General features: G+C 41.3%; 2 protein-coding genes across 3 annotated transcripts in view; both read left to right on the top strand.

The window, feature by feature from the left end:
- pkp2 (plakophilin 2) overlaps positions 1–632 on the top strand; it is a 30,497-nt gene extending 29,865 nt beyond the window's left edge. The window contains exon 13 of the mRNA XM_034078678.1: positions 46–632. Within this exon, the coding sequence (XP_033934569.1) occupies positions 46–114 (69 nt within the window). The 3' untranslated portion in view covers positions 115–632. The remainder of the gene's footprint in view (positions 1–45) is intronic.
- Positions 633–17,492: 16,860 nt separating this feature from the next.
- rassf8b (Ras association domain family member 8b) lies at positions 17,493–46,135 on the top strand. 2 transcript variants are annotated; one of them, XM_034078681.2, is made up of 9 exons: positions 17,493–17,793; positions 29,998–30,168; positions 33,065–33,415; positions 33,793–34,010; positions 35,765–35,968; positions 36,053–36,127; positions 38,389–38,511; positions 41,183–41,291; positions 42,997–46,135. In XM_034078681.2, the coding sequence occupies exons 2-9, from the start codon at positions 30,057–30,059 to the stop codon at positions 43,107–43,109; spliced, it is 1,305 nt and encodes a 434-aa protein (XP_033934572.1). In that variant the 5' UTR covers positions 17,493–17,793; positions 29,998–30,056; the 3' UTR covers positions 43,110–46,135. The 2 variants fall into 2 exon arrangements, with proteins under 2 accessions (XP_033934572.1, XP_033934571.1); XM_034078680.2 differs by having other exon boundaries at positions 17,494–17,793; positions 41,171–41,291.
- The last annotated feature ends 25,954 nt before the right edge of the window (positions 46,136–72,089 follow it).

Here is a 72,089-nt window from a genome sequence, read left to right as displayed (position 1 = left end):
TGGGATTGGGCCATCGTGTCAATAATCAACACTTTGTTTTCACAGTGTGGCTACAGGAAATCAGATTTCATCAATTCGAGAACAACAAAGGCTGTGAACTCCAAGAAATCTTAAACTCCTGCCTCGTCTGATCCCTATAACTAGCACTACATGCACTGCCCGTGTCTTTATTTACTCTAAAGATCCCATGCAACGGATTTAAAACTGTACATTTAATAGTTTTTGTTTGTGTTTTTGTTATTGTAAGTTAGCTGATGGACAAACAACATGCTGGATGGTGGATAACAGAACGAGACATAGTTCTGTTTGTCGGCCACTTTCACGGTCAGAAAAAACGATATTGAATGAAGTGTAAAGTGTTTGTGTTGTTTAATGTAGTGGCAGCTAAAGAGTCGACAATACTGATTTGTGTGTTTTGTTTATTTCAGGACTTTAGGCGTGATGTAATCAGACAAAGACCCACAAAGAACATGTTGAGATAATCACACTGAACTGATGTATAAATGTATATAGAATGTATTTCTAGATAGAGTCGTTTCCCAATGTAATGCACAACAAGCTGATTTCATGCTGTCTGACTTGAGTTGATTCTTTGAATGAATAAACTGCGATAAATCAAATGTTTTGTTCAACATATCGTCTGGTAAACTTTGTTAAAGAAGCCATATTTAGCTTTTTGATGTGTTCCCTTTCCTGTAGTGTTTATGTGCATGTAGAATAGATGCTCTCCAGTTTGTTTACTTCCATGACATAGTGACATCACTTTGTAACACTAGCCTTCTATTGGCTAGCGCTCCAACACATTGTACGTGATAGGCTAAGGGGCGGGATATACACCTGAACATCAGCAGGAGAGGACTCTTTAAAGTAGAGACGCTACATACTGATATACACCTGAACATCAGCAGGAGAGGACTCTTTAAAGTAGAGACACTACATACTGATATACACCTGAACATCAGCAGGAGAGGACTCTTTAAAGTAGAGACACTACATACTGATATGAAGCTGAACATCAGCAGGAGAGACTCTTTAAAGTAGAGAAACTACATACTGATATACACCTGAACATCAGCAGGAGAGGACTCTTTAAAGTAGAGACTATATACTGATATACACCTGAACATCAGCAGGAGAGGACTCTTTAAAGTAGAGACACTACATACTGATATACACCTGAACATCAGCAGGAGAGGACTCTTTAAAGTAGAGACTACATACTGATCTACACCTGAACATCAGCAGGAGAGGACTCTTTAAAAAGTAGAGACACTACATACTGATATACACCTGAACATCAGCAGGAGAGGACTCTTTAAAGTAGAGACACTACATACTGATATACACCTGAACATCAGCAGGAGAGGACTCTTTAAAGTAGAGACACTACATGCTGATATACACCTGAACATCAGCAGGAGAGGACTCTTTAAAGTAGAGACACTACATACTGATATACACCTGAACATCAGGAGGAGAGGACTCTTTAAAGTAGAGACACTACATACTGATATACACCTGAACATCAGCAGGAGAGGACTCTTTAAAGTAGAGACACTACATACTGATATACACCTGAACATCAGCAGGAGAGGACTCTTTAAAGTAGAGACACTACATACTGATATACACCTGAACATCAGCAGGAGAGGACTCTTTAAAGTAGAGACACTACATACTGATATACACCTGAACATCAGCAGGAGAGGACTCTTTAAAGTAGAGACACTACATACTGATATGAAGCTGAACATCAGCAGGAGAGACTCTTTAAAGTAGAGAAACTACATACTGATATACACCTGAACATCAGCAGGAGAGGACTCTTTAAAGTAGAGACTATATACTGATATACACCTGAACATCAGCAGGAGAGGACTCTTTAAAGTAGAGACACTACATACTGATATACACCTGAACATCAGCAGGAGAGGACTCTTTAAAGTAGAGACTACATACTGATCTACACCTGAACATCAGCAGGAGAGGACTCTTTAAAGTAGAGACACTACATACTGATATACACCTGAACATCAGCAGGAGAGGACTCTTTAAAGTAGAGACACTACATGCTGATATACACCTGAACATCAGCAGGAGAGGACTCTTTAAAGTAGAGACACTACATACTGATATACACCTGAACATCAGGAGGAGAGGACTCTTAAAGTAGAGACACTACATACTGATATACACCTGAACATCAGCAGGAGAGGACTCTTTAAAGTAGAGACACTACATACTGATATACACCTGAACATCAGCAGGAGAGGACTCTTTAAAGTAGAGACACTACATACTGATATACACCTGAACATCAGCAGGAGAGGACCTCTTTAAAGTAGAGACACTACATACTGATATACAACTGAACATCAGCAGGAGAGGACTCTTTAAAGTAGAGACACTACATACTGATATACACCTGAACATCAGCAGGAGAGGACTCTTTAAAGTAGAGACACTACATACTGATATACACCCTGAACATCAGCAGGAGAGGACTCTTTAAAGTAGAGACACTACATACTGATATACACCTGAACATCAGCAGGAGAGGACTCTTTAAAGTAGAGACACTACATACTGATATACAACCTGAACATCAGCAGGAGAGGACTCTTTAAAGTAGAGACACTACATACTGATATACACCTGAACATCAGCAGGAGAGGACTCTTTAAAGTAGAGACACTACATACTGATATACACCTGAACATCAGCAGGAGAGGACTCTTTAAAGTAGAGACACTACATACTGATATACACCTGAACATCAGCAGGAGAGGACTCTTTAAAGTAGAGACACTACATACTGATATACACCTGAACATCAGCAGGAGAGGACTCTTTAAAGTAGAGACACGACATACTGATATCCACCTGGACATCAGCAGGAGAGGACTCTTTAAAGTAGAGACACTACTAAATAAATGCTAAGTAAATCACAAAGAAATACATGAATTTATCTACTTTTCAGATTTGATTTGCTTCATTTGAAATGGAAATCCCTTTTTTCAGGTCATTTAAAATAAGGAAAATAGTTGTTGTTGTTGTTGTTGTTGTTGTTGTTGTTAATATACCCTGCAGAGGGCAGAGGTGTTGCATGACCACAACCTATAGACTAAATCGCTTTTTTCTCTGGCCTCGTTGAGCTTTAAAGTTGTGTACTGCATCTAGAAGTGCATTATATGATCCTTACTATGTGTGCATCCAGTATGAGACAGAAAAGAAAGTAAATCCCAAAGAAATAAATTTAAAGTCATTTAAAAAAGGAAAATACAGTTGTTGTTGATATTTCCTGCAGAGGGCAGTGGTGTTGCACGATCACAACCTCCTCAATAAGGAGTGGAGACTAGATTGAGTTTTGATCTGTGAATTGTCCCCTACTTTGTTCCCTTCATCTCCATAAACCATCCGCCGTTTCAAAGTGGTTCAGCTCTCAGAATAAAACCCAAGCATTTCGAGGAACAAAACGTAATATTCTCCTCTATTTCCCTCATAATTCACAAACGTTAGGAACGATTTGGTTCGGTTTTCAAGCCTTGGTTTGAAGAAGCTAAACCCTTTAAACAATAGCCTTCTTGTCTCTCCACATTACTCAGATTTCTTACAAGAACAGCATCGCTCTCTTTAATGGAAATCATTGGGTGAGCAGTGTAAAGACAAAAGCATCAGGGGATTAATCGATCAACGTGATCATTTCCTGTCAAAAGTGCCAAAAGATATACTAAAAAAACTGAAAAGTTGACTTTATTTAAATGTATTGTGGGGTAGGTAAGTTTCAGAAACCGGCTCGAGATACACTTTTTGTTATATTCCATGGAATGCTCTTAACATCCCGATAGCAATGAATATCTGAAGTGCTTTGACAAAAAATCCATAAAAAAAATTCATCTGTAGAAGCCGTAATACTGTAAAAAGTACAACCAATCCGTTTAGGCGGCCCGGCTAAACGGATTGGATGGCCTACCTGCCTGTCAGCCTTCCATCGGGGCACAAACTTATCTCGTGCCCTCATTGGTCATGTGCGCGTTCCTGTGTGTTGGAGGCGGGGCTCTGTGAGGAAGTCGCAGATTTTCTCCGGTTGTGTATTTTCAAATTCTAGCGATCTCGAGCCGGTTTCTCAAATGTACCTACCCCACCTTTAACTGTTCAAGGTTCTTTATTGTCAAACTAACATAGCTACAGAGTAGGTATGTCGTTGAAAAGGCTTCTCCAACAATGCAACACAATAATACAGACAATATCAAAACAATATTAAAATATACTATATTAAAAGTAATACAAAAAGAAAAATGTTTTTTAAAAAAAGTGAGAGAAAAAAAAGTGTATATACAAGTTATTGGAATGATATAGTAGATAATAGATACATAATTACTAAGTATAGATGAATGTTATGAAATTGTTTCAGCAGTTCAGTTGGTTAACAGTCTTATTGCCTGCGGGATGAAATGTATTAGGTTAGTTGAAAGCAATAATATTAAGTTACAGGCTCAATTTAATATTATTGCTTTCAACTAACCGAATACATTTATATGACATGTGTTGACATAATACATTTAATTAAAGTAAGCGTTTCAGTCTTTCCAGTGTACTTCATGTGTCAGTTCCTCTCTGTGTGTGTGAGGGATTATCTCCCCGGGACCCTGGAGACCAACATAGAACATAATACATACAACATACGAAAATAGCCGACCGTAACAGCTGCCATGACACATGAGAATGGGTTTATTTGCCACTGGAGCTGAGTGCAGTGAAGTGCGTATACGGTTGTCACCACTGAACATGTTGTGTAGAGTTCACACACACCGAAAGAAAGGACTCATTCACAGGACTTGTAATAGTTAAAAAAAGGCTAAAAGAAGGACGTTTTTTTACTTTTTTCTCAACAGTGACGCCATTGTCCGGGTGTCTGTCGGCACTCACATATCTTCCCTCTGACCTAATCACTCCAGGACTTTTTGGGGTCTAAAATGAAGTGTTTTTTTGTGGAGGTTTTGGGGCAGCATTGTCATGATGTGCGGGTACTCTGTGAGCTTTTACCTCTCTGATCTTTTGGGAATGTCTGGGATGAAGTGCCACCCTGTAATATCACAAAGTCAGACACAGTACGCCTGGTCAGGGTCAGACGCTCATAAGTACAGAGAGTTCACTGAAACTCCACCGGTGTCCCAGCGACGACAGGAGACACAGCTGTGGGGGAAACAGTGAGAAACTGGAGTTAATTGTGTACTGAAATAAAGAAAAAGGGGTTATTGTTGTGAACCAAACAGGACGATAGTAAACAAGCAACCTTGTTAGGAGACATTGCTGGAAACCTCATTGCACTAAGACGGTATTAAAATACAAAACAACGTACTTATATAGCGCTTTATCCAGTCTTTAAGACCCCTCAAAGCGCTTTACATACTACATGTCGTTCACCCGTTCACACAGAGCAGTGTACCTTCACACACACACACAGTTGGCCATCGGAAGCAACTCAGGGTTAAGTAACTTGCCCAAGGATACATCGACATGTTGACTGCACGGGCTGGGATCGAACCCACAACCTTCTGCTTGAAAGACGACCGCACTCCCTCACAGCCACAGTCGCCATTGTTGTTGTATTGCTTGATTTTAATTTGACTTTAAGTATATTTATTTGTTGTTCTTTTCTTTTCACTATCTCTGTAAAGCGACTTTGAGCACCTGTAAAAGCGCTTAGAAAATAAATCTATTACTATTATTATTAACTGTCCTTAATTTGGAAAGCTGTCCTTCTCAAATGTCTCTTTTCATCTGCCTGTACACACATTAGAACAATTAAAGAATCATCGAAGCTACAAATAAGTATAGTCACAAAATAACAATTGAGTTTTATTACTTTAGTTTTTTCGAACGTGGCCACGAAGCTCTTCCTGAAGTGTTTCCTCAGATCACAAGTCTGTACCTCCGTCAGCCGGAGTTCAAAGGATGTCTTGGGCAAACGGCAACCTCCGGAGAAAGTGAAGCCAATGTAGAAGTGGATTGATCTTTCTCTCATGCAAAAGAAAAGTCTGGTTTTATAGGAGTCTATGAAGAAAATGTTTTACTTGATTTGTTAACTCAGGTGTTAAAAGTCTCAACCATTAGTGTCGTACTTCTTTAACACAGCGTGATGTTCATTACGGTCCCATTTAGAGTAAAGAAAGCACTCGATTGGACAGCTCCATCCTTTTGTGTCACTTCAAAACAAACAAGATGGCGCTAACAAAAACCAAAATGCCAAAAACAAGGCTTCAAAAACCACAAAGCAATGGGTGACATCTTGTGCCATGAGTTTTCCTCCACATCAGGCAAGATGTACCGTGACTGAGATGTATCTAGAATGATGGAGACTTTTCACCCCTGAAAATTCAGTTTTGTTATATAGAACTTTTTTTTTTAAGAGACCAGTCAAGGATAGATCAACGTCGTCAGTCATTTAAAGAGCACCATGACAGCAAGTTGCAGTTTTTCCAGATAGGCTTTCTTGTTTCAAATATCTCCACAACATACTGGTACTCAAACCACTTTGAAAGACCTCAAGACAAAATATGAGGCACACATAAAGCCACATTAGTGCTGCCAGAGGAGGAAGACTTTCATAAGTCCTTCAGCTGGCTTTAAGTACCAGCTTCCTCTCCCCCTTACTTTCAGATAAAACCTAATGTGTCTTCAGGGTGCCAAAGAAGTAAAAATCTGTCAGACGGAGACATAAAAAAAAAGGAGAGAACATCATTTCACTACTTGGAAAGCAGGTGGGAGTCAAGGACTGAGAGGGCTTCCAGCGATGAAGTCTGATAGATGCAGTCAGGTAGAAAGAGACACCGGGACGTTTCATCCTCAGGTCTCAGAAAAGACAGCGAGGAGTCCTTTTTTGAAATTCAGAAAGTACGAGTTTGACTCATCGGGGTCAAGGAGGTTCGGTTGTGGCGGCCGCAGAGATAGCATATGAAATTGGATCAAAAGACCGATTTTATTCGGTTCTTGACGGAAAGACGGGTGAAGAGCAGGCTTTTTGACTGGATGTCAATCTGCACATGGACATGAAGAAGGCAGAAGGTCAATGGCAGGGGTCTGAGCAGGGGCGGCGCCAGGGGGTATCTAGGAGTTGCTATAGCAACTCCAACAATTGGCCTAGCAACGGCTTAGCAACCCCATTGTTTTGATATGAAAATGTATCATATTTATACACATTCTCGAAGCCCGCGAGAATGTGTATAAATATGAAACATTTTCGCGGGATCTATCAGGGGCGGGTCGTTGTAATTTACTGCGTGAACTGTTACTTGGCAAATTCTCAGTAGATCGAAAATGGAAACATTTCTCACAGTCACAAGTCAGCGTAAACGACCACGATCTCCAACGGAGCCGGTCCAACCGGACAACCCTGCTATCCACAAGGATCCCGATGTTCACTATGAAAACCGGGAGGATTGGGACCACGAAGAACAGGTGCCCCCGCCAACTGACCCGCTGCACCCGCAGCAGCAGGACCAGCTAGCTGCTACCACGAGCTGCAGTGGAACGAGCGCTGCTCCTCTTGATCCATTGCCCTCATTTCCTCCACCCTGCTCTCTGCAGAGCTCCACTCCAGAATATACAAATTCTGCTAGTCAGTGATTCTCAGACACAGCGTCTCACCCTTTGAGCATATCGGCAGAAATGAGCAGTCACTCCTCTCAGTTACAAATTGTCATTTTAAATGAATCAAGAATGTGTTGTATTTTCCGACATGGCGCAGGAGGAGGAGAGTCACAGAATGAGGCCAGAGAGGAGGAAAAGTGCGTTATTTAGGCAATGTTGTTGGTGGGAGTTAGGGAGAGACCGCCCCTTCCAGGTGTGTGTATGTGTGTGCGTTTTCCGGTGTGTGTCACGTGAAAGTCATGGGTGTTACACTATTGATTGGTTCTGTAAATAAAGAGAACGTTTTCGACATTGAAGGCTTGAGTGATCTTGAATAGCGGTGAACGCTACAATATGAACAGGCTCGTGCTTGGCCCACTGGTATTGTTTGTTTATTTTGAAAATTAACTAGCAACGCCGTGCTGTCATATAGCAACTGCTAAGCTACTACAGCAAAAAAATCCTGGCGCCGCCCATGGGTCTGAGAGAGGGACAGTGATGTGGCTGTTAATGGAGAATCTGTTTGATTCATATATTTTAAGAATTGGACAGGGAGGTGAAGAGAGAGTTTTATTCAACCTTCAAGAACAAAACAAGCAATAGGCGCGAGGAGAGAAAGGGAAATACAGTTATTGGGCGTCTTAAAGAACATGCCGTTAAAGATATTATCCTTTAACTTGATGACATGATACTGCAACCTGATATTCATTAAGGTACAGGGTTCGGTTACACCAGCTATTGTTAAAGCAATGTAAGTACCGTACTTTTCGGACTATGAAGCGCACCTGCATACAAGCCGCCGCAGCAGCTAAATTGTCCGTCTGTCTTGCTCTCGTTCTGTCTCTCGGTTCCACTTTTACTTTGGCGCGCGACCTGTCTCACTCTTTTCCGGCCTCCAGCTTTTCCTGCTGGAGCCCGCCGCTGAGAGGTGGCGGGCGCGGACCGGTCCTAGAGCCCATAGAGTTAAAGGTGGTTAATTTTACCTGTGAAATCCATAGATTTAGGAGGTTCCCTAGTGGCCGTTAGCTGTACAAAAGAAATAGGGAAAAAAGTCGCGGTTTATAGTCCGAAAAGTACGGTATGTGTAGCTGGGTGTTTACTAAATCTGGTTGTACCTTTAAACAATATTGCAGATTTGGTTTGCAGTTAAAAGAAAAGATATCCATCGTGACACAAATTCAAACAACACAGACAAGAGATCAAACATAAACAATCAAATAGATAAATAAATTGGCGTTATTTCTACGATTCTGCGACAACTTAATCTGAGCGATGGAAACAAAGCTGTTTTAATACCACTTTGTTTCTTGAACCTCCAACCGAAAGGAAGAAGCTGAACGTACGTTCAAATCAAATCAAATCAAGTTTATTTATAAAGCACATTTTAAAACAACTTTCGGTCGCGCCAAAGTGCTGTACATGAATAAAAAATATACGGAACATATTGCAATTTGTAGCATTTAAGTTAAAAACAACAAATATAAAGGCAGACACAGTTAAAATACAAAATGAGAAATGTCATGCTCTGCTCACTTTTAAAAGGCCAGAGAGAAGAAGTGTGTTTTTAGAGAGGATTTAAAAGCCCCTAGTGTCTGGGCCGACCTCACAGGTAAGGGCAGAGTGTTCCAGAGCCTGGGACCAGCTGCTGCGAAGGCTCGGTGCCCTCTAGTTTTTAGCCTGGTTTTCGGCACTACCAGCAGCATTTGGTCGGCAGACCTTAGAGCTCTGGCTGGGGTGTATCGCTGGATTAAGTCAGCTATATAAGCCGGAGCCAGCCCGTTTAGGGCCTTAAAAACAAATAAAAGGAGTTTAAAATCTATTCGGAACCGAACTGGAAGCCAGTGAAGTGAGGCCAGAATGGGGGTAATGTGGTCACGCCTTTTGTGGCCAGTCAGGAGACGTGCAGCTGCGTTCTGTACTAGCTGCAGGCGTTTTATGGATGCCTGATCCATGCCCACATACAAAGCGTTGCAGTAGTCCAGTCGCGATGTCACAAAAGCGTTAATTACCCTCTCTAAGTCTTTAAAAGATAAAAACGACTTGGTCTTAGCCAATAGTCGTAATTTAAAAAAGCAGGTTTTGACTACGCTGCTGACCTGTTTATCGAATTTAAAAGTGCTATTGAAGGTTACTCCAAGGTTCGTTACAGCGGGGAGGATGTTTTTACTCAGGGAGCCAAGAATGTCAACCTGGGAGGCCGGAGGTTGGGGTCCAAAAAAAATTACCTCGGTCTTGCTCTCGTTGAGGGTGAGGAAGTTTTGGCTCAGCCAGGATTTAATTTCAGCCAAGCAGTCCATCAATTGCTGTAAGGAGTTGGCATTAGCATTGAGAGGTAGATATATCTGAACGTCATCAGCGTAGCAGTGGAAGGGGATGTTGTGCTTGGAGAGAATTGCACCTAGGGGCAGTATATATAATAGAAAGAGGATGGGGCCCAGAATAGAACCTTGGGGAACCCCACAGGTAAGAGGGGCTTTGGCAGAGGAGAAGGCACCTAGCTGCACTGAAAGGCTACGGTCTGTTAGGTAGGACCTGAACCATGCCAGAGCAGAGCCTGTGATGCCTGCGGACTGTTCGAGCCGCGACAACAGAATGCTGTGGTCCACGGTATCGAAGGCCGCTGTCAGGTCCAACAGCACCAGGACAGCTGGGCTACCTGAGTCGGCGGCTAGGAGGAGATCATTAAAAACTCTTAAAAGGGCTGTTTCAGTACTGTGCATTGGTTTGAAACCAGACTGAAACTTTTCATGGATGCCATGCATGGTTAAAAAAGACTGCAGCTGGGCGTAGACTACTCGCTCCAGCGCTTTAGATAAAAACGGTAGCTGGGAGATGGGCCTAAAATTTGCAAGAATGGAGGGGTCGAGATTTTTCTTTTTTAGCAGTGGCTTGACCACAGCATGTTTGAAGGCAGCTGGGACACATCCTGAGCTAAGAGAGGTGTTTATAAGTAATAAAATACTTGCTCCAACTGAATCGAAAACGTCTCTGAGAAGGCGAGAGGGAATGCTGTCTGAGGTGCAGTTTGTCGGCCGCAGGTACTTGACAACATCTGAGAGAGAAGAGAGGGATACAGGCTCAAAGTGGTCGAGGACAGCAGCGCACAGAAGAGGGGCAGAATCTGGGTTAGCACTAGTGTGGGCTAGCCTAAGAGCAGATACTTTTTCAATAAAAAATGACAGAAACTTATCACAGAGAGTAGTCGATGGTACAATTGGAGAAACATCACAGGGATTAATGATCGAGTTGAGGACATTAAAAAGAACCTGAGGTTTGTGGCTGTTCTTAGAGATTAACAGAGAAATGTGCTCTGTCTTGGCTGCTTTGACTGCCGTCTGGTAGTCAGAAAGGCAAGCACGAAGGATTTCCAAGGAGACATGGAGTCCATCCTACTTCCACTTTCTCTCTGCACGCCTGCAAGCGCGTCTGATAGCACGAGTACAGTCACTGAGCCACGGCTGTGGGAGAACTTTGGTGCGTCTAAGCGTAAACGGAGCAACAGAGTCAAGTATTTGTGTACATGTCGAGTCAAACATAGAGATAAGCTCATCAGCACTAAAAGCACAGTTCATCTCTAATTTACAGATCAGAGAAGCATTAAAAACATCAGAAAACTGTGAGGCCGTCAATGGGTTAATTAAACGCAGACGACGTTACACACTGACTAAAGAAAAGCACCACCCCACTTCAGAAATATGGCCAAATTCCGAATTCAAAGGCTCTACAGCACATGTGTCAAACTCGAGGCCCGGGGGCCAAATCAGGGCCGTGGTGGATTTAATTTCGGCCCGCGGGATAATTTCTAATTCCTATTTGATCTGGCCCGCCGGTATATTGCACCTTCACTCCATCCTGAGGGTCTCCTCCGCTCAGAGCCCAAACATTGATGACCTTGCACCCGAGATGAGACGCCAAGTATCTGAGCTAGCATCACAGAGCAGCACACTGAGTTCAATGGATGCTTCCTTCTGCACTTTTCTTCTTGAGACAACAGGGCATGTTTGTTTTCTCTTTGAGGGGAATAGTTTTGTTGAAGCTGTTGTTGGCCTGTGGGGAAATGTACTCATAAGAAATGACTCTGGAGAAGCTGCAGATCGAGCCATAAGAAATGAATGCAGCTGATTATTTAATGTTTAATGTTGTTTTTATGGGCAATAATTTAAGCTTTGTTAGTTCCAGGTTTAATATGTGCAATAAGTTCTGTTGGAGCTATATATCTCTTTATATTATTTAATAGTTTAACATTTATTTTCTTGCTGTTTATAGTGTTTATTATTATAATTTATTTATATGTATTCTTAGTTAGCGTCATAAGTTAAAGTAGTTTCTATTCTTTTATTTTGGGCACTGGGTGATTAGAGCACCTGGTGTAATGGTATATATTGGAGACAGGAGGGTGGTGGGAGCCAGAGCACTAGTAGGCAAACGGTTTTTTACCAGGGTGTTTCAAGCCACACAAAGGAAAGCCATAGGAACGGCTTAAGAAAAAGAAGTATAGGAAACCTGTTCATTGTACGATTATTGGAATAAAATGCACAACGGATAATCTTGTCTGGACCTGGATCATTGCCCTGCGTAAGATCCGCTAACTAGTGCCTCAGCGGCTGTTAAGTTATCTGTTTTAGTTCTATATGATTTTGGCCGCTACAAGTTCATTTCAATAAGTTTTGCTATAAACATTGAACCAGTCCGGCCGTCGACTAGCACCCATTTTTACATTTTGGCCCACTGTGTGTTTGAGTTTGACCCGCCTGATATGTACATGACATAACTGCAAACGGCTTTAACTCTTTGTGATGAATAACCAACCTTCACTTTGCTATAAAATCACAACCTTGACACTGAGCGGAAGCCATATAGCGCACATGAAGTTTAAAGATGGGGTTTTAAATCCATAAAGCATCTGTCAAACGGTGTCACCACTGCGTGCCAGAAAATATCAATCACACATGGGTTGATTGTCACAACAAGCACTGAAGCATATGCTGAGGATTCAATGAGTTCAGTTCAAAGCGGATATATCGACCCTGGAGCGAATGAGCGCAGTTAAACAATATTGTGGGGTTTTTATCAAATTCATGCAGAAACATTTGCTGACAGAATTTGCATGAGGCGGATTAATTGAGGATCTAGGAACCGATTAAACTTTGGATTCAGCAACTATTGTGAGAACGATATGTTTTCTGCACTGATATTTACAGTTTACGGAAACGCATGATGAAGGTTGTGTGTGATTCTGCCTGATCAGCACTTCAGGCGGCTGCCATGATTAATGCTGTGAGGCATGAAGACACGAGAGTCGACTGAAATTTAAATAAAGGAAAACACTTAATCTCACACCTTTGTGGACAGTAAGTAAAGCACATCTGTCAAATGAAACATGCTGCCGCTCTGATAAGGGAAGTTAATTATCACAGAAGTGCATATGGAGCGTTTCGGTGCATGAAATTACGTCTGGGCTGCATAGTGAGAGCAGAGACGTACTGTGGGCCCGATTCATGATAGTTCTGTGCAAAGATGTTCTGATAAAGTGCACAAAGATTTGATATCGTCATGTTAATTTGAACTTTAAGGTTGCATTTTTGATACCCTTGTCCGATCTAGAAAAATGGTAGACTTGTTAATTTGATTGTAGAGTTTTGTATATCTACAGGGACAGTTGCAAAAGCCACAGATTTAAAACAAAAAGAGATTTAAGTGTATTTTGAATTGTAACCCTAGGACACAGGAATTCAAATGGGTATATAAACGTTTAACTATACTTACTTTGAGAAGAACATAATTATGTCCCCTTTAATCATTTAATCTCCAAAGATCATTAAGAGAAAACGCTCTCCTAAAAATGACGTCGACAATATGTAGAATATAGAAGGTGCTGAGGACTCCTAAATACTGGCAGCAGTCAATTGGGCCAAACCATTTTCTTACATTTCACGGGGGGGATTTGGGCTTGGTCGGTGTCTTCTCATCGCACATTTCCACTACAGGGCCTCGCATGGCTTAGTACGGTATAGTTAGGCCTTGGTAGGCCAGGCTCACTTTATGCCAGAGTCCTGCACGGGTCTGATTTTCAAGACCCGCTCCCGCCCCGCACCCGCGACGTGCAATACCGAACCCGCCCCGCTACCCGCACATATTGCCAATTAGTTCCGCAACCCGACCCGAACCCGCATATGAGCAGTGAAAACGTGCAATTATTAACACATGCAGTTGCATATTTGTCTCAAAATGCGTGGGATGTTGGTTATTTTCTCCATCTAGGAACCAAAAGCCTCCCAGACGTTGGATTTCGCTCTGGAGGAAGTGTTATTGAAAATGCTGTATTCTCCACTAGAGAGCTTCAGCTCAGCCATTTCGAATGTGGCGCGCTCAGCAGCAGATTGATGCGCTGCAGAGGTTGTGATTATGCGCGGTCCCGCAGGGAGAGGTCTGAGGATTTAAACATTAAACTAAATTATTATTATTTTAATATATTTATTATGCAATACCCGCAACTCGACCCGCATCTTCTTTGTTTTACCCAGAACCGAACCCGGAAAAAAGCGTTTGAAAAAATACCACCCGCGAATCACCTTTTTTGCGGGTCACCCGTCGGGTACCCGATGCAGGACTCTGCTTTATGCTGCGTTTCCATTACAGTTTAGGAACTGGGGCAGTAACTATAGTAACGTAGTGTAGGCGGAGCCGTGACGTCATCTTCAATGAGAACCACAAAACCAACATGAGCCGTTAGCTCTTAGCGCTCAAGCTCACAGCTCCTCATATCTGTTCAGAAACTAGACAGAAGTGAAACAAGTCCAAACCACAGACTGCCTGTGTCATGGAGAATACAGTCGCTGGTTTATTTATGTCTGTAGGCCGTTGTTGTGAGTGTGGACGGTCGGAGCATATACAACGTTAGCTTAGCCGATCTCCATTAATAAAACACGCATTTTAAAAGGTGTTTCTCTGCCGTCTGTCTGCAGACTTGTCAAAGCATTAATTCATGGTTTTTACTAACCGGTATCAGTATGTTGTTACTTCGGCATCATTTTGAAACGTGTATTACAATTAAATCACGGTCAAATATGTTCATCTTGTTGTAGTTGTAGCCCCCTTGCCAGCGATTCTCTCACTAGTTTAGCATACTCAGCCCGACTCAGCCCGGTTGTTGCCCCGGAAAGAACCTCGATTTTGGAGGGCCAGAAAAACTGTGAAACGGTACCTGTTAGCCGGAACTACCCCCAGTGGAAACGCAACCAAAAACGGGCCGGGTTTGGCACGGCGCGCTTAGACCGTGCTACGCGCTGCACTGGAAATACGCCATTGATTGCTATTGGTTTGGCCGACCCCATACTGTTCTGTATTTTCCCTTATTGTGGCAGTTGTTCGGGTCGCTCTGTTAAATTAAGTTATTTTCTTTTTACCTCCCTAACAGGCCAAGTAATTAAGATGTATTATTTTGTACTTTTTGATAAATAAAAACCCAGATTCTTCAAACAACTACCCTTGTCGCCTGGTCCTTGAAAAATACAGCAAACTCAATGAATGATACAGTTTAAAAGGAACTGCAGGCTAAGCTGGTTATATATTAAGGATCTATACGGACTAATGAATGCTACCTTATTGAGTTTTAAAGTACATTATATGTGTACATTTAAAACAGATTTGCCGAGCTCCCTGGGAAGTTCAATTGTGGTCCAATCACTGGAGAGAGTAGAATGAGGTCCAGAGGTCCGGTCCAATAATGAGGTGATATGAGGTGGCAGATATCCAACCATGACTTCATAAAGAAAGAGAGAGAGAGAGAGAGTGTGTGTGTGTGTGTGTGTGTGTGTGTGTGTGTGTGTGTGTGTGTGTGTGTGTGTGTGTGTGTGTGTGTGTGTGTCACGGCTCCCTGCCAGAGAGGACAACCCAACCTTGTTGCACAGTGGTGTGTATTCCCATTGCAACATGAGGACGGAGTGTGTGAAGAGTCTTTAGGAGTGGGTTTAAAAGTAGAAGAGCAGCATGTCGATCTGCACAGCCAGGACTTTAATAAGTGTTTGCTGTAAAAGGATCAGATTTTATTTCTTCAATTGGAATTTACTCCAAAGAAGCAAAACATGGAAATACTAAAAGTACAAGTCCCTCAAAATTGTACTTAAGTACAGTACATGAGTAAATGTACTTAGTTACTTTACATCACTGTGTATATGTATTTATATTTATGTCGTAATTGTACAAAGCTTTGGCAATGATGTATGTCATTATGTCAACCAAGCTAATTGAATTGACTGCCTCTGAGCCGACAGGATACTTGTTTTAAAGATCATATATGAGCATCATATATTGTGTATACAAAAAAGTTGACATCAGGAATAGACATCCATCTTCTCCCGCTTATCCGTGGTCGGGTCTCGGGGGTATCAGTTCCAGCAGAGAGCCCCAAACGTTCCTTTCCCCTCATCAACCAGCTCTGACTGGGGGGTCCCAAGGCGCTCCCAGGCCAGCGAAGAGATATAATCCCTCCACCTGGTCCTAGGTCTACCCCTTGGTCTCTTCCCAGCTGGACGTGCCTGGAACACCTCCCTAGGGAGGCGCCCAGGTGGCATCCTAACTAGGTGCCCGAACCACCTCAACTGGCTCCTTTCGACGCGAAGGAGGAGCGGCTCATCTCCGAGTCCCTCCCGGATGACTGAACTTCTCACCTCATCCCTAAGGGAGACGCCAGCCACCCTGCGGAGAACACCCATCTCGGCCGCTTGTATCTGGAATAGACATATGAAGTAATATTACTACTATACTCTTTAATTATTGGTAAAATTGTCCCAACATTTTGAGTCAGCCCATCTCTTTTAATAAATATATGACATTTATCCCAAAAAGTTGACATCAGGAGTAAAAAATATAAAGTAATACAACATTGTATAAATAAAAAACTAAAACTAAATATACAATTAGTACTGATTGCCTCGTTAATGTGTTTAGTCTATATTGTTATAATAATTGGTAAAATTGTTCAAAATTTACTTTTTATGAATATCCAATTTCTCCAAGATTAAAAGACTAATGTCACAGCAGGATTTGGAGAAACTTGTCCATGCCTTTATCTTCAGTAGACTGGACTACTGCAATGGTGTCTTCACAGGTCTCACTAAAACATCTAGGAAGCTGCAGCTGATTCAGAACGCCGCTGCTCGAGTCCTCACTAACACTAAGAAAGTGGATCACATCACTCCTGTTCTGAAGTCTTTACGCTGGCTTCCTGTGTGTCAAAGAATAGATTTCTAAATATTGCTGCTGGTTTATAAAGCACTGAATGGTTTAGGCCCAAAATACATTTCTGACCTCCTGCTAAATGATGAACCATCCAGATCTCTCAGGTCTTCAGGGACTGGTCAGCTTTCTGTCCCCAGAGTCAGAACTAAACATGGAGAAGCAGCGTTCAGTTATTATGCTCCAAATATCTGGAACCAACTCCCAGAAACCTGCAGGTCCGCTGCAACTCTTACTACTTTTAAATCCAGGCTGAAGACTTTTCTTTTTGCCGCTGCTTTTAATTGAACTATTCATATCTTAAACTGCACTGTAACTTTTATCCATGTATTTTTTCTTTTAATGTTTATTTTATTAGATTTTCTTTTTAACGACTGATTTTAAATGCCATTTTCTTAATGTCTTTCATTTTTGTAAAGCACTTTGAATTGCCTTGTGTTGAAAGGTGCGATATAAATAAACTTGTCTTGCCTTGCCTTACAAGAAAAACTAAATCTGTTTCCGTTTAGTCACCTTTGAAAGAAAAAACAATCCTGTATCTGACTCAGCTGACTGGACCTCTGCGCGGTTTGCGTGGCCAGTGCGTTGCAGCTTTAGGTCCATGATGCCTTGCGGTGTCCCACTTCAGTTCCGATGCAATGCACAGGCTGTGTGACGGAGCAGCAGCAGCAGCAGCTAACAGATGCTCAGAGCCCCATGTCGGAGGTCCAATAACACCCGGATGGACGCATGTTTGTACCCCAGACTTGTTATCGAGGCTCGGTTGTGTTTGCACCGTTAAACCAGCACGAAGAACGCACCGGATCTCCTGCATGTGACCCGCATAACATGCATTGGATTTGTCTGTATCCCAGAGAGAAGCAGTGAGGCTGCAGCACAACAGCAGAGTTACCCATGCTCTGACACACACTGGTCTGCAAACAGGTATGTTGTTGTGCTTTTTACGCACCGGGCTGAATGTCGATGCGTCAGGAAAGCCTGCATTTTAAAATCTGCTGACAATAACATCAGAATCCAGTTTAGTGACAGGTTTACACATCGAAACGAATTGTCTTTGGTGTATGGTGCTGCAAACATAAACAACATGAGGAAATAAGTTGTAATGGAAGGTCAAAAATATAAACGATTATATATTTACACCATTAAATATACAAAAGAGACTATAACACTAAGGATAATGAATATATGACATTATATCACACACATAGACATGAGGTTGTCGTTGATTATATAATGTCATATTGAATGAATACCCATATACATGTATAGCTAACACAGATGTATTCGTGTTTTTCTTCTTATCCTCCACATGTTACAACTTACATCTCAGGAATATATCCTTAGATTGAGTGCTTTTGGTCTTCCACATGTCTGATTTATGAGCCTGATTTTACTCCTTCTTTTTTAAACTGTAGTAGCCTATGTGCTCATGTGTTTGAAATATGCTGTTATATATCATCTCATAGTGAATACCCATATATCTGGAGAGCTAATATACATGTGTCAGCTGTAGTTGCATAACTTTCTCAACATTTATTCATGTTTTTCTTCTTACCCTCCACATGTTATAGCTTATATCTCAGGAATACATCCTTAAATTAAGTGCTTTTGGTCTTCCACATGTCTGACTTATGAGCCTGATTTTATTCCTGCTTTCTTGACTGTAGTATGTGCTCATGTGTTTAAAATCCGGTGCAAATAACACACGGTTGTAGGCTGTTATATCTCATTTCATAGTGAATATGATACTGGATTTATCACATTTTCCTCATTATCCTCCCAATTGTATAACTTATAATTCATGAATAGATCCTTAAATGGAGTGCTTTTGGTCTTCCACATATCTGATCCATGAGCCAGCAGGAATTGTGTGTGTGTGTGTGTGTGTGTGTGTGTGTGTGTGTGTGTGTGTGTGTGTGTGTGTGTGTGTGTGTGTGTGTGTGTGTGTGTGTGTGTGTGTGTGTGTGTGTGTGTGTGTGTGTGTGTGTGTGTGTGTGTGTGTGTGTGTGTGTGTGTGGAGAGCCCTGCAGCGATGCATCTCTTAATAGAGTTGGGCAATAAGCGCTCACTCAGCAGTGGCTTTTAATCAGAGTTCCTTTAACGCAGTCACACAGCGACAGAGCGAGCAGGAAGTCCTTGACGCACACGTGATGGAAACAAGGACAAAACTCATCCACATACGTTGTGTTTGTAGTAGACCCTAACACTGCAGCACAACCACACAACTATATTCTCTTGTGTGCACAACTTCACATTCCCTCCTTTTTAACGGAGTTATTTCAATATCCCGCCCCTTCTCAATACTTCTTGCTAGTATCCGTTTGGTTTGTCTCTAATATATGTTTAAGGGTTGTTCCTTGTTAAATAAAATGATGTGCTTTGAAAGATATTGGCTGCTAACTAATAGCAACTACAGCAAAACATTTTCATCTGTTTAATCTGTTTCCTTGATTTTTTTAAATGTCAAAAAGTACAAAAAAAGCTTGTCAACATTTCTTGAAAGCCCAAAGTCCCATCTTCAAATATCTGGTATGTATATACATTTATATTTAGCAGCAAGTCCTCCCAAATGAATGTAATAATGAATTGATCCTCAAAATGTTTCCTGTTCACTTTCTTTTATTTGCTAATCGGTGACAATTATTTATTAGGAAAACTGGAACAATGATATTTCATCAACTTTAAAAAACTAAAACATTCTGCAGAATTTTCAGTGCAGTTTCCTCTCTAAGCATCCAATCATATGTGTCCCTTTAACATAAAAGCTGTCTTTAATTTCTCCCTCTCAGTCATATTAATAATCCCAATGATTTTGTATCTAAACTAGTAAACATGTTATTCCATGTCGTCCATATTAGCCTCCTCATCAGCTCCCAAAGCAGAAAACTTTAATTAAACAAACTCTACAGTGTAAATAATCCAGTCTGGACCCCCCTTCCCTCCACCTCTATGTTAGCTAAGCTCCAAGTCTTACAGGGTTAAAGGCTTATTGTCTGCTGCAGGCTGATTAGTTTTTAATTTTTGAGACTTAAATTTGGCAATATGTCACCCAACTTCAATATGGTGGTCGTTACAGGCGCTGAAATATAACAAAAAGATGCTAAATTGCTGTTTTTTTCAGTTGTTTTCACCCATTCAACAACCTCTTTTCGCACATTAGTGGTCATTGTGATAAAGACATTCTCATTACAGGATGTTTCAGTCATGTGGATTAAAAACCTCTGATAATTAGCATGTATTGCCTCCATTGAAACCGTTTAGTTTGTTCACAGGAGAGTCTTATCTTGCAGGATGGATGGTTGACAGTTCCTGGATGAAAAGCTGTTCTGTGTGATTTCTCTCTGGATCTTTTCACTCCGCTTATTCCATGTTTTTGTTTAACCTGCAACCACCTCCCCTCCGCTCAGCTGACTCAGCTGATGTGGAAGTAATCTCTAAAAAGGTGTCTCCGTTGAGCGCTCGGTTTGACATGACGAGATTAAAGAACGTTGAAAAAAAAGTTTGTAGTTTTAGAAAAAGAAACACACACAGGTGAAAATAAGAATCCAGGACGTACTGTAGAGCAGTGTTTCTCAAACTTTTTCATACCATGGACCACTTAACCAATAAAAAAACACTCGCGGACCACCTAACTTCACAAATATCCAAAAACTCATCGTTTTTTATAAATCGCCTGAAAATGGTACAAACAAGTGGCCACATGTGTGATGAAGGTGTTTATCTGGGCTATATCATGCAATCGAAAGTGAAACTTAAGCTCGCTCCACTGCGGAGATATTCCCGCGAGAGTGCGGAAAACTTAAATGTATTTATTTATTTCAAATGTGAAATTTTACCAATATACTCACGGACCACTAGGGGGCGCTCACGGACTTTGTGGTCCAAAGTCCGCGGACCACACTTTGAGAAGCACTGCTGTAGAGTAGTGCTTCTGGTATGTGTAATTGCAAACTGAAAAAGGTTTTGGTTTTGTTCCAGTCACCTTTGATTTATCTAAACATCTTTACCAGCTTTCATGTCAGACTATGAATAGGAAAGAAAGGGAGGAGATACAGGATGAAATATTGTGCCGTACGATACGAGGCTGTGTGCCAAGTGAAAATCACAAAGTCATGAGTGTGTTACGGAAAGACCTCTGAGCCCCCACTATAGTCCATCAAGAAAAGTGACATTATGTCTGAGGACACGGGTTCAAATCCTAATTTAATTAGCTTTTTAAATCCCAAATACCTGCAGTGCTGACTTGAGCATATCCTGTGGCTTGGCACGAAATATCTTAACCCATGGATGGATTTAAACATTTATTGTATATCCATCCACATTCCTCTCAGGACATTGTTGTCTTCACGTAAGAATGTGTACAATAAATTGATTATTCTTGCCTCGGTTTTACTTTGTGTTTAGTGCATAATAAGCTAATATGTTAAACATTACTTAACACTTTCAGTGATGTCCATGTATATATTGTAATATAAACGTACTTATAATGCAATAAAATCTGCTCATCGCAATCAGTAAGCACTCATGGATATTCGTAATGTCTTTAACAATTATCATCACATTATTTGGTATTTTATAATTACCTATATAAATCAAATCAAGTTTTATTTATATAGCACTTTGATAAACGATTTTTGGTGGAGCCAAAGTGCTGTACATATAATAAAATTAGCCTACAGTAGAGACGCTTTACAGCAAATACAACAGCACAGATAGTTCAGAATATCAGTATGAGAAAAACGACACCCTCTATCCTTAGACCCTCTGTCCTTAGACCCTCTGTCCTTAGACCCTCTGTCCTTAGACCCTCACATTGTACAAGGAACAACTTCCAGAGAAAAACCCACAGTTTAAAGGGAACATGGGAGAAACCTCAGGGAGAGCAACAGAGGAGGGACCCCTCTCCCAGGACGGACAGACGTGCAATAGATGCCGTGTGCAAATCGAAGAGATAATACATTTTACAGCATATAGACCGAATGTTAGGAAATGCATGCGTCTGTAATGAGAAGATGAATCCACGAGGATGTCAGCTAGACGAGACCCAAGGCAGGACCGCAGAGACAGGTTCAGCCACGACCCGAAGTCCACGACTTAATCCAGAACTCGGGATAGAGGATCCAAGACACAGGACTACAGCAAGAGGATCAGCCTCGACTCTGGTTCCCGGCGTAGATATAGATACAAAACAAGAAACAAGATTTGGCTGGGTTAATCGGAACAAGAGAATACACAGACACAGACAGAGAGGGAAAAGGTCATTGGATAAAAGTTATTCTTGATAACCCTCATAAGGTCAACTATCATAATACTTTTGAATTTCTTGTCACTCACTGACATTTGATGATACTTTATAACTTTACTTGAACAAAAAATGACGACTCTCAGTGACTTATAACTACCATGTAATGTATTATTTCTGGCTATAACTGTTAGCACACATTGTAGCTACCTGTTAAATGTTAGCGCAGTTAGCATGCTAGCATTAGCATTTAGCTCACAGAGCTGCTAGCATTGCAAATGTGCTTTTACTAAAACATCCAATAGTTTAAACACACACTCAGTGTATGTAATGTAATTCTGATTTATAACCACCATGTAGCTTAATGTAATGTATCTAATTATGTTGGATAGTATTTTGCCTACATTTAGCATGCTGTCATTAGCATTTAGCTCAAAGCCTCACAGAGCTGCTGCTAGCATGGCTTTCAACACTGCATGCAAATGTGCTTTTGTTTTAACATCCAATAGTTTAAACACACTTGCAGTGTACGTAATACAAGTGTGTTGTTAATCTCCACCAGCAAACCACAACTCCAGCAACACCCCCACTTTACTCCAGAGTTTGGGTAACCCCGGTGCCCAGGACACCTCCACTTATTTCCAAAGCCCACATTCAGAGGAAACAAAGAGGAAGTGACAGGAAAGCACGGGCTGCTTCTTAATTGTTGGTGATTGTTTGGTCTACTTTCCCAGACCGTGCGCTCCAATCAATCCAGTCATCTGTGTGAGGCCGGACAAAGCGGAGCCCCGTCGCCATGGAGAGGGATTGTTTGCATCCAGTCATGCTGCTTTAGCCATGTGGACACACACACACACACACACACACACACACACACACACACACACACACACACACACACACACACACACACACACACACACACACACACACACACACACACACACACACACACACACACACACACACACACACACACACACACACACACACACACACACACTGCAGCATGCTCTTTTGTCTGTGCACTCCCCCCCCCCCCGCTGCCTCCACCTCCGTGTCTCTTTAAAAATTGGCCCCTGATTGCATCACGGCTTGTTGTTGAACTGCTCACGACTCCTGCTGCTTTCACGTCTCCTTCTTAAATCACATTTTCAGACGTGTTCGGGAACTACGGAAAAATAAGGGTTGACTCTGAAATGTGCTGTGTTTTTGTTCTATAGAAGATGTGCAACTTTTAAATACTATTAGTGTAATAAAAGGGGAGAAAGATGTATTTGAGTGTCGAAAAAAGTAGTTAAAAAAAATACAGAATCAGTAAAAAAAGGTGTATTAAAACCATCTTGCCTTGACGAATCAAAAGTGTCTGAAAATAAGTGACGTACAATATTTCTGAATATCATTATTAGTACATTGTTAGTATGTCAGAAATGGCTCACTTATTGAACTAAATATAGTATCTTATTCTTTACAATACAAAATATGCAGGTTTAGTTGGATTTTTTTTAGTCAGAACTTGTTTATTGCACATAATGACAATATAATTGATGTTGTGATTGGCTGCCCGGAGGAATTAAGCAGGGTCAGGGGGTTCAAGCCCAATCAATGGGAAGTTAAAGGTTAATCAGGTGACTGAGTTAGTGAGCACTGGGCGAAAGCAAGGCAGGAAATTAACTCCTTCAAACCCAGACTCGTAGTTAGTTTGACATTAAGAGCTTGTGTTTTCTATTTTCCCATCATAATATGCTAACCCCAGGATATTAAAGAAGCTTTCAGTGGGATTTTTTTTGTGCTGGTATTTCTTAGTCCATTTTTGAGGACATGCATGTAAGAAACACTGACACCACGTCTCCCCAGCTCTGCCTTCTTGTGGCATCCTGAGAATGAAACTTCAGACTGAAGTCACCGCTAAGTTTAGCTCCACGGCAAACAGCCCAGACAACACCGTCTCCGTCATGTCGGAAACCACACGGCTGAGGCAAAGGCTTGTCCAAAAGTGTTAGGGCTCAACATGTGACGAGGTTACTGTGATGGGACCAACGATGGAAAATAATCGAAGCCTTGTTTATTCTTCTGCTGCTTCACTCGAGTTTTAGGGCTCAAAATGTGTAAAATACTATTTGAGATGTGTGATTATTTGCAAGTTACTTTGGACATTTGTTTTGACCATACTGTAACAAGACGACAGAACCAATGATGCAAGCTAGTGTGCAGTCTTTCCTCTCATACTGAAAGCAAGATGTTCTTCCTATTGACGCTAATTTTGTAATTTACGTGAGAACGAATTCAAGAGATCAAGCTGAAGTGCTGTGCTTGGGAAAGCCTGTTGAAAGAAAGGATTTCAATTTTTACATTTGTACAAACACGCTCAAATTAGGAGCTTTGAGTGAAAGGGAATTAGAGTCACATGAGAAGCCAATAAGACCTAAAGCAGCTGTCCTTTCTCGTCAGTATGGATGTGAAACAGGTCTTTAAAATTACCTTTAAAGTCATAAATGTAACACCGGACCAGCATTTTAAGGGTTAACAGAAGATTTTTAAAGACCGCCTGAATCTACATGTAGTGTGTTCTCTGTGCTTTACAGGGGTCTCAAACTCAAGGCCCGGGGGCCAAATCCGGCCCGCGACTTCATTTTATGTGGCCCGCAAGAGCTTGCAAATAATATAATACGTTTATAATACGTATAATAATATGCCCATAAACTACATGTCCCACAATGCATCTCGTTTTGTGACATGCGCACTGAAGAGACTTGCAATTATTTGCCCTGGACTTCTGCTTTCAGACGTAGTTAATTACTAAGTTATTATCCTATCTGATAATAATCCAATTCAGAGGCAATAATGTAATATAATACATTATTTTATATATATATTATATATTTATATCGTTACAACCGGCCCTTTGAGTGCAACCTTTATGCGAATGTGGCCCGCGATGAAATTGAGTTTGACACCCCTGTTTAAGAGGGTCAGCTCTACTGTCCAGGATTCTCTATAAATAGACGACTAGGTGAAGGATTCAGTGTGCGGTTGTAATGTGAAGCGTTGAGTCGGTGTGTGTTTATTAAACTGTGACTAATAGAAAAGGAAATTCCAACAGGAACAGCACCTAACCACAGGATCTGAGGTTACCCACTGCGGACATGTGGAGCTCAGTCGGACACTAAAAATGGAAGTGATATATTTACAAGGGAAGCTGAACTGAAATAGAACCAAACATGTTGCAGGAAAATAATTTGTGTGCCTTTATTCATTCGCACTTGCAGCAGGCGCTTCGACGTGATTGTTAGTTAGATCACGAACCTATCCAAAGTATGGAAATGGCATGGTGGAAACTCCGAACAATAGCTGCAACCACTGAAGCATAGAAGTGTCTTTCCTAGTGATTCAAGTGGTGGAAGTTATTAGCAAGGGTAAAGGAAATCGAAGCTTGTTTTCCACGAGGAAGCACACTGCAGAGGTGAAGCTGTTGTGCAAAGAATTCAATTAGTTTTAAATTGACTTTCCCTGAACTCACACACACAAGTCACAGCTTATATCCTGCGTGCAGCATTTCAAGGATTTAAGGGATAGTTTGGAAAAGGGTTGTAGCTATGACGTACTTATCCAGCAGAGTCAGTGTATTAGCTGCAGTCGTTTGGAGAAAGAGACATGAGAAGGGATGTCTTTTAGGGTCCGGTAATAGTGTCCAGAGGAAGATAAACATGTGTTTGGGACACACTTTACTCACTTTCAACTCGTCCAAGGGAAGTACGCTATTATTTCGTCAAAACCATAGCCGTGTTGTATTCAGCGACACGACATTAGCTAGTTGACATTAGCCGTTAGCATCCAGTTACAGAGGCTGCTGTTCTTTGCTCTTTTCAGTAAAAGTGAATATTGTCCGAGGCTAGGGCTGCTCAATTAATCGTAGGCTATTTGAATCGCTATTACGATTTTGGCTTGCAACGATTATGAAAACAACATAATCAAAATAAAACGATTTTTTAAATTTTCTTTTATTATTATTTATTTATAAAGATTTTTTTTTTTCTTTTATTGGTTTTTCAATTGAATTATACTTAAAGTTCAGGGTAATCAACTGTTAAACACATACTACACCTTTTTCTTGATGTTTTCAAAGTAAATGGATAATCGTTTTTAATAATTGTGATCAATTATTGACCCAAATAATCGAGATTATGATTGTTGCCATAATCGAGCAGCTAGCCGAGGCTAAATTAAATCCTCATTAATATGTGTACAAATGTTGTTGTTGGAGACAGTCTATAACAAATACAGTTATTCAGAGGAGATGTTTCAGAGCAATATAGCATAGATATTCAACATTAACAACTCTTCAAAATGAATTTGCAATATCTTTGCCCTTATTGATTCGATGGTGAATGATGATTGTTTCACAGAGATGCGAAATTATTTCAGTAAGACTTCACACATACATGTGCACATAGCAATTTTGTGTGTGAGTGTGTGTCCTTACAAAGTGTGTGTATCCATGTAAGTGTGAGAGATAGAGGGAGGCAGCAGATTTACAAGCTTCTGTCAACACTGGCTCTTCCTTCTGGTGTGATATCAATATCACACGTCATTGAATACACATTGTATGACTCATCTGTTAGGATACAGAATGTTGTGCAACCTTGTCACGAAGATGACCACAATTTGACTCATCAAGTAGAGATCCTATTTAAGTCCAGTTTTTCGCTGTAAACAATCTTTTCGGAGTAAACATCCTGCCTGACTCACCACTCCCCAAAATTAATATTCTTTCGTGTCTTTATCATCCCAACAGTGTTTGCTTTGTCTATCCACCCGTCTCTTTGCTGTTTCACTTTCATTCCCCTTTTTCTTTAATTTCTCCTCCCTTCAGCTGAGCTGCATTATGGGCAGAGATGGCAAAAGTACACACATCCTTTACTCAAGTAGAAGTACAGATACTCGTGTTTAAAAATACTCTGGTAAAAGTAGAAGTACTGACTAAACTTCTTTACTCAAGTGAAAGTAAAGAGGCTTTGAAATGTACTTCAGTAAAAAGTACCCATAGCTAGCAGCTGTTTTAAAGAGTACCTGACCTCCCTTTATATCAATAGAACAATAATGTCATTGTTAGCTAATGAATGTTTCCATGCTGAACAACGGCAACATGACAACGTTTCCATTGGTCCCTCTTCTTTAGAGAAGACCAGGAAGTAATTCCTTATATTTATTATAGCGCTTTTCCAGATGCTCAAAGCGCTTTACATATACACATTACACATATTTTGTATACATGCAATGGTCACTGTGGACAATACCCACAGGAGCAAGTTCAGGTGAAGTGTCTTGCCCAAGGACACACATGATGAAGTGATGGATACACGGATCGTGTTCAAATCAATAGGCACGCAATGACTCTAAAGAATAATGATCACGCACCAAACACACATTCAGACTAAAGGAAGCAGCTGTTTGGGAAATGAGAGAAGTACAAAGTACAGGTATTTGGGTTCAACATGTAAGAAGTAGAAAGTACAGGTATTTGGGTTCAACATGTAAGAAGTAGAAAGTACAGGTATTTGGGTTCAACATGTAAGAAGTAGAAAGTACAGGTATTTGAGTTCAACATGTGAGAAGTAGAAAGTACAGGTATTTGAGTTCAACATGTGAGAAGTAGAAAGTACAGGTATTTGAGTTCAACATGTAAGAAGTAGAAAGTACAGGTATTTGAGTTCAACATGTGAGAAGTAGAAAGTACAGGTATTTGAGTTCAACATGTAAGAAGTAGAAAGTACAGGTATTTGTGTTCAACATGTGAGAAGTAGAAAGTACAGGTATTTGTGTTCAACATGTGAGAAGTAGAAAGTACAGGTATTTGTGTTCAACATGTAAGAAGTAGAAAGTACAGGTATTTGAGTTCAACATGTAAGAAGTAGAAAGTACAGGTATTTGAGTTCAACATGTAAGAAGTAGAACGTACAGGTATTTGAGTTCAACATGTAAGAAGTAGAAAGTACAGGTATTTGTGTTCAACATGTAAGAAGTAGAAAGTACAGGTATTTGAGTTCAACATGTAAGAAGTAGAAAGTACAGGTATTTGAGTTCAACATGTAAGAAGTAGAAAGTTCAGGTATTTGAGTTCAACATGTAAGAAGTAGAAAGTACAGGTATTTGAGTTCAACATGTAAGAAGTAGAAAGTACAGGTATTTGTGTTCAACATGTAAGAAGTAGAAAGTACAGGTATTTGTGTTCAACATGTAAGAAGTAGAAAGTACAGGTATTTGTGTTCAACATGTAAGAAGTAGAAAGTTCAGGTATTTGAGTTCAACATGTAAGAAGTAGAAAGTTCAGGTATTTGAGTTCAACATGTAAGAAGTAGAAAGTACAGGTATTTGTGTTCAACATGTAAGAAGTAGAAAGTATAGGTATTTGAGTTCAACATCTAAGAAGTAGAAAGTACAGGTATTTGTGTTCAACATGTAAGAAGTAAAAGTAAAAAGTCGTCAGGAAAATAAGTAGTGGAGTAAAGTACTGATACAAGAAAAATGTACTTAAGTACAGTAACGAAGTATTTGTACTCCACTACTTCCCACCTCTGACTATGGGTAAAGTCTTATTTACGGGGCCACAACAGGCATCTGTGTTCAGAAGCATCCTGCAGTATCTTAGTTACAAATCCTCCAGGCCTTGCCCTCAGCAGATGCCTTCAGTGCAGAGGAGTATGCAGTGTAATGTATTCTCAGTAGGCGAACACCTCGAGGGATCGGTAGTTAGATTGCTGGACGGATGGGAGTCCGATTCCAGCTGTGATGAAGATGGAAGGCGCCTAACTTGTTAAGAGAGGCCTTAAGCGATGGGGAAGTCAAGGATCAGAGCCGAGCTGATGGTCCAGTCAGGAGAAAAGGAGGGCTGCTTCTTCCCAGTAGGGTTTCAGCAGTGGGAGCATTAGGCACCCGCTCCGTCACCTTGCCAGTTTCCTAATGACTGCCTCGCCGCTTGTGTCAGCACTTTGAAAATGGCTCTCGCTCTGCGTGCATGCGACCGCTCTGAGCTTTTCTGCACCAGGCACCAGCAAATGAAAAATATATTGCACAAAGCCTGTTACACCGGTCACAATCACTGCACCACAAGTGTGTTTTTGCAGCAATTCAAGATTCAAAGGTTTTATTGTCATATGCACAAAGCTACAGTGTAGAAATGGCAGTACAATTATTCTGACCTGAGCTCTTGCAACAATGCAACTTATATAATGAAATACAAAGTAGTGCAAAAAGTCTATATACATGTAAATAGAATATGATATGTACAAGAACAGAATATGAAATTAAATAATGTAAATTGTGCAAAACTAAATGCGGTGATAACTATTTAATTCACCATTTAATTCATCAGCAGCACTACAGGAAAACCCACTACAGAAGTGTTCGTAGTTGTTGTGAGTAGATGGTTTGCAGGAAGCTGGTGTCACAATGCACGACCATGTGGCACCTGAGTGGTATTTCTATAAAGATGTTAGCTCTTTTCAGCCATGTTGTTAAAGTGTGGTGACAAGTGGTTGAAAAGCAATTGTGGGAAAAGCGTAGGGTGTGTTCAATTACAAATTAAATAAAACATGATGTTTAAAAAATTGGTATGGAATATTGAGTTGCAGAATCTTGTTGATATAGTTGTCATTATTGTTCCTTAATTCTCTCGGCCAAATTAATGTTTTCAAGTGAACAAATTCGTTTTTAGACATGCAATATTTGACTGGCCACTAGGGGTCAGTAAACACACCATTGACATATTACCACTTTAAATGTTTTTATTTGCTTTTATTAACTTTTTAGCAAGCGTTAATGAGTGAAATCGTTTTTGTAAGATAGTCCAAACAGTGAAACACAGTTCTTCTTTGTGTCTTTTTAAGGATGGACAGTTTACCATGTCTAGCGCCCCCTTGTGGTGTGGAGGAATGAGGGCGTCTGGATGAAGGCCATGGAGCTGAAAGTGTGGGTGGACGGAGTTCAGCGCATCGTGTGCGGCGTCACTGAGTTCACAACATGCCAGGAAGTCGTCATCGCTTTGGCACAAGCCATAGGTAAGCTCATAACTTCTTACTACGATGTCAGAAACAGTGTGCTTATCTCTAGCGATCACATCAGGTGGTATATGCTCGGAAACATATCTAACATCACAGGAATATCACGTCAAATCAATATATGTATTTATATAACACCTTTCATACACAAAGGTAACTGTTTCACAAACCAATCACACAATACCATCTTCTCCTTCCCAGGTATAACCAGAGTAACATAAAGCTTTGTGATTAAAAGTGAATAAATTAAAAGAAAATAATTAAAATAAATAAATAAAATAAATAACAATAAATAACAATAAATAACAATAAATAACAATAAATTACAAATAAAATACGTAAGTTAAAATCTAGGTTGGTCTCGAGTTCCCTCTTAAAGTTGTCAGGACTCCCTGGAAGAAGAGATCTTGTATCTCAATGGGACATTCCTGGATAAATAAAGGATAAAAAAAAAAAAAAAAAAAAAAAGTTTGAACTCTCTGATACAGTAGATTTAAAAAGCTATTGGTTATAGGAAGGAGGATGAATAGACCACCAAAAGAAGAGTATATTTATCACTGTGAGATTAAATCTTCTTCACCCGGCTCCTGCGCTCAGAAACCTTAATGGTGCGAGATATTTAGTCCCAAACCATTCCCAATGGGAATTTTCTGCTCTGTGGGTTGTGTCCAACATTGGCCGGGCAGGTTGTCAGAGGTGCTGGAGATGATAAATTGCAGTAAAATGAAAAGTGACTAGAGGGCACAAAGAGATTTTCATCACAAATGGGATTTCACAAAACTAGATGAGTCATGCTGCAGACTTTGGTTTATGTACAAGTTGACAGTTTCTCTGTAACTCATTGAATTGATTGTAATGTACATACAACTGTGAATCCAAGACCATAACAATATAATTTCACTACATTGAAAGTTGTGTACTGTTTTTAAAATGGTCCCTTCTTGGATTTCTCGCTGTCCCCCATTGATAGGTCTTTCTCAGGGTTAAACATGTGTGTTTTTAATGGTGACAGTGTAGCAGGAGTTATGGCGTTGGCCGTCCTTTGTGTTCTCGTTGCCTTTTGTCCCGGCCAGGGCACTTTGATGTGAATGGCTGTAGTGATGAATGTGCCTCTTTTACAAGGACCCTCACTTTGTAGGACGAGGGTGAGGGTACGCTGGGCAGTGTTTTACCCTTATCTATGTGTACAGACAAGAATGCAGGCGTACACACCCACTCCTGTGACCAATTGAACGCAGCATTTCCCAACACAAACTCTATTTGTTGGGTTGTTTTTCCCACTGTAAAGTTCTTTCACCTAACGTGCCGGTAACGTTCTTTGAAACAGTCAAAGCTGCTCAAGCGTGGGAGAAATTAGAAAGACTTCAATGAATCTGCTCTGTCTTTTTACACTTTATTTTTAAGGCTTGCTTATGGTTCAGGAGTTTTCACCAAAACAGAATACATCACATTAAATACAAGTTATTTTTCAGGGCGTAAATCTGGGAGTCATCTGCATAACAAAGACAATGAATTGTGTAGTTTGGACTCCAAAGGGGGCCAAGCATAGAGCCCTGGGGAACACCCAATGAGAGGGCAACGCCGTCTATAACAGAGAAACGTTTTTAATCAAGTGTGAGCTAAATCAGTTCTTCATTGCAACACATTTTCTAAATAAGACCGTTAACCATGTACCGTTAAATTAACCTGTTAAACCCCGAGCCTGTTTTTCAGGTTTCAGGCTCGAAAATGACATTCCCAGAACAAATGACTGTAACTTCACTTCTAAAAGGTTTATATGAATAATTGTTGTTATCAAAGCAAGTGAGTGATCTGTGAGTTGGATGTAGAAGTGTCAGAATCAATATAGATGTTTCTGTGTCAGAGTAAATTCAGATGGAACATAGCAAAAAAATGTAAATTCCTGTCTCCGCCTAAAGAAAACCCATTACTTATAGTGAAGACCAACCTTGAATGATGGGTTAGTAGCCTAAAAGCTTTAGGAATCCAAATTATAACATATAATAAGTACCCTGTATCAAGATTGAGGCAAAACAAGTGACATTTGACCTTTTTAGAGAGGTTTAGAAAATAAAGTCCAGGCGGAATAAGCTTTGGGCACATTTGGGCACATTTGGTTCCATCAGTGCCATTTGACCTTTTTCAGATAACAGACTATAAAAATCATTGTATTACATTGAATAATCACTATAGGTATTCATTCCATTAAAAATTATTTTTTTTTAAAAATTTAAATAAAAAAAAAGATTCTTAAAAAAATATTAAAAATATTTGTGTGAGTGTGTATAAAAAAAATCAGGCCCGAAGGTCCCCGCCGACGGGGACCTTCGGGGCTTACACTGCAATCTTAAAACCAAATCTACTTTCATCCGAACAAAATACAACATAAACTATTCCCATTATAGTTAAACAAAATAAATCAAAACAGATTATGGCTCACGATTTTGTAAATCATCCCTCTCCATAAAACGTAATCATAACTATGTTCCTTTTGTATCGGTGACCAATTGAGAGTAGACCACTTCAAAATAAGAGCACTGAGAAAAAAATAAGAAATGCAGAAAAAGAACTCACGAAACTTGTTCTAATTTTGGCCGATTTTTTTGGTTTCACGTCCGAACCCATTACTCATAGGAACAATCTTATTATTTGTAGGTATTGCAGGTAAAAGGGATCAATTATGACACATATTCCAAAACAACATAGACAACAGACAAATCTCTCAAAAAAGTCTGTCTTTTACCTGCAAACCAAATCTACCTACAGGTACAAATTAATAACCTGAACCTAAACCGAATATTTTTTTAATATATGGTACTTTTGTTGCAATCATGTTGTCAGGAAATGTCAGTTTTAAGCACCTCATCATGTATAAACCTTTCAAATGTTGTTCCAGGACGCACCGGCAGGTACACTCTGATCGAGAAATGGCGTGACACAGAACGCCACCTGGCCCCGAACGAGAACCCAGTGGTGTCGCTCAACAAATGGGGTCAGTATGCCAGCGACGTGCAGCTCATCCTCCATCGGACCGGCCCGTCTGTCAGCGAGCGGCCAAACTCTGACCGACAAACCCGGTTCCAAGAGAGGGGATTTTACCGCCAGAGTCTGCCTCCTCTGGCCAAACTCCGGCCCTCAGGGAACGACAGCTCGCTCAAACGAAGGGAACCCAAACGTAAATCCTTGACTTTCACCGGGGGGGCCAGAGGTCTGCGGGACCTGCTGTGGAAAAGCAGAGATACTGAAGGTAAGGGCTTTGAATTTGTCCTGTACGTTCAAAACTGCTAAACGCTTTGTAGTTAGAATCAGAATTAGTTGTGATGTGTGCCATGTTGAAGCACTCCTTTGTGCTCCAGTCAATCCGATCGAATGCACGCTGAAGGGTCTTTGAGCATGTTTTCTCTCAGTGATTGTGCTGTTTAAATGTTTTTTGTTTGTTTTTCATGTATTGTGTCTTGATATTTGTCTATGTTGATGTTACACATGGAGCTGCTGTGATGCAAGTCAAATTTCAGACTTGATCTGACCATTAAAGTATTATCGTACCGTATTATATGTTGTTAAAGCACTTTGAGCTGTGTGAAAAGCGATATACAAATAAAGCTTTATTATGACTATATTCAGCCAAACAGCCGCAGCAGCAGCGAGGTGTGAGTCTGAACCTGTGCAGGGTCGGAGTTGTCGGAGGTGTTGGATCTCCCTCTGTGCCGGGGAGCCCCTCCGGAGAGATGAGGCGTCTCGTTCAGCTGCAGAGAGGCAAGCTGCAGGCTGTGGAGAGCCGGCTGCTGGGGTGTGAGGCCGACCTGAGGGACTGGGAGGAGGTCGCTGGAGAGGCTGGGGACGTGAGTGAAACTACAGCTGACAGGAAACCATGTGTGCAAATCCAAAAACACTTGCACTATAAACCCTCACAAATGTGTTGACTTTTAGGCTGCCTTCACACAACGTATCAGGTCATTTCTGACCTGTCATACTCTGATGATGTAGCCGTAAAAAAAACGCACACGTTACACTTTTTACATCTCTAGGCTCCAACAGGTTATTTCGAATATTAATAGCAGTCTCTCACTGTCCGAGCTTTTAAGTCTTCCATTATTCCCAAAGTAGACTTTTTATGGACGCCTAAGAGCCAAAATATCAATCTGCCCTGTGCATGAGAAACAATGTTTTTTGTCTGCAGTGCCTTATCATTATTTTGAATTCACTTTGGGTCGAGCGAGTTAAGATAAGAGATTAGAAATACTTTATTGATGCCAATTTGGGACTTTTTTTGCGTTGCAGCAGCATAAAAAGGAGATTCAAGGCTTTTATTGGCATTAGTACATAGCTACAGTGTAGATATATAATGACGTGTTTCTACTGTAGGCTAGTTTTATTATATGTACAGCACTTTGGCTCGACCAAAAATCGTTTATAAATGTGCTATATAAATAAAACTTGATATGTCCTCCAACAGTGCAACACAATAAAACAGATAAAATAGTGCAAGTAAACACAAATAAAATAGGATAGAAATAGTGCAAGGAAAATGTATTGTGGAGAATGCGAGCTTTACTTATCCACCTGGAGGCTGTTTAACCTCAAAGGCATTGTCTTTTGTCTTTTGTATTAGGATCCCTATAGATGAGAGTAACACCTACGTCACTTCCGGGCAAACATTACGGCCCAGCCCACTATTGGGGGAAAACAACGCTGTCAGTTGAACGGCGGTCAATACAAATTCTGAAGTTTTTGCCAATCCGATCAGAAATGTTTGAAAACCGTGGATTTTCTGGATCTTCAAAGAGCCCGACTACGATGGCCAGACAGGCGAACAATTACATTAAATCATTGGAAATCGACGATCGGGCTCGATATGTGGTTAAATTAAAATCAGCAGGCGAGGCAGTAATTTCTCCAGCTGTTACTCTCATGAGCGAGGCGGAACATAATAGTTGTAACATGCTAAAAAGCTGCTGTGTCGTTCATTGCATCTCAAACATTAAAACAAATCCAGAGTTCAGTGTTTCTGTCCTTCCTCTAAGAAGAACGGACAGTAAAAGAAGAGCTCTGTGGCGTCAGGCTTGATCGCCATTCAAATGACAGCGTTGTTTCCCCCAAAAGTGGGCGGGGCCGTAAAGTGACATACTGTAGTAGATGGACATCGATCGCCTACTGCTATATTTAACCATAGAACGAGCCCGATCGTCGATTTCTAATGGCTTAATGCAATTGTTTGCCTGACTGGCCATCGGAATTGGGCTCTTTGAAGATCCACAAAGCCACGGTTTTCGTACATTTCTGATCGGATTGGCAAAAACTTCAGAATTTTTATTGACCGCCGTTCACCTGACAGCGTTGTTTTCCCCCAAAAGTGGGCGGAGCCGTACTTTTTGCCCGGAAGTGACGCATTTGTTACTCTCATCTATTAGCACTAGCATGAGCATTGGCTATTCTTCCTGGGGACCTCACACACACAAGACATACATACAACAAAACAAGAAAGCTCATAATTTCATGCCATTTACAGTGCTATATGAAGTGAAAACTAAAATGGTCATTCAATTAGCGCTATCATAAGAGTGCATTAGAGTTCCTAAAGTGTCCCTCTCCACAGGGAGGCAGCCTGGAGGAGGAGCTGCAGATCCTGGAGCAGCAGGTGAGGAGGAACGAAGCAGAGATGGAGGAGGAGGAGTTCTGGCAGAACGAGCTTCAGATCGAGCAGGAGAGCGAGCATCAGCTCCGGCAGCAGCTGAGCGAGCTGCAGGTTCGAGTCCGGGACTGTGAGGCCAAACTCTCAGAGTACCTGGCACACATTCAGGTGAGCATCATGGAGGAGCTTTACTCATCCACCTGGAGGCTGCTAATTCCATGCCAGTTTTCACATTTCATTCTTTACTTTCAGGGCATGGAGGGAGGTCTGGAGCAGGAGCGTCTGCAGCAGGAGACGGAGCTCCACCAGAGGGTCAACGAGGAGGAGGTACAGTCCAGTCTGTACATAACAAAAAGATTCCTTTACTGTCACTACACAGCGACATTCCAAGCATTTCCCAATGGTGCAATCACACACAACAGACAATATAAGTATCATGTTGGCAATACAAGCTAAAAACCTTTAATATATACTACATAAAGTGACTACAAATTGGACCTATGATACATAGAACAGTACAATACAATACAATACAACATTACCATACAAATACGAATACAAGAACAATACGGTCAAGGCAATAATTTTTTTTTAAACAAGTCAATAAATAAGTTATTGTACATGTTTGTCAGTGCAAACTGCCACACTACACAAAAAAGCACTGACATTGTAGCATTCAATGAACTAACCGCATTTACAATTCTAAAATATTATAAGATTTCCTCCCCTATACAGAGCCCTTGTGTTTCTTTGTTCCCTTGTCAGTTCGTTATGTTTCATGTCGTGAGAACCTGGGCCTTTTGACAACTGAAACTTCACTTTGAGAAATATACCTTTTGTCAAGTGAGTTTTGTTTTGAAGTACGACTTAGTTTTTGTTATTTAACTACTTTCTATTTTTGGAAAGTACGACTATTTTTGGACAACTGTCTCCGAGTCCTGCTTTTGGGTCCTGTGTCCTGTGTCTCAGTTCAACCTCACGTGGTTCTTGGCTGCTGAATACTAAGTTGAAGGCTGTTACATATTTTGACCAATCGATATATATGATTTATTTAAGCAATCGTACACGAGAGGCCGTTCCAATAATGACGTTCAAGAACGGCCTCAAGTGTATGATTGCGAATCTATAATACACAAACTATCATTGTAATCAACAATATCGTAAAATAATTTCATAATGTGGGCTAATTTGCTCCCAAACCTACACTTTCTGCTTGAGTTAATCTCCGTCAGAAAGTAGTTCCTATAAAGTAGTTCCCTTGGTAACGCTAGCCGATCAATCGAACACTCCTGCTTCCCCGCCTACAGAGTTATTGATATAATTATAGTAAATAATATATTATTAACCAATTTATTGAAAACAATTTATTGACAACAATTCTTGAATTAGGCTATTTATTTACATATTTAACATTTTGGCTTCAGAATGAAGGTGGATGTCATGCTGCCATTAAAAGTGCAATTTTTGAAACAGCTCTCCATGAACTCCATGCCAGACTTTTTTGCAGGTGGTGCTGTGGTGTTCACGGGTAGGACTACGTTATAGGAAGAGCTTTCCTCCAGTGGCCGTTTCATGGCGTGTCCCGGACCGGCAAAAAGCGCGTTGCTCCACCTCTTTCTGTTGTCCAGAGATGGAGCCCAGTAGCTGCGAAGCGATGACTCGTTTGTATGCCCGCTAACGGACATGATTTATGGATACCACTACTTCTCCGCTGCTTTCTTGTTCCAGTTCGAAATGCTTTTAGGCCCAACGGTATACCGTTTTTCTCAGACGCGGAGGGATACTGACTTGTTGGGAAAAGGCACGTTCTATTTGACCGTTGTTTGATCGTGGAATCAAACACGCCTATTGACCAATCAGAGAGCTTGCTCACACCTATGTGTTATAGAATAGATATTAAGCTACAGTATGGACGGCCGAGATGTTCTCCAGCTGAATCAGGACACAACCAAACTCTTGATTGTTGGTCCTGGAGCAAAACATTTGTTAAAAAACTACATTTAAAACACTTCAGAAGCTATAGGGGTTATACTTGATTTAAATCTAAGCTTCGAACCACACATTCATAACAGATTGGCCGTTCATCTTTCCAGCCAGGACAAAGGACACGAATGCTTTTATTACCTGTCGAATAAATAACTTTAATGCTCTGGTCTCCATAAAAGGAATATCTTTCATACATTTACTGCAAAACTCAGAAACAGGTTTATTAGCAGGTAGGTTGACACGTAAAAGGAAAATGTACTTGATGCCATGGTGCATACATAAAAGCAAAACAAAAATTAAAAAACACAGATAGAGAACTAGAAAAATGTGAAAAAAAATATAACAGTATTTACATAGAAATGGAATGGAATAGAAATCGGCAGAAATAATCAAATAAAACCGATGTTGTTGTACATTGTGTGCATTAATGTAGTGCATCGTCTATAATGAGAGGCAGGAGGAGACCTCACGTCGCCCAGATGTTAGCGTCTCTGATCTGACGTTTGTTGATCTGCTGAGTGAGCTTTCCTTCAGCTGTTTTTAAGCACAAGAGTCTCCTACATCCATCATCTCTTCCTCTCCTCTCTCTCTCTGTATCTCAGGTGCAGAACCAGCTGCAGAAGGTTCTGTTGGAGCTGGAGGTGCAGAGCGAGCACACGTCGAGGCTGGAGAGCAGCTGCCGGGCTCTGGAGCGCTCGCTCAGCCAGTCGGGCCACAGACTGCAGGTCAGCTCACATCTGATGTTCAATATCTGTATTAACACCTTACGGCCCGTCCACACTTCAGCGTCGACAACTCCAATCTGCCCATTCACTTTGAATGGGGTGACATCACGTTGCCTCGCTTTTTCGCCGAACTGAATTGTGGGTAGCAGAGCGGTCCGTCTCCGGCGTCAGAAGTTGAACAATGTTCAACTTCTGACGCCGGAGTAGCCAGCGCCAGCCAATCAAATCCCGTTTCGGAAAATCTGACAGCTGAAGCCGTAGCCAATCAAACCGCGTCTAAGCTGGGAGAGATATCCCGCCGTTCATTTCTATATTTCAAAAAAAGTTGGAGGAGAAACTAACTATCGCCGTAGCAATCACCCGGTTTTGTATGACCAGACCCTCTTCACCTACCGGGATACAAACCGGAGGAACCAGGCATGGAGGGAGGTGGCAGAGACAGTGGGGAAACGGGTAGGTTTTCGCCTGTTTGGGGAGTTTATATATATATATATTGCTCCCATACAATCCCCGGGGTTTTTTGCTTTGTATGTCGGGGGCGGGAGATTCATGTGATTGGTTATTGGTCGCATTGCTTGAATAAAATCCCCAAGCTCCAGACACGCCCAGCTCCAAGCTTTTTTTGAAGCTGTAGTGTGGACGGGCTGTTAGGGTTATCTAGGGTTGGCCATTCATATCCTACGGAGGTCATTTTTTGACCGGGAACATCATAGGTGTTAAATTCAATGAAAAAGGTGATCAGAATCAGAATTCCTTTATTTGTCCCGCAACAGGGACATTGACATCATTACAGCAGCAGAATATATTAATGTAGTTCAGATAAAGTGAAGAGAATAGACTCACTTATTAAAACATAACTAAGTATGCACACGTCCAGCCACAGACTGCAGGTCAGCTCCGATATGGAGTATTATATTACATTTTTATGGCATCGAAATCGTCCGGATTTTAAAACATCGTTGGCAGTTTTGAGAGGACGTTTTATTCTAGAAAAATGCTCAAACCCTACTTTCGTGTTTGTTTCTCTCCCCTTACTTTGTTTTCCGGTCAAATGTCTGTTTGAACTGCTCTTAAATTGAAAAAACCGTAATCATCACCACCTTTTATTTCAGAATCTATTATGGCTCATTTCCACTGCAGCGGGTAGCCCCGTTTAAGCATCCTTAATCGTCCTCAAGCGGCCAGGCCAGTTTTTGGTGGCCTTTCCATGTAGCGTAGCACCGGCTAGCGGGTACTTCTTCCCTCTTTTTCCGGCCCCATCAAATCGTGGTTCTATCAGGCCAGGGCTGAACTAGTGACGTCAACACTCTCGACTGCCGATTGGTCAGAGAGAACCGTCACGAGATCGCGCGCGAGATCATCCCTAGTGTCGCATATATATCTAGAAGCAAGCTTGCAGCATTTTTGTAAACGGAGGAGCTACAAAAATGGCAACGTCAAAGAAAAGCACACCGTGGTCGACCGCGGAGGTGACGACGTTCCTACATCTCATTGGGGATGATGAAATCTAGCGGGAGCTCGACGGAACAACAAAGCCGATCGCCCCGCCTACACTGCGTTGCTATAGTAACTACCCCAGGTCCTAAACTGTAATGGAAATGCGCCACGGCCTCGGACGGCCAGCGAGGCCTGAGCGAGGACGCTTAGGGACGCTTAAACGGGGCTACCCCGCTGCAGTGGAAATGTGCCCACAGAGGGGACATTTACAAAGACAGCTTAATGTTACCTAAGTAGCATACATAACATCTTCTTTTTTTAAAAATTATAATAAAAAAAGTTACACAATTTACAAAAAACACATCCTGTAACAGTTCTGAGGATTTAGCAGCAAGGTATATATATCGCACAGTGAGAAAGCAGTCCTCGGCACACAGGTGGAAGCGTAGAAATCTAAGCTCAAAGGATGTTTGCCGTGAAGCAAGGTGCAATCTCCGGTGGATCCTGGGCGGCACCGTGAAGATCCACAGAGTTCACCGTGAAGATCCACAGAGTTCACAGCAGGTCCATCGGGGTGTGGGAAACATGAGGTAACGAGAGGGGAGGGAGGGGGGCTGTGACAGCATTCTTCCTCTGATTGGAGAGGGGCCTGAACACAATCCCTCGCCTGCAGTTGCGTAACCAACTGGAAGCTAATTCTCTGTAGCTGTTTATCTGGGTTATGAGGTGGAAGAAGTACTAAGAGTGTGTACTTTATTTAAAGTAGAAGTACCAGAGAGTAGGAATAATCTGTTACGGTGAAAGTCCTGCATTCAAAATGTTACTCAAGTAAAAGAAGGAAGCACTAGTACCTCAAAAGAGTACAGTACTTGAGTTAATCTACTAAATTACTTAACACCACTGATGTGTGAGGGTAGTTCCAAATTAGCTACCATACTCCAGCACAATTTTGTCTTAATGTACATTATTTAATTTCATATTCTGTTCTTGTACATATCCCATATTCTGTTTACATGTATATCGACTTTTTGCACTACTTTTTATTTTGTATTTTATTATATATATATTGTTGGAGGAGCTCAGGTCAGAATAATTTCATTGCCATTTCTACACTGTCGCTTTGTGCATATGACAATAAAGCCTTTGAACATGTGAATGCGCACGACTCCTCACTGTAGTGCACATGGAGTGTATTATCCCTCAGCATGTGTCCCTCGTGCAGGAGAAGGAGCAGGAGCTGGAGCAGCTGACCAAAGAGCTGCGACAGGTCAACCTGCAGCAGTTCATCCAGCAGACCGGCACCAAGGTCACCGTGCTGCCTGCCCAGCCTGCAGGGGACAACGGTACACACACACACACACACACACACACACACACACACACACACACACACACACACACACACACACACACACACACACACACACACACACACACACACACACACACACACACACACACACACACACACACACACACACACACACACACACACACACACACACACACACACACACACACACACACACACACACATAACACACATTGCCACAATACCATGACCTTGTTGAAAGGTTCCATTATAACTAGCCTCATTTGGATGAAAGTGCTTTGTTTTCATTATTGTCTTCACATGTGTTTGTACACAGTGCCCCCTTCTGGTCATCTTTAGAGTGCATGTGCCATAATTTAAGCAAGTCTGTAGCCCGGTTAAATCACTAGTATGATAGTATCCCCGCCCAAAATGCTGCAAGAATCCCTCAGAGAAAGATCCCCCAGAAGGCTTTGTTGCTACTCTTCATAACTTGTGAAGTATATTAAAAAGCGACCATTTCAAATGAAGGAGGAAGCTGATGTTTAACGACTGTAAATAAACTAAAGAAAGACATCAGCAATCAGATATGATCAGCAGTTTTTCAAATGCCTACTGTGGAGTATATCATTAGGACTCGAAGCAGTCACATGTAAAACTCAATATATATGATTAATGAAAGTAGTACATTGGTCAGAACTTCTCATCAAATGTATTTCTACAAAACGCTTGCACAGAGTGACTACAATTATTTGAAATAAACTCGGTAGACAGGGATTCTCAACGTTGCAAAATGACAGGAGGCCTGGGGCCAGTGAAAAAAGATACATTAATAATAGTTAAGAGCTAATACGCTAATAACCCTTAAAAGTCCCATGACTCGTCTTTCCTTATTTCCATGGTCATGGTCAGAGATGGCTGCAACGTCGGATGAGATAGTGTCAGGTTGCAGTAGCGTGGCGTGGGGGAAAAACTAGGAGAAGCCAATAATAAAATTTATAAAAGTAGGGTAGACATGTGGATATTATCCGGCTGAACAAAACGTGCATTTATCTAACAGGTTCGTTTTCCACTGACCTTATTTCGAGCTATTTTTCAAAATCCTATGGAGAAATCCCGGAAAACGAGCGCAGCATACTTCCGGGTTTTAGGACGCGTCACTGCCACACAGCCAGCCGCCTCTGGCTTCCCTTGGCATGGCCCTGACCAATCACAGGTTGGCAGGGGCATGACGTGAGCTTTGTCTGATTGGTCAATCTCTCCATTTTTTTTCACCAAGGGCAGAGCCATAGAGAGATAAGTATAAGTATAAGAGATTAGTATCTCTAGGGCTCTGACCAAGGGAAGCCAATTTCGGCTGGCCTCCTCTCGCAACAGAGAGTGCAATCTACTGTTTCACCATAACACCTAGAGGGGCGCTGTTTCACTCTTTGTAAAATACTCAATGAGAATGGGGGAGAGACGGGCCGGCAGCAACACACAACAAAGAATTTCCGAAACTAAACGAAGTGTTTTTATTTATTTATTTAAATTATAACTACAATCCGAAAAAACAGGGGAAGCCTGGCTTCCCTTGGCCTCCAGGAGAAAACGCCACTGTCAGGTTGTTAAATCATATCGTGTGTGTGTGTGTGTGTGTGTGTGTGTGTGTGTGTGTGTGTGTGTGTGTGTGTGTGTGTGTGTGTGTGTGTGTGTGCGCGTGCGTGCGTGTGTGTGTGTGTGTGTGTGTGTTGCAGAAGTGGACTCTGGTTCTCTGAAGAGACTCGGCTCTTCTCGGCTCTTACCCAGCGACCTGCGAGCCCTGAGCGCCGGGACGTCCGGACTCAACCCTGAAGGCATCTACGTTTGAAACCGAGACAGGATTTGAGCAGAAAGTGCAGAACACTCTGGAGCAAGGCACTGAATGTTGGAACAACACAGTGCATGGAGGACAAGTGAAGTATCACGAATAACAGTTTTCCATCTGCTCTGCATCTCTCCTCCTCTTCCATCTCACTAGCGACACCCACTGAGGCTATTTCCCATCTGCAAACTAGCATTGAATCTGTCTGTAGTGGAGTGTGTGAGTGAGTGGATATTCCTCTTAAATCACTCGTTCTACTAAAGCCACAAGAAAAACCAGCCAGCAGAATTCTGTGTTTCCTGAGGAGGCTTCAGCAGACATTCATATTTGTTTCAAATCATGAACTCCAGGATGTTTGGACACACGTAAACATGAATCATGCACGAGCATGCGAGCACCATATCTGATTGCCTTACTGGTGTTTTTAAACCAGACGTCACTGAAACAGAGCTCAATGTATCTCTAAACTATGCGCCGTTGGAACATTTCAGGTGATGCCTAGTCATGATGTCAGTAACACTCAACAGCGGCTCCTTTTCCTTCACACAGGTCGATTTTAACCAGGACGTTTAATCATGTATTATTTGTGTGTGCGAATGTTTGCCTACAAAGCAAAAGACAAAGGAGAAAATAGATGGAGAACATCAACTAAGGGACATTTTGGTGCATTGCCATCGGTCTCCTCTGTGTTTCACTCAAAGAAAGTGAGCATGCAGAGTTTATACTCCTTGAAAAGTTCGCTAATAAATGCTTCAGTCTGACCACCAGGTGGCGACAAATCATATAAGATGCAGTTGATGAAAGTTAACTCGGAAAAGTTGCTTTGTCTTTGTTGCTTTGGGTCAAACACGAGTTTTTTTTAACAAAGCCTCAGCATCTTACACACATTTATTTTCCCATCTGATTTTTTACTGAACAAAAGATGTCTTATATGAACCAAAGCTAGTGTGAACAACTATAATAGTTAGATGAATGTAGGCCTACTTTTTCCATATGAATGCAACGTGGAGAGTAACTAACTTCCAACAGTAGCGGTGTTTTCATGGTTTTTCGCCACAGAAAAAGAGGATAGCAAAACTCAGACAAATTCTTCAAACTGTTCGATAACAATTCCACAAAACACTGGGTGTTACCGCATGTACCCGTTTCTATTTGATCCTTTTCTCAACGGAAGAGAAAAGGGAGATTTCTTGCTGGCTTTCTGGATAAACTGACTCAAACTGTGGGATTACACGGGCTCATTTCAGAGTCAATACGCTTTAAATCTGGAAATCATTTCAAAGTCTGCGGTTAGAAAAACCTCTTTGTTAAAGGGAATTGCAATATTATGTTTGAACAGGACTTAAGTGTGTGTGTGAATACTTAAATGTCACGCACAGTGTGGGAATTTGGAGTTTCACACAGTTTTCTGATTTAAATCGGAACTCAAATGCTTCCAAAAATAGCTATTTTTTGTATAGTTTGTAGGACTTTTGGTAAATTGTTCACATACATTTCTCATACTTAAACTCATACATTATGATGTACAATAACAAATAAACCCACCTAGCACCATATTAAGTGATTCAAACCAGCTCCACTTTTAAAATACAATATATAACATTCAGAAATGTGTATGAGTACAATATGATACTTTTCCATTGGTACTTTGTATAGTTACAGTATATAGTTTTGCAATTATTAGGTTTGAAAAAATCTAAATAGCTCCACCACTGACAAATTAATCATGTTTTTCCGGCATCTAGAAATCTTTAATACTTATTTTTACAAACTTTAATCTCTTATGCACATTTTTTTTATACAACCACAGACTTTGAACTCATTTAATGAAATCAACATGTTGACAAAGTGAAGGTAAACGGACGAATTAACATCACAAATTGGCTAAAAACTATTCTGAGAAATGCAGTTTTTGCTCCCCCCCCCCTCAGTATGCAGTATTATCATCATGGCCCTAAAACAGAGACCGTAACCCACGAATAAAATAATCCCAGCGCTTTGTTTTTTAATAACGGCATGCCTTACTGAAAAAAGAACCTGTAAATAAAGTCGACATATCACGTCAGTCTTTGGATTGAAGTCTGAAATATGCAGTGTGCTGGAGAGGTTACTTTTTTAATAACTGTTCGATACACAGCTCTGTGTGCATGCAATAATGTCTGATTGATTTTTCCTTGAGTCCAAATTAATTGTTACCTAGGATGCAACAATACATCTGAGAAACATTTCATTTTGTGTCCCTTTTTTTTGCCTTGTTGACATTTACACTGATGGAGCTTTTGGTAGCGGGCGTGGACTCGTATTTTCTTGCCTTTTTATTAAATTCTATGGATGCAAAATGGATCAGTGTTGCATCGAATTACGACAGTATGTTTACAGACATTTCCACTGATCGCTTTCTGTTGTGCCATCAATGCTTTTCGAAATAATAGCGTATACAAAATGAGATGATGGGGCCATTATGGAGGCAGCCATCAGCAGAAACACGGGGGCTCAGGGATACTTCAGGACACAGAATTACACAGATGGAGAAGGGCAGGAAGTAATTATGGACGAATGCTGTTCATGATGTCTCGAGCCATTCGACAAGTTTAATCGTGTATCTGCGGGGACTTGAGCAGCTGTTTGCCAAATGTAACGTATAGAAAACGGGCTTAACGATGCAACAGGACAAATGTAACTGGTTCTGAAAGAGCTGTAGCTTCATTCGAAAGTGTTTCGGGTGGATCGTGAAAAAGTAGGGCTAGCAAAACATGAATAATGACATGAATTAGATGGATGATGCTTGGCTAACAACACTGACTTGCATTAACTCAACAGTTATACTAATGTTTTTTTGTATTGTTTTACTCACAAATTCACCTATGATGTTTTTTTAGCTTTCAGAATTTAACACGTTTTCTTCTTTGTGTCATCTTTTAGCCATATGTGTATGAAAGGCGTGAAAATCAAATCCAAGAATAATGTAAAATATATAAATAAATAAAATATATTTAAAAACATGCCAGAAATGAATAAACTGATATGCAGTGGTGACGACTGTGTGTGTGTTTTTTTGTGTTGGTATTAGCTGATATATGACTTTTCACCCTCTGTCTGAAACCAGAGCCCAGTCTGCTCTGATTGGTTAGCTGGCCGGCTCTGTTGTGATTGGTCAACCAGCTTAGAGATGGCACGCCCCTTAGCCCATCAGGTACAATGTGTTGGAGCGCTAGCCAATGGAAGTGTGAGTGTTACGTAGGGATGTCACTGTTTTCCAGAAGTAATCAGAATATAAAAAACGTTAACAACACACGACAGCAGGGGGGTCGAACTCAAATACACAGTGGGCCAAAATAAAAAAAAGGGGTACTAGTCGAGGGCCGGACTGGTTCAATGTTTATTGCAGAACGTATTGAAATGAACTTATTGCACATATTAAACCTGGAACTAACAAAGCTTAATTATTGCCTATAAAAACAACATTAAACATTAAATAATCAGTTGCATTCATTTCTCATGGCTCTATCTGCAGCTTTTCCAGAGTCACTTCTTATGATTACATTTCCCCACAGGCCAACAACAGCTTCAACAAAACTATTTCCCTCAAAGAGAAACCAAACATGTCCTGTTGTCGTGAGAGAGAAAGTGCAGAAGGAAGCATCCTTTGAAGTCAGTGTGCTGCTCTGAGATGCTAGTTCAGATACGTGGCGTCTCATCTCGGGTGCAAGGTCATCAATGTTTGGGGTCCGGCTCTGAGCGGAGGAGACCCTCAGGATGGAGGGAAGGTGCAATATACCGGCGGGCCAGATCTAATAGTGATTAGAAATGATCCTGCGGGCCGAAATTAAATCCACAACGGCCCTGATTTGGCCCCCGGGCCTTGAGTTTGACACATGGGCGCTACAGGAAAAGGAAAACCCCCCAAAACATAATGTATTGTAATATTGTAATATCAGGTAATGTTAGTGACACGCATCCTGCTACCAAACATGACGCTACATTTTTTCGAGTGCACTTACAGTAAAGACCAGCTTCTACATTTCAAACAGGATGCAGTTTTCTCAACAAGATATTTTAGACTTTTATCTGGTAAACAAGAACCAAATAAAAGCTAGGATGACCTTCTGTAAATCTGCCAAGGATAAAAACAACTTAATATTTCAATAGTTTCTGAATTGTTGCCAGCCTTTGTACCTGAGCTTCAGAAGTCAAGTCACTGTCAGACTCACGGGCTTCTGGTCAGCCGGCTTTTTGTTTCAACAAAGACAGAGAAGAGTTTCAGATTCATTTGAAACTTTTGATGCTTTACACCGAGTTGGAGAACTTCCATCACTCCAGGTGTTTTTGAAGACAAAGTAATGTGTCTCTCCCTGGTGTATTAGTGCTTTCAAACTTTAAATGGAGCTCAACAGCTGGGTCAGAGGGGCTGGAATTACATCTGTGACCCTCTCACACCAGACGACACTGGAAGATTTGTCGCCTTAAATGCTTTTAACCCTCCTGTTGTCTTCGGGTCGAATCTGACGGATTCACTACTTTCATCAATCATAACTTTTTTGTTTTCCATTCAATTGCATTCAGGCTTCATGATATCCTTCACAGGAGACATTTGAACATGTGAAATTGCTGATCACCACTTTCATTGCATTTTAGATAATTCAGTCAACTTTGTAACACCATGGTGTTCCCGGTCCGCCATAAAGAAAAGGAATTAGTAACCATCCGGATCAGATACACACACACACACACACACACACACACACACACACACACACACACACACACACACACACACACACACACACACACACACACACACACACACACACACACACACACACACACACACACACACACACACACACACACACACACACACACACACACACACACACACCATGTATACATCACTTCAGGGGACATTACATTGACTTACATGCATTTCCTGGAGACTTATCCTAACCTTAACCAGAACCAACACATGCCTAACCCTAACCAAGTCTTCACCCTAAAATGAATGATCCCCCTTATGGGGACCTCCATTTTGTCCCCATAAGGGAGGCGAGTCCCCACACGTGACTATGTAAACAGATGTAGGTCCCCACAAGTATAGTAATGCTAGTCCACACACACACACACACACACACACACACACACACACACACACACACACACACACACACACACACACACACACACACACACACACACACACACACACACACACACACACACACGTGTCCTGCCCATCGTCCTGCCCCCTTATGTGCCCATCCCCCCATGTGAATCACACCTGGCACACACACACACAGAACAATTTGATACATTTCCCGCTCTTATGTGCCCCTCCCCCACATGGATTACACCTGGCACACGCAATACATGTTCTGTTTTATTCTTTGTATATTCACTGCAGTTTATACCAGTACTCTGATACAATATGTACAGTTTGAAAGGGTGTTAAATGAAATTTGGTGCTGATTAATAGTTTTTGTGTTAATGTAATAGCAGTTAAAACAAATTTGACCGCGAGCACCAAAGGGGGGGAACATGAAGACAATAGGAGGGTTAACTGAATCAAACCTGTAGGAACCTCCTGTTGTTTAGAAGGTACCATCAATACACTTAATAGTTTGCAGGCATCAATCCTCATGATGTATTATACAGTAGATCTCATTTAGGGAGTTTATCAGGGGCTTCTGAGTAAGTGACAGCAGCCAAGCCTCCAGCTGTTAAACCATTACAGTATTATTCAGTTTAAAATGCTATTTTTCTGCATCAGTGTAGAGTGTAAATGGAGGCATTGAAAGGAAATATGATTAGATGTTAAAAACACTTTTCGATTACAATATCAACACTGTAAGTCCCTCTTAAACACGAGGTTGTTGCTGTTGTCTTATACATTACAGCCTTCCTTACTGTGTTTTAACTTGTGTGACTAATTCATAGGAACAATCCATATTCCTTTATTCTTTCTCTCTCCTGATCTCCGCCAAGTCAACACACAGCCGTCAAAGAGCCTTGCAATAACGTGATCGGTACGTTGCCGTAGTGTAGTGCGATGTTGAGATCAGAGATTTTTGATGCAAGTTATACCTGAAAGTCTTCTTCTACAAGGCACAGCGTGATGGGGATGAGTAATATCCTTACACTCATGAAGCCTAATTAGTTAACCTCAATTTGTGAATTACGATGCAAATGCTGCACCTTAGATGGATTAAACAATTGCGTTTAAAATGAATTATAGTTGCGCTGGAAGATTGATTAGACTCCCTCCGTGTGTGCGTGTGTGTCCGTGTGTGTGTTTGTGTGCGTGTGTGTGTGTGGATATTTGCACCCTGGCTGTTGCTGTCATTAAATAGCCCCTTGGCCCCTCTCTTGAATTTGTTTATTCTGCACTGGGCATGGGAGGAGGTGACAAACAGATGGGCCCCCATGAATTATGGAAATGATGGGCTTTGATTAACCACCACACACTCGGCTGGATAAAAGTAGCTGCAGGGTTGCCAAGTTATTTGGTGCACTGGGCTGTGCCATCAGTCAGGCAGCAGCAGCGTGATGAACCTGATACTTGATTGATGTTGTTTACTGCTCAAACCTTAAAAAGTGTACAACAAAGCTGATGTATTTTAGTTTGGTCCAAGGGGAAAGAGCATTTCAACATTTTGGGAGATAAAGTATAGCACCCTGGCTACCCAAGAGTTTTTTAGATGACAAGAATGAAACCATGTTCATGTGGGTGCGCAGAATATGGAGCTACAGCTAGCAACCAGTTAGCGCAACAACTCAAAAAATAGCTAGTGCGACTGTCCAGCATTCAAAAACTGCTCATAAGCACCTCTAAAACTCATTATTAGTTGATTAACGTCACTTTCACTGTCTGTATTTTCGATTATCAGCTCAGGGTGTTAGCCCCTTAGCTTAGCATAAAGCCTGGCAAACTGCTAGCCTGGTTCAGCAGTGATAACAAAGCCAAACACAAAACCACAACTTGACATTTTACTCTTTGGTTGCTCTAATGTGTTTATTAGCTAAAGCTGGTAGAAAAACTTTGTAACATTTGAAGAGAGCCTGTTTACCTTTTTCCCTCTGCTCTCCCGCTCTTTAAGCTAAGCTAACTAGCTGCGTACAGCTTCTCACTTAAATGACCAGTTTATGAAAATCTTTAGGAATATAATATTCAATATCAGGTTTTCATTAAAAATCACTTGGAACACAGATCTTTGTTGTCTTCCTGTTAGCTTACAATGAACCCCTTTTAAAGAGAACTGGTTCTAACATAGTACGCCGTATTGAACCGCCGTGTTTCTAAAATAGCCCCAAACCTACAAACCAAACACTGTCTTAGTTGGACTTTTTTACATTACATGTCACTTGTTAGACACTTTTATCCGAAGCGACTTACATACTCAATACTGTGGGCAATCCCCACAGAGCAATTTGGGGTGAAGTGTCTCAGGGACACAACGATATGCTGACTGCAGTGGGGTTTGAACCTATGCTCCCCTGATCCCAACACCAACACACTAGCCCACTGCGCCACAGCCTCCCGTTTTATACTTTAAGTTACCTATATGCACTCGTAGTTTATCCGACATGTTTGTTACTAGCTAGCACTACCGCTGCCCACCGTATTAAATGCGCAGGTGCATCCTGCATCCTTTTTGGTACAATTACCCTGATGAATGTTGATAAATGTTCCCATATGTTCAGTCTTACAAATGTATTTACTTGACAAAAAGGATTAATTGTTTTGTTTGTTATTTGCACCTTGATCCATTCTTTAAGGTTGAGTTTTTGAAACACATTTATTCAGTAGTGTGCTGCAGGACAATTAATCATTTATACGTGTTTCATAATCATTTACTTCTCCAGTTAATTTCGAATTAAGAAAGTAGTCGAAAGTATTTAATTAAAGCTTATTTGAAAAAAATACATTTGATGTGTTTTAAACAGGCACCAATTATCTCAGGGTGGCCTTGACACACAAACACACACACACACACACACACACACACACACACACACACACACACACACACACACACACACACACACACACACACACACACACACACACACACACACACACACACACACACACACACACACACACACACACACACACACACACACACACACACACACACACATCTGGCCCCTCCACACACACCACTGTCCCCATCTCTTCACTTTCATAAATGAAGAGAGACAGCCTTATCCCGGAACCAACACGGAAAAGCAATTAAAAAGGAATTACGGGTGTGCAGGGAGAAATTGGATATGATATCCGACGCCTATTGTAAATGTCATCGTTATTACCGTGTTGTTGTTTCCCCATTCCTTTGGCCGCCTTGCCCGTTTTCAGGAGTGACATCCCATAGTCTGCCGGACTTAATGAAGCCGTCTCAGCAGCCAGGGTCTCTGCATGTGAGGTGAAGTGTTCTGCTTATCCTCTTCTGCATGAAGCTCTCATTAAAATCACTTTTCACTGCTTCCCTTCTGTCTCTGTCCTCGAGCAAATGTCTGTTCAACTTATTTAACAGTTCTGCCCCTACTGCCATGTGAAATGTTACTGCTCTTTATCTAATTGTGTTGTAAGCTCACTTCGAGGTGGAGTGGTGATTGCCTTTTGGCATGAGAGGGGTTTCAAGGCAAAAAGAACAACCTGTAGAGAGCACATTTTAATGTAACACTTTCACATCGGTTTGTTGTGTTAAAAAATATCCAGCGGTCACAAGAGGAGATTTAGAGTGAGGCACTATTTACAAGGCACAAATTAATAGGCTTAAATGTCACCAAACTCAGTAAACCCAATCCATCAGTATTACCATACTTTCGGGTGTACATTTGCTAAATGATATGTCAAACTATTCTGGAGATTCTTGTAAAAGGCAAAGATTTACAATCATGTCACTTCTGCGTTACTGTAAGGCAAAAATTATGGTAATAGCTTTTCTAGGATTAGATATGAAAAGAGATCTGTTCTTGGAAATCTTGTGTTTCAGATAGATGGATAGATAGATGGATATATAGATGGATATATAGATAGACGGACAGACAGACAGACAGACAGACAGACGGACAGACGGACGGACAGACAGACGGACAGACGGACGGACGGACAGACGGACAGACAGACAGACAGACAGACAGACAGACAGACGGACAGACGGACGGACGGACAGACGGACAGACAGACAGACAGACAGACAGACAGACATGGATGGATGGATGGATGGATGGATGGATGGATGGATGGATAGATAGATGGATGGATGGATAGATAGATAGATGGATAGATAGAAGGATAATATTTATGACCACCATCAAGCATTACAACTGGTCATAGTGGAAGTTAAATAAATTACATTTCGATATTAAAATGAATGCAGTCCATTTTCATGTCTTATTTTAAAAGTTGTGTAGTTGATATAGCTGGAGTCTTTGGACAACAGTCTTTACCATTGACTAGGGTGACCAGATCCCAACAAACCAAATGTGGGACAAGGAGTATGGTTGTGTGGGACAATGTGGGACACCCTCTCAACAGCAACCCCCGGAAAAAAAAACGTAACAAATATATAACAACTGAGCAGAAAGTGAAGTCAAAATGCAGTTTTTTAATAAAGAAAAGTAAACTAAGGCAGCAGGCATTATTCACTTCAAGTGTTTAGAAATGCATCTTCTTAATTCAACTAGTGTATTACCTGTACAAGTAGGCACAACATAAATTAATAGATAAAATAAAACCAACACTGGCCAGGAGGGAACAGAAACATAATAATACATAAAATAAAATAGCTTTCAGTGTTGTCCATCACAGCAACAGCAGGTGGCCCCCCACACAGTGTGTGGGCTATTTTGTCACCTAGAACCACTGGTGTCTTTAACTCTGTCAAACAACTCTCCACAGAGGCAGGGGCAAGCACATCTGTTATTATGGACGCTGCTTTTGTACGACCACATGACATTTTCTTTACTATCTCAGAGTCTGGAAAAATGGTCGGCGCTAGCTTGTTACCAGTCATTTGACCGGTATGAATGGGAGTGTTGCACTATGTGGTAAACACTGGTTATTTCTGCTGCCGTTACCTTGTCTGAGTGGCCATCATGTTTTGGTTTGAGTAGGAATGTCTCCATAGAGTGGGATGTCTCTTTTTGAGCGACACGTTTCTTGTGAGAATCGCATTCTCTGTGTCTTTTGACGTCGTATTCACTGCCATGTGAAATTTAAAAATTACTCTTGCAAAGATTGCAAAAAACTCTCTGAGAGTCGCCCTGCACTGGCTTCACCCACGGGTAAGTGTCTTCCCAGTCGTTGTTGTATGTGCATCTTCTTTTCTTCTTAGCTGTAGTTTCAGTTTCCTCCATTTTCCATAACCTGCTGCGTCGCCTGCGTTCGTTGTTGTTGTTTGGCGGGGTGGGGGGGGTGTGTGTGAGTGAGTTACTCTCATTGGTTAACACTTGACCAGCACCCGCCGTGTGTTACAGTTTGATTGACAGCAAACACAGCCCCCTGATGATAGCCTTCCCTGCTTTCTCAACAGCCATTGGATGAATCTGATTTTAAAGAAAAGCGTTTTAGCCAATCAAAATGAAATATGCGGGACATCGTCTCAATTTGCGGGACGCACCAAAAGTCGTGAAAATGCTGTGCAGTCCCGTGCAAAGCGGGACATCTGGTCACCCTACCATTGACTCCCACTATTGTTTGACATGGGAGGTAAAATGTCATGTTTATACTGTGCAAACGTACTTCAACGGCATGTTTGGGGATTAGAAAGTTAGTCACTATTGGCAGTTAGTCTGTTTTGTAATCGTAAGTGTATGAAATGACTAGGTAAGCTACGTTAGCTAGCTAGCTTACAGAAGATCCTCAATAATATCGGAAGGAATCATTTGATCACATTGTTAAAATAAGCCAATAAATCGTACGTTTTATTTACGTTTTTCAGTGACATTGATTGTCATGGCACACATTATTTGGCCTGAACACATGATGGTGTTAAGCAGGGGCCACCTTTTGGTCGTTTGTTGTAAAGTTAAACATGTTTGCAATTTCTCATTGGTCAGGTCAGATCATGTGACTCACAGTTCAGGGGTTAACAGGAAAAAACTGCCGTTTTTCAATCTCGAGGATACTGGCTTCCAAGCCAATATTTCAAGGATGCTACGTCATCGAGTGCCGCCGAAGTACTGTTCCAATGTCCAGCATACTTGGAATTCCACCGAGGCCGCGTCCTTGGTTTGGGGGAAATTTCGAGGCTGCACATGGGTAGACTTTGCGTCCTTAAAATCCCCACAATGCTTTGCGGACCCTTGCGGAGAATGGCTGAACCGACGCAGCACACATTTAAATGTAAGTATGTAGTGGCGTAGAACACGTGTTGGTAAATATGTTACTTTGTTACATTTGTTATCACCAAAAATGTGTTCCGTGAAAGTAAAGCAAGTTCATAATTAGATAGACATCGTGAGGTATTTATTTTCGGTACAGTTTATGTTGAAACCGTTAGAGAGAGTGGCACACTTGTTAGCCTGTTCCATTCTTCAAGCTGTGGCTTGGAAGCATACTTGCTTCGTTTCTGAAGGAAGTGACTTGGAAGTACTCGACTACCAAGCCAGCATCCTCGAGATTGAGAAACGGCCTGCGGGTGTTTCTCAATGTCGAGGACGCTTCCTTGGTGGGACAAGTCCCTCCGAGTCAGGTCCTTCAGAAGCGATGGAAGAATCCTTCCTAGCCTCGGAAAACGAAGAATTGTGGAACAGGCGAACAGGTGTGCGTCATATGAGAGGCCCCGCCTTAAATGTAGCGCGATTTCCGCCAAAGATTTTGATCCGTGCGCAAAGCATTGTGGGGATTTTAAGACCGCGGAGGATACACATGTGCAGCCTCGAAATTTCCCGCAACGAAGGACGCCGTCCTCGGTAGAATTCCAAGGATCCTGGACATTGGAACAGTCCTTCGGCGGGACTCGATGACTTAGCATCCTTAAAATAGTGACTCTGGAGCAGCCTTCCTCGACATTGAGAAACACCCAGAGCGTTGTCCATGTGGATTAGCAGGAGGACTCTCTTCCTGTTCCCAATGGAAAGCCTTTGCTCGTGAGTTTTGTAACTTTTTCTCTGTCTGAACAAATGTCCGTAATATGTTTGGTTGAAATAGCTAAGCTGTTTTTGCTGAGGTTAAACGCTGAGCCAAGCAGAATGTGTCTTTGTGTTTAGGCTTGTGATATGTGTAAGCAAGACCAGATGTATTAGTGCTGCACATTTGGAGCCATCAGCAAACTGCAGCGCGTTACTAAAACACCAACACATATTAAGAAATCAAATAAAAACAACATTTGGCTATACATAATGTATTTATTACTCCAAACTGCATTTAGTCATTGACACAAATTATGGAACAAAAACCAATAATGGTATTTAACGTGTGTTTTTGTGCACGATGACTATAATGATCAGAAATGTATTGAATTTGAATTCCTGCAACAAAATAAAGAGCAATCCTGAAACAGACACGTTGGTACTTTCCAGTATTTATATTTATGTTCAGTTTTACACAAATTACGACATTAATGGTTTCCTTTATGTTTTGAGTTTCTTGCAGCGTTGTTTGTATTTGCAACGTTTCCTTCATTCACCACTTTCAGTAAACATTGCACACATTTGTGTATTTACATTTCCATCAATTGTTTAACTGCAGCACGTTTCTCTTTATGAAAATGTTTAATGCCGTTGTAATGCGTCTGCCACCATGAAAAAAACATTGCTTGTCCTCAAAAGATTCACTGTCTTACCGAAACACAATTATCCTGCATTATTTTATGGATTTTAAATGAGTTCTATTGTCATTTTTAATTTAATCGTTTATTTGAATAGGGACAAAGCACATTAATGAACACTTTAGACAAATAATGCTTCAAGTGTAAATATGCCGGATTTTAGCTTTGAGATAATTTCCATCCGTAGTCCCTGACATACAACACATAAGAACATGACATTTGGAAACATAGCAAAAAATGAATTACCACATGGCAGTACAATATAGCAGCAACGACATATAAAGTGCAAGAGAAGATACACGAGCTACCTAAAGTGCAAGAGGAGATACAAGAGCTGCCTAAAGTGCAAGAGGAGATACCCCTGTGTAACTTAAAGTGCTTTTGTTTGTTTCTCATCCATTCTTTGAGTTGACCTTTGAAGCTATTGAGAGTGGGACAATCCCGTGTCTCAGTTGGGAGGCTATTCCACAACGAGCTGCCTTTAACGGAGAGGACATTTTGTCCAAAAGTGGTCCGTCTACGGCAGTGGTTCTCAAAGTGTGGTCCGCGGATCACTGGTGGTCCGTGAGCGCCCCCTAGTGGTCCGTGAGTATATTGGTAAAATTTCACATTTGAAATAAATAAATACATTTAAGTTTTCCGCACTCTCACGGGAATATCTCCGCAATGGAGCGAGCTTAAGTTTCACTTTCAATTGCATGATATAGCCCAGATAAACACCTTCATCACACATGTTGACACTTGTTTGTACCATTTTCAGGCGATTTGTAAAAAAACGATGTGTTTTTGGATATTTCTGGAGTTAGGTGGTCCGCGAGTGTTTTTTTATTGGTTAAGTGGTCCTTGGTATGAACAAGTTTGAGAAACACTGGTCTACGGTGGACCTCACAGTCTCCTCTGGTTTCTGACCCAGTGCAGCGTCCAGTGTGTTTTTTGTGGATGAATTCCCCTAAGGGAGGGGGGGGGGGGGCAGTCCATGTAAACATTTATAAATAAAACACATACTTTTAAAAGCCTTAAATATAAATACTATGTCTTATATATATCTATGTTGCATTGTTGGAGGAGCCTTGGACTTAAGATTTCATTGCCACATCTACACTGTAGACTGCATATGAAAAATAAAGCCTCTGAATCTTGAATTGAATCATCAGCAAGGAGTTAAGGGTCCTCTACCACTAAGTACTTAATGTAAGACTGATTATCATCTTTAATAGAGTATATCTATTTACTGGTAGCACTAAATGAATCATTACAGCCGGTAAATTAACAATCTGAGCTAAACCGCAAACCGGACATTTTCGGCGTCTGACCCGTGAGACTTTCCCAATGAGATCCAGCCATTGATTATCCCCCTTAAAATGAAATCTAGCTGGAAATGGGAGTTTGGAGACACACTGAAAAGCAATTTCATTTTCCACTCACTGCTGCCTGAGCTGTCACGAGAACACGAGAAGTGATTCTGAGAGGAGAGTGAAGGAATTACTCTGGGATCTGGGTGGCTGTATTACTGTAATATATGAATGTCCTGTTTTGATCCCACTTTAATTTCCCCAAGGGACTTTTATTTTACATCGTGTAGCCTCGGCTTAAATGAATAGATATTCCCCCGGTACTGCCTCCTTTCCGACTTCCTCTAAAACACATCCAGAGAAGAGAAGTCGTCTAAAATACATCTCGTGGCCTGGTTGCTTTTTCTTTGCCCCTTTAACTCTGTGTGTGGACGCTGTGGCCCCTTTCCAAAAGAATACATCAAATATCAAATCAAATTGTATTTATATAGCCCAATATCACAAGATAAATTGGTCTCAGTGAGCTTTACAGATTAACAAACATAGATGACAGTGTAAAATATAGTGAAAATTACAAGAAATTCTAAAAGACATGATACAACGTGAATAACCAATAAAATAGATTACAATACAAGGACATAAAATACCATTAATATGTAAGACTCAGGATAAAAAAACATAATCTGAAACCAGCTCTAACTATAGGCATTATTAAACAATTTGCTAAAGTAATTAAATACATATAAGCTTAAGTTACTGAAACAAATACCAATAAATATGAAGAAATCTAATAAAAACAACGTTTGACTGAATAAATAATGTATTTATTATTACCCCGAACTGCATTTAGGTTAATGGTTTAGTGACTCAATTAAAATGTAATGTAAAATGTAATTGACACAAATTCTGTTATTAAATCTATAATGTCATTATACAGGTACAGCATAATCAAAGAGCAATACTGTCAGTGCATATCTACATATCAACAAGCAATAGAACATATATATATGTATGTATATATACACTGGAAAAACATACATACGTTTAAATCAGTGTTTAAAAACAGACTGGTAGTGAAACTCGCATGCATGTTGATCACTGAATAATACAGGAATAAGTATGTGTTGGATATTTGTAGCATAGTTGCAATAGGTGTAAATATTCCACGCTGTCTTTGTCTCTCTCGTCCAGCATTAAAGGCCCCTCTCATTCAATACCTGGCCCCGGCAATAGCAACATTGGTCTCGAACCGCCATTGCTTCTCAGCCTTGTGCTTCAAATCCAGGCAGACATTTCCTGGGTGCAGCCACAGTCTGATGCCGCCGGCCACTGAGCAGCTTCACTGGAGCGATGTGGGGCTTTAAGTGGCTCCTCAAGGGCACCACAGCGCTGTTGTTGAGCGAACGGGGAGTGTTGCTCGTTCATTTTCCACACTCGAGATTATCTGTCCTGAAATCTCCCAGGTTCAAGTAAGAGGAATGATTCCCTGCTCGGGTTGCAGGGATTATACGAGTCCAACCAGACCCGTGTGTGTGTGTGTGTGTGTGTGTGTGTGTGTGTGTGTGTGTGTGTGTGTGTGTGTGTGTGTGTGTGTGTGTGTGTGTGTGTGTGTGTGTGTGTGTGTGTGTGTGTGTGTGTGTGTGTGTGTGTGTGTGTGCGTGCGTGTGCGTGCGTGTGTGTGTGTTGGCTTCCTTTGTTCTCACACTCCCGTCCCACAGTCTTGTGTGTCCCCCTTCCCCTTCATCCCGCTGTATAATGTAAGTGGGTGGCAGCCACATCTGAAGTCAAGAGATGAAAGACATCATTTACAAGTCACTGTCTGCACTCCTCTCCCTCTGTCTTTCTCTCTCACACACACACACACACACACACACACACACACACACACACACACACGCACGCACACACACACACACACACACACACACACACACACACACACACACACACACACACACACACACACACACACGCACACACACACACACGCACACACACACTTTCTGTAAAATCATGTTTTCTTAAGTAGGTTTAGTACTACCCATATGACAGATGTGAGTCTTTCAGCTATGGCACATACGCTCCTGAATGAATTTGTGACCCTAACCCAACCTATGTTTGCTTTTAAAAATGCTCGAGTAGCACTTCCTGAACAAAGTTAGAGTTTGTGTAGAAATATCAGTAAAAAAGCCCCTCGTTTTTATCTGTTTGACACCTGGAAGAAGGCTTGATGCTGAAAAAACACATTTCATCCGTTAGCTAGCCTTACATTACCTGCACTTTCGTCATCATTAATTATATATGGAAGTAGTCAAACATAATAATATAATATAATTTGTCAGTTTTGGATCAAGTATGGATTTATAGCCGGTCAATTAAACAGACAATGTTCCAAAAATATAGTTCACATGAATATATATTGCACATATCACTATCTTATCTATATATCCTGCTTACTTGAAGTAAACGGTTATTTTGTGGTTTTTTTGTAATTATTGAGTGTTCTTGCATTTTAATGTTTTTGTATACCTCGGGACTGTGGGAAACAGTCGATCTTTCTGCGTGTACAAACATATTTTGAGATTGACAATAAAGTTGACTTTGACCATCCTAGGACATCATATATTAAACAGCCCCCTAAAGTGTTTTGAATTCACATCGAAGACACGCTGCAATACATACAGTATTCTGAGTGGTCTGCTATCGTCATGCATAGGTCAAAATGCTGTTTCTAAGGTCTGCAGACACACACACTGGGTGTTTCACAATGTCGAGGACGCTTCCTTGGTAGGACAAGTCTTCCGAGTCAGGTCCTTCAAGAAGCTAGGCAAGAATCCTTCCTGGCATTCGGAGAACGAAGAATGGAACAGGCTAGCAAGTGTGCAGGTGTGCGTCACATGAGAGGCCCCGCCTTACATTTTCCGCCACAGATTTTGGAAATTGGTCCGCACGCAAAGCATTGTGGGGATTTTAAGACAGCGGAGGATACACATGTGGAGCCTCGAAATTTCTCGCTACGGTAGAATTCCAAGTATCCTGGACATTCGAACAGTACTTCGGTGGCACTCGATGACGTAGCATGCTTGAAATAGTGGCTCTGGAGCATCCTTCCTTAACATTGAGAAACACCCCCTCCCCGACGGTGTCACAAAGTTGTCACACACACCCCCCGCCTCTTCCTTCGTCTCAGGGATTCACCCAGCAGATAGAGAAATACTCTTTTTCTTCCAATTACGACAGACACAAGCTGCCAGGTCTGATTGTGTGTTTCCGTAATCTCTGCAGTTCCTTGTCTTGGCATCCTACTGTAACCCTCGGGGCTCTAGAGTACAACCTGCAACCCTCGGCACCTTGTCTTGATGCCCTTGAGCGATAATTGGTTGAATCCCTCCAGAATCTGACTTGAGGGCACAGAAATCCACAGCTCCCCCCAATCAGCCGGCTGTCAATCATTCTGCCAACTAAACCTAAGCCGGGGATAACTAACAGGCTGAGATTGGAATTTAGAGTTGGAGAAGACATAAATCTTTTAGACAAGTTTGTGCTCGGCCAGGTAGTTCGGTTACAGGCAGGGGCTATCAATTGGGTGGTAGGGATGTTGCTACAACGGGGACGTTAAAGTGGAAGCCCAACATCCAATTTGGGGAGACAGGAAGTGCAATCTTGTTTAAATATGACAACACTGAGGCAACCCTATAATACAACTGAATCGATCGTTTTTCCTGCTTGATACACATCTAAAAGTGGTATTATAAGTCAAATATGTGTCTGTCATTACCGTATTTGTACACACACAATTCTAGTATTGTTTAATTTCTACTTATGTGCAATGCCTTGTTTTTCATGCTGCTGTAAGGCAAAGATTGACCTTTTATCTTATCCTATATTATCACACACTTGGTCTGCTCAAATGTATGATATCTGAGTCGCATGCAGTGGCGACTGGTCATTAGGGGCAGGTGGGGCACAGCCCCACCTAGTGTAAGCAGAAAGTATTAAAAATAATGATTACAAAAAAATGCAAAAAATAAATTAAAAAATATATAAAATATATTTTAAGATCATGTTTAATCATCTGATTCGTCTCATTGCTGTTTTAGTCTGTGTTCTTCTAATTAGTGTATACAGTGTGTGCCTATTGAGCTGTTTGGAGCCATGTGGGACACAACCCGATCCTGCCCCTCCCTCTGACTGTCTAAGTGAACGGTGACTGTAAAAACTACACTGCGCATGCTCAGAGTATTTTCCTATTTAATGTGTGTGGCAAAAACATAATGACCATAGGGGCATAGAGCTGCCATCCCCACCATACGTCATCTCACATCCTTCAGAGCTGATTGGCTGTAAGTACGTGTGCCGCGAAAAGTGTGGTGTGTGAAGAGGAGACGAGAGAGCTGCAGTGAGGCGTCCTAAAACCAGGAAGTAAGCTGCGCATGGCTTCCCTCGACCTAAAAGCAATGACATTTCTCCATAGGATTTTAGAAAATAGCTCCAAATAAGATCTGTGGGAAACGTAGCTGTTAGATAAATGCACGTTTTGTTCAGCCGGATAATATCCACATGTCTACCTACTTTTATAATTTTCGAATCATAAATCTATTGATTAGATTAGATTTATGATAGACTTTTGAAACTACAAGAAGATAAGGAGGACTTTTACAAAAACGTAATAGAGATTTTTGTCCAGAAGGATAGGCAAATGGACTTCATCTTCAAGTCAAGGTAAGACTGCAATGTTATTGAAAATGGGATCTTACTAAGAGAGAACAATTCAATATTTAAATGATACAATTACATTTTTTGGGTATCCTTTTGTTGAACTGTCTGTTTAAAATTAATTGAAGCATCAGACAAAAAAAGCTTTTGAAAATAATATTATATTTTGATTTAGGTCGAAATATAATATTTGTAAACCTGAAGAGTCAGAGCCTCACCAGCCATGAACCTATCTGCAGAAGCTTATATATAGACATCTAAGTTTTTTGTGCCCCACCACTTTTGTACATATAAAAACGCCACTGGTCGCATGTAACCAAATCTGATAAAGTGGACTGTGGCATTTAGTTCAAGTCTATTGGACCCCAAAAAATCCCCATAATGCACTGTTTTTCTCTCCCGAAACAGAGCTTTTCTCGTGCCTTTCTTCCAGGAAGTCAGATAAATCACACCTGGCTTTAAACCTGTTCATGGTGAAAATATCAGGTTATTCTTTAAAATATAGTTAGGGTCTTTAACGAGGCTTGCTGAATAGAAAGATAGAAATGAAGACAACCAAAGATATCTGAATATATTTTCATAAAAACAAGGAAAACAATAGAGATGTATATTATATGAATATTTCCATGAAAAGTAAATGTTTCTGCATAAAATGTAGTTAATATGATACATTTGATGCTATATTATTGTTTATTAGTATAAAACATCAAGTATGAGCTGAGTTATCGAGAGAAATGCACAGTCATTAGTCAGGTTGGTTCACAGTTTGACAACAACTTCTATTGGAAATGTGCTAGCTTACATTAGCCACCATAAGCTACTGCTCATCGCGATGTAGCTTGGACATCAAATGAGAAGAAATGTGCTTTAATTCACGTATTAAGATAATTTAAAGTGCACTTTTTGCCATAAAGCTACATCGCATGGCCTTAATTTAGCAAATGCTCATAGTGCTTTATGTAGTAGTGTTGTTGTAAGGTGGGACAAAGTCATTCCCCAAAAGTTGTGTCACAGTAAACTAAATTCCTCCTCAGATAGAGCGATGTATTCCCCTGCTGGCTGCAGTGCGAACGCTTTTCTTTGCAGCAGCAGAGAAGCCTCGTGTTCACATAAATCAAACCCTGTAAGACGTAAAGTCCCACATTCGACCTCTGATGACCTCTGAGGAATGGCACTTTAATCACAACTCTTAATCTGCGCTGGATCCACGAGGAGCCAAAGCTTTCTGACCTTTCTGTCTGAAGGAGAGAGGCAGAAACACAGCAGCTCTGGATCAATGGAGTATTAAAACATTCACAAACCATTCAAAGTTGAAAAGCTTTATTGTCATATGGACAGCGACAGTGTTGGAACATCTTAAGCTCCTCCAACAATGCGGCATAACATATAAGACATAAAACAATCAAACAAAATAGAAATAGTGCAAGAGAATGTTACAAGACTACTGTGCAAGTTACGCTGTTAGATGAGCACGCAGTCGACAGTAATGCCATGATCAATGCAGCAAAATGATAATTTGTACATTATTATTCTAACGCCTCATGGTGGCTTCCGTTGCTATTTCTTTTAAAGTGGACCTATGATGCTATATTGGAAACATATATTGTAGGGCCATACCTATAGGCTACGTAACAGATCCCCCATTGCAGCCATGCCTCATACTGCTCAAACCCCTCTTTTGCAGCCCTGTTAGAGAAACGCGGATTTTGGGAGAGGAGGCGGAGCTAATGCCTGATCAGAATTCTACCGGAGATAAAGTTAAATTCTGCTGTGATAAAACACTATCCTGTTCTAAACCACATCAAGGATTATTTCTGAAACAGTATGGAGCTCAAATGCTTTTTCTCTTGCGGGTTTATCACAAGGTGAGTTCCTTTTTTTATTTCCTGCTTTTTAAACACATGTGCTCTCCAGTACAGGTTAGCTCTGAGTGTTAGCGAGGCTAGCTAATGTAAACAAAGACGAGATTACGTCCAAAACACGTCAGGCATTGTTTCTGATAGCAACTATCTGTGGATCCGCCGCCGATTTCACGTCATATCGGCAGCAAATCTGTGGCCGTTTCTCAATCTCGAGGATACTGGCTTCCAAGCCAATATTTCAAGGATGCTACGCCATCGAGTGCCGCCGAAGTACTGTTCCAATCTCCAGCATACTTGGAATTCCACGAGGCTGCGTTGTTGGTTTGGGGGAAATTTCGAGGCTGCACATGGGTAGACTTCGCGTCCTGAAAATCCCCACAATGCTTTGCGCACGGACCAATTTCAAAAACCCTTGCGGATAATGGCTGAACCGACGCAGCACACATTTAAATGTAAGTGTAGTGGCGTAGAACATGTGTTGGTAAATATGTTACTTTGTTACATTTGTTTGTTATCACCAAAAATGTGTTCCGTGAAAGTAAAGCAAGTTCATAATTAGATAGACATCGTGAGGTATTTCTTTTCGGTACAGTTTATGTTGAAACCGTTAGAGTGGCACACTTGTTAGCCTGTTCCATTCTTCTTCGTTTTCCGAAGCCGTGGCTTGGAAGCATACTTGCTTCGTTTCTGAAGGAAGTGACTTGGAAGTACGCGACTACCAAGCCAGCATCCTCGCGATTGAGAAACGGCCTCTGTCCGCTCGGTGCACCCCTGTTTTTAAAAGATGTGGGCACGGAGGAAAAGAGAAAGGGTTTTATTTGCTGACGCTGCGTGAGTTATATTTATAAATAAAAGACATCACAAAGTGCATTTTGCATGATTTATAAGAAACTGTAGAAGAGCCGATTCAACCGGTATTCGTCTTATTGATTCCTTCAACATCTCGGGCAGGTGTTTCTATTCGTAGATGATCATTAAGGAGTGCACCTGAGTACGTCTTTAATATTGGTTTATCATCTTTCTGAGGTTTCATGTGTGCTCCTCAATCCTTTTGGTTTTGCATTGCTGCTCAACACAACTTAAATTCAAAAACACACTTCTGTATCATTTGTTAATTATCTCTGGATAATAATGATGATAATATCAACATTTCAAATATTTAAATGTATCATTCATTATATATTCACTGATGATAAATGAAACGCATTAACACTGGGATGCACGATATTGGGTTTTTGAAGCCGATACCGATAACTTCCTGCTTCTCAAGACCGATAACCGATAACCGATAATAATATAATATATATATATATTAAATGTACCTGTAGTTTTTGCACACCTGGTGGTAAAAAAAGACTAGTAGTGAGAAAATGACATGAGCATTACTACTATGAACAAAACAAAGCCAAGAACAGTTCTGACTCTTCAAAGTGACCATATTTATTTTCCCAAATAAAGTGCCTTTTTCAAAAGCTTCGTCGATAGGTAAAAGCCTCGGTGCCTTTGCAGCTGGCTTTGGATTCGCCGCTAGTTTAGCAGCGCAGGCGTCTTCGTACGCTTTTAACACACCATCGTAGCCATGGCGATGTTTCAGGTGACTGATCAGGTTGGAAGTATTATAGCTCGTTGCCTTCTTCCCTCCTCGTGGAACTTCTGCATCTGTTAATACAAATAGCAAGCGAACTATCTAACTCTGAAACTTTGAAATAGTCCCATACTACCGACGACATGTTTGTTTACTGTCCTGGCTTCACGGCCGCACGCCATTTACGTCACAGCCAGGCACGAGTTAGGGAGCGTTGGATTTGTGAAGAACTCCCCTCTTCCTAAACCACTAACACCACAGTACTGGCAAAACGGGAGGAGCCGAGTGAAAAACAAGCGCCCCTCATCCCAATCCACCCACACCGCAGTACTGTTTTCTTTTTTTTTACCCAAAAAATATATTGTATATTATCGGGGCTATTAATACTTTTATCGGGTTTATCGGGATGACGTCATAATTCCTAATATCGGACCGATAATTATCGTGCACCACTAATTAACATGAAAACAAATTATCAACATTCATCCACAGACGTTTTCGGCCTCCAGATCAACATGAAGGGTTCATCCTCTGGGGAGCATGATTTCTTGTCACCTGGACTGAATGACAGACGTAAAAAAAGACGACAGAAGTTTGCTTACAGTTGGTGTTAATTGTTTGACCGTCTATGTTACGTGTAGTTGATCTTTTTACTGCACTGTCAGTTTTATTATTACACTGCTGTGTTTATTGTATCTTTGCAACTCTGGAAATCACATTTAGTCGAGATTCAAGGCTTTTATTGTCATTCGTTCATATCTACAGTGTAGTTACGTCGATGTTCCCTGGCTCCTCCAACAGTGCAACACAATAAAACAGATACAATAGTGCAAGTAAATACAATAAAATAGAATAGTGCCATAAGAGACTAAGTGATACATCAATTGTGAGTTGCAAACAGGTGAATGTTATGGATGTTCCTAGTCTTTACTACACACGTGTTCTTTTATTTCCAACATCTCCTTCTGGCTTCGTGCATTACTGATTTTTCTATCTCATTCAAATTCAGATTGATTAGCTCTATCCCATAGTTCCTTTCCATTCTGCTGGGAGCATGATTTCCTGTCATTTTTACACACTACACGTATATCAAAGTTGTTGACTGAATAACAGACATAAAAAGACGACTTAAAAGATTGCTTATCACATTTAGTCTTTTCTACACATTTTATTTCCAGCATCTCTTTCTGGCTCCGCGCATAAGACTGATTTTTCTATCTCGTTAAAATTCAGATTGATTGGCTCGGTCCCATCATTCCTTTCCATTCTGCTGCTGGGAGTATTGTCACAACGCTCAAGTGGCCATCCAGTTGTTTGATGATAATTATTTCCACCATATGCCGAGCAGCACCTGATGTGAACTCGACACACACATCTCTGTTGATATTCTCTTTATCCATTATTTGCTCCTTCATCTCCATGTTTGTCCTTTTCTGCTATCATTTTCAATCTTTTTTATCCCGCACCGCCCCCCCCCAACCCCCATCTAGTTCACTTGGTTATGTCGAGGGAGATTCGCGGGGAAAGTGTCACTATGGAAACAGGGGCAGGCAGAGGCAGTGGAGGGATATCTGTGGGGCGAACGAGAGGCGGAGAGAAAGGGAAAAAATAACTGCTTCTTGGCTGAAAAATCCACGAGTGTTAATCTGATTTTAACCGAAAAGAAAGGTGACAAAAACATATCTGAAACACAGCAGTTCATATGAAGCTTTTCCTTCTACTTTGTGTGAGTCCTTCTGTTTCTGTTCTTTGTGACGGCGGGTTACGCACCAGATGTGATGAGATACCGTCACGAACATCTGCCGTTAATATTGTGTCACCTCCTTTTGCACGAACCCTGGATGAATTATATTAAATATCAAAAAGAAACATCTGAGATATCTTCTAAATAAGGGAAACCAATACATGGATTTAGCCTAAATCTACTTTATAACCGAGCTGCTATTTGATTTCATAACAGTGTTAATCTGATTTAAATAAAAGGCAAGGTGACAAAATATCTGGATTTGTTCGTCCTCGTGTCATTGTGACAGAACGCTGCGTTACGCACCAGATGTGATACCATCATTAACAACTGCCTTTTATTAGTCAAAGCAAACTTTATTGTCCATTTCTCTCTGTGTGTGTGTGTGTGTGTGTGTGTGTGTGTGTGTGTGTGTGTGTGTGTGTGTTGCAAAAACACCTGAACACCCACTGTATATACACACATACTGCACAGTTATATAGACACATATGTGTGTCTATATAACTGTTACATTAAGCGTCTTTGGGTTCAAGAAAAGCGCTATAGAAATAAAATGTATTATTATACATACACACATTAAGAGGTACTATACATAGAAGAAGGAACAACAGTAAGTATATAGAAAATAACACTATACACACATTTGGATAGAAAACAGCTGTGAGTCTAGTCGAGTTGATAATTGCCCCTTTTGCACAATCCATTCTGCATGAATTATATAAAATATTCAAATTAAATTCCCTAACATCTCTCCTTTTCTCCATGTACATCTCCTCCTCTGAGAGATCAAATGAAAACGGGAAATGCTATTTGCCTTACTCTACTTCAAACTAAACTATCTAAACGTCCAACATCTGCTGGTTCTAGTTTTTAAAATGTGTGAATGTACGATACGATACGATATACTTTATTGTCCCCGCAAGGACATGTGTTCTGGACTCCGTCCTGCAGTTCCGCATACAGTAGGCCTTACATGTACACACATAGTGGACATTAAGAGACATACACACATCAGTCGTACACCGTTTGAACAAACACAAAACACAGACGCATATATTGACCTATTGCACAACCCTCATGGCCAACATTTAAAAAGTACATTTCATTTCATGTGAATGTTAAAGGTAGGGTACGTTTGAGAAACCGGCTCGAGTGCGCTAGAATTTGAAAATACACAGCCGGAGAAAATCTGCCACTTCCTCACAGAGCCCCGCCTCCAACGCGCACATGACCAATGAGGGCACGAGATAAGTTTGTGCCCCGATTGAAGGCTGACAGGCAGGTAGGCCATCCAGTTACTTTAGCCGGGCCGGCTCAGATGATTGGTCGAGCTTTTTACAGCGCCACGGCTTCCACAGATGACTTTTTTTAAAGGATTTTTTGTCAAAGCACTTCAGATATTCATTGCTATCGGGATGTTAAGAGCATTCCATGGAATATAACAAAAAGTGCATCTCGAGCCGGTTTCTCAAACGTACCACCTTTAAGAAGCTCCTCTGTTGGGAACCGGGCATCGTCAGCTGGACTTCTGGGTGGAGTACGTGGGTGGGATCAGACGCCATTTCCTTTGCCTGTCTGATAATGGACGGCTCGTATATGTTTTGGAGAGATGGGCGTCTGTTAACCCCCGTCATGTAGCAGTCGGTACCAGGCGAGCGATCTGTGACTCTGACTGAACGTGCTGCTTTTCTTCTTCATCGTATGACAATGAATTAACTCTGGAAACTGCCGGGTCGATCGAACAGGCAGCGTTCAACTTAGTCCGGATGTTATCTCGATGAAACACAGACTCACCTCTCCAGATGTTTGAACAACGACTCTGTGGAAAAGCACTGATGAAAAAAGCCGTTTTCAAATGTATTTTATCTGCTACACAAATACGGGCAGGGTCCGTTGGATTTTCTGAATATTGGGTATTTAGAATTGACCAAAGGGGGGTTCGTTTAGCGTGAGACACTTGACGTAACTAACGGATACGTTAAAAAAGAAAGGAGAAAGACAGTGAGGCCATAGAAAACTGCTTGAGAGTCAGAGCTAAACATTCTGTATCTCACTGGCTTTCAAATGAGTGTTACCTTGCCTTGATGTCTATTGTCACCCTTGAGGTAGGTGGAGGGTGGAGGGAGAGAAGAGAGAGAGAAGGTTATGGTGGAGGGGAGGAGTGAAAAGGAGGAGGAGGAGGAGGAGGAGGAGGAGGAGTAGATGGGAGGGAGGTATGATAGTGAGGCAGAGGCAGAGCGAGCCAGAGGCGAAGAGGCGGCAGCCGAAGGAGCAGCTCTCCTCGTCTTCATCCCAGAGACGGCAGATGAAGAAGACCTCCTCCTCCTCCTCCTCCGTTCAACTCCATTTTTTTTCTTTTTCCACAAGTTAAAACCAAGACGTCTGCTGTGAGGTACGTTGATCTCCTCTGTTCATCCCTCTCCTCCTCTTCATCACTCCTAAAGAACTGAACCGTTGACTTTAATCAAGTGTTTGATCTCGTTAGATTTAGAAATACGATATAAGTTTAAGGTTCAACTTGATGGCATTGTCTTTCAATTAACTCGTAAAGTCAACGGTTCAGTTTTTTCAGTGAAGGCGCTGGTGAGGGGTGTGTGTGTGTGTGTGTGTGTGTGTGTGTGTGTGTGTGTGTGTGTGTGTGTGTGTGTGTGTGTGTGTGTGTGTGTGTGTGTGTGTGTGTGTGTGTGTGTGTGTGTGTGTGTGTGAGCGATGATGGTGATTTATCAAAGTGTCAGCAGGGATTCTGCTCAGATGTAGTTTCTTCACTCAGAAAACTGAAGCGTCGACTTTAATTTTATCTCATCAGATTTCACACGGCTGTATTCGGTTAGTTGAAAGTAATACGATTTAAGTTTAAGGTTCAACTTAATGGTATTTAATGAACTCGTATAATTAAAGTCAACGTTTCGGTTTTTTCAGTGTAGGCGCTGGAGCTGGTGAGGAGTGTGTGTGTGTGTGTGTGTGTGTGTGTGTGTGTGTGTGTGTGTGTGTGTGTGTGTGTGTGTGTGTGTGTGTGTGTGTGTGTGTGTGTGTGTGTGTGTGTGTGTGTGTGTGTGTGTGTGTGATGGTGATTTATCAAAGTGTCAGCAGGGATTCTGCTCAGATGTAGTTTCTTCACTCAGAAAACTGAACCGTCGACTTTAAGGAAATGGATTATATCAACAGATTTCACACGACTGTATTCGGTTAGTCGAAAGCAATAATCTTACGTTGAACCTTCTCACTCGCGAGGATGCTGGCTTGTAGTCTTCCTTTTGACCTAATATACAGTCGTGTGAAATCTACTGCGTTAACACATTTGTAGTCAATGTGCAAAGTCGACATTTCAGTGTTTGACAGTCGGTGCGATCGGACTCGTCCTCGCCCTGTGACCCTGGAAAGCACAGAAACAGCTGATCACCTCCAGAGACTCAACATGTGTCCGTGTTCCTCGTGTGTGTAGAGAGAACACATCGCTCAGACCTCGTATCGACCTCACATGCCTCACCTGCGTGTTGAGTGTATCCCCCATGCTCCCGTTGACCACCATGAACACTTGCTCGAATACCCACCCGTTTTGCACACGTCTCCACTTTAAGAATGGGCTCTCGTGACTTTGAGCCGTTATACTTTAAGGCTATCTCCGTCCGTTCCTTGTGGGCTATAACATAACGAACGGACAGCTTAATCCACTCGCCCAAACTCGGAAGTATCTCTGCGGCGGTTCCTCTGACCGGAGTCTCCCCGCGTGTCACCCGCTCTCTTCATTAGTGCCATTAAAGCGTCTCTAATGTCATCAGCCCGTATTGATCCGCCAACCTGTTCCCACGGGGGCCGAGGCGGTCTTCTCAAATAGACTCCAGACACACTCCCTGAAACGCACGGGAGAGGTATCGAGCGGACTGGCGCAGGCAGGCAGGGGCGGTCTCTGTGCAGAGGGCGTGATGTACGGCTGCACCGTGGAAACAGGTGGAGAGGATAGTCATAGCACTCGAGAAGCGGTCAGAAAACGCTTTTTACGTGTGATATTTAGACGTTAAATTCAATAGCTGCTTGTCAGCGGGCTGTCGTGTGTCTTTATCCGCATTACAGACGATGCCATGTCCTTTTTGTGCGCTTTTTAAACGGCAGAATACACTGGATTAACGCAGAGATTCTCGAACTTGCTTGGCTTCTAAAGGCGCACGGTCGCAAATAAGAGCTTTTTAAATATGATAGTCAGACTTTTGTTACCTCTTGCATTATAATCAAGTAGTTCCTTTCTTTATAGAGAAAGTACGCGAGTTCTTTTTGCTTTAAAGAGACGGTTATATTCAGCAACTAAAGCAGAGCCCGAGTCTTTCACACATTTCGTTTCCGTCTGGTTTTCTGCAGAGATAGCGCATAAGAAGGTCGATGTTACCGTTCAACATGCATTTAAATACACTGGAATCTGTTGCATCGACATATTCCTGATTTCATCAAGTTATTCTGGATTGTTCTTAACTTCTAAGGGTGTATCGTGGCTTTCTTAAGAGGCGTCAAAGAGTTTTGGTTCCATCTTGCATTGTAATCCTTGTTAGAAGGAAGTACATCGTTGTTAGTTTTCGCCGCGAACCATTCTTTGTTTAATCTGTTGATAAAACATGAAGATTAACATTTTCGTGCGTTCTTACAGATTACAGATTATTCACCGGCCTCTTACTAAACATAGGATTGAGGACGAACACATTTTAACATCTTGGGATGAAACGAACCTGCCATTATTTGACTGATTTACAGATCCAGTAAAACGTGAGAATATAGCCAAAAAAAAGTGTCCAATCACAGCTAAAGAAACAGCTATTTTGACTTTTAGTAGCTCTGAATTTAACACGTTCGCATGTAAAACGACCACATCGTGAATCAATTGTACAAAAAAATACGTTGATTAATTAACAACTGATGGATGAATGGAGCTTTAGACATACAACACTTTAGATATTCACCATCAAGTAGTTGTTAGAGTGAAACTACCGGCTTATCGGTGATGAACAAGACGTCGCTTTAAAATAGGGAA

This window comes from Pseudochaenichthys georgianus, unplaced genomic scaffold, assembly GCF_902827115.2.
Source record: "Pseudochaenichthys georgianus unplaced genomic scaffold, fPseGeo1.2 scaffold_463_arrow_ctg1, whole genome shotgun sequence".
NCBI lineage: Eukaryota > Metazoa > Chordata > Actinopteri > Perciformes > Channichthyidae > Pseudochaenichthys > Pseudochaenichthys georgianus.
The sequence above is the reverse complement of the archived record's forward strand: the minus strand, read 5'-3'. Positions and strand labels throughout refer to the sequence as shown.

What these genes read in the sequence shown, in the direction of transcription:
- rassf8b (XM_034078680.2), top strand. Translation starts at nt 30,057, where the DNA reads ATGAAGGCCATGGAGCTGAAAGTGTGGGTGGACGGAGTTCAGCGCATC. An exon ending in GAAAAGCAGAGATACTGAAG is followed by an intron (nt 33,416 to 33,792) that starts GTAAGGGCTTTG and finishes GACTATATTCAG; the next exon opens with CCAAACAGCCGCAGCAGCAG. An exon ending in AGTCGGGCCACAGACTGCAG is followed by an intron (nt 38,512 to 41,170) that starts GTCAGCTCACAT and finishes TCCCTCGTGCAG; the next exon opens with GAGAAGGAGCAGGAGCTGGA.